General features: G+C 43.9%; 1 protein-coding gene across 2 annotated transcripts; it reads left to right on the forward strand.

The window, feature by feature from the left end:
• Positions 1-23,005: 23,005 nt before the first annotated feature.
• ZRANB2 (zinc finger RANBP2-type containing 2) lies at positions 23,006-50,293 on the forward strand. Of its 2 annotated transcripts, none has more exons than XM_040360708.1 (10): positions 23,006-23,085; positions 29,421-29,473; positions 29,556-29,664; positions 31,273-31,355; positions 32,098-32,174; positions 39,659-39,817; positions 40,814-40,962; positions 46,042-46,122; positions 48,625-48,786; positions 50,167-50,293. In XM_040360708.1, exons 3-10 carry the CDS (start codon positions 29,576-29,578, stop codon positions 50,231-50,233), a joined length of 867 nt encoding a protein of 288 aa, XP_040216642.1. In that variant the 5' UTR covers positions 23,006-23,085; positions 29,421-29,473; positions 29,556-29,575; the 3' UTR covers positions 50,234-50,293. The 2 variants fall into 2 exon arrangements, with proteins under 2 accessions (XP_040216642.1, XP_040216641.1); XM_040360707.1 differs by lacking the exon at positions 23,006-23,085 and adding an exon at positions 23,104-23,367.
• Positions 50,294-72,089: the final 21,796 nt, after the last annotated feature.

Consider the following 72,089-nt stretch of genomic DNA (forward strand, 5'->3'; position numbering starts at 1 on the left):
CAAGGTAGCTTTGGTGACACAGTTGAACAGCTAGAATTAACCAAAGTATAAGCTAGTTTTGGTAACACAGATGAACAGTTAGAATGAACCGCAGTCCAAGGTAGCTTTGGTAACATAGTTGAACAGCTAGAGGGAACTGCAGTCCAAGGTAGCTTTGGTGACACAGTTGAACAGCTGGAGGGAACCACAGTCCAAGGTAATATGGGTAACACAGTTGAACAGCTGGAGGGAACTGCAGCCCAAGGTAGATTTGGTAATACAGTTGAACAGCTGGAGCGAACCACAGTCCAAAGTAGCTTTGGTAACACAGTTGAACAGCTAGAGAGAACTGCAGTCCAAGGTAGCGTTGGTAACACAGTTGAACAGCTGAAGGTAACCACAGTCCAAGGTAGCTTTGGTAACACAGTTGTACAGCTAGAGGGAACCCCAGTCCAAGGTAGCTTTGGTAACACAGTTAAACAGCTAGAGGGAACCCAGGCCCAAGAATACAGAGCCACCCCACTAGAACAGCAGTATTCTGGTATCAGTTGGGGCACCCCACAGAAAGCCTTCCAGAGAAGGTTCCACAACAATTCTGACAGTGGAGGGCCTATCAGCTGGCTGCAGATCACATGTCCAGTTACTTCTGCTTCAACAGGTGGTGTTTCTCTCTGAGCTGCTGTATCATGTGATATGATGAGGTCAAATGCACTGCGTTTGCGAGCTGCATTTGAGGTGTCATTCATTTATTATTGACACCCACTGCAGTTCACAATTGAAGTGATTTTTGAAAGCAGTGCGGAAAACTCGCACAGAATGCGTTTTTCTTGCACCTCCCTTCCGCTCCGAGAAGTCGTCGGATGACAAAACGTTTAGGAAGGGGCAGGGACGCTGATGTCACCGCACTCACCAGATTGTACCCATGGCTGGACTCTTCAGCCTGGGACGAATGGTAAAACAATCAAGCGTTACTTCCCTAGTGTTGGGTTGACACTATGCAAATGTGAGTGTTCTTAATCTATTTTAATAAAAGCCTGTGTATTTTTAGGATTTACGCTATGAGAGCCTTCCTTCTTTTTACTCGACCGCTATGCCTCATTGGGACCCACTGAGAGGGGATCATACTGAGAGCCAGCACCTTGGAGCTATCTATTCAGTAATAAGCACAGTAGCTGGTTGTATAAGACCAGCCATTAACTCTGGTGAGTTAATTTAGGTTGATCGGTGAAGGATCTCTGGGGGGACAAGGACTCTGATGTAAATGGATAGGGGTAGAAGGCTCTGATGGGAAACAGAGGGAAGACTGAGGACTCTAATGTAAAAGGGGGACTTCTGATGTGATGGAGGGACCCCAATTTAGACTGGAATACCTTGAGATAGTAAAGGGTGCCATTATTAATGTATCACCCTCTACCTAGGTTGGTACTAGAGGTAAACTTTTGATGAGTGCAGGTAAATTTAGGCAGGCCTAGATGTTTGTTTTGATCTGTGTGGGCTGGGAGTAGGCCGGTGACTCACAGATAGTACCATTTCTCGGTTACCTCCCTCTGGCTTCTAGAGGATTGTAGAAGAGAGGAGGGGAAGAGAGATGGCGCTGTCTGAGGTGTCTCATGAAGCCCTGACCAATCCCCATCTAGGATTGGCAGGGGGCCGACTTCCTTGATATACCCAGGGTCAGTCCAGCTGGGGAGTTGTTGGATGGAAGAACTGAGGATGGAGTACTAGGTTGTCGGGGCCTTTGAGGGCACTCACCAGTCTGGGGGGGTGACCTTGGGCATGGGACTTGGGTGCAGGAAGGATCCATTCAAGAACACATGAAGGATCTGGACAGGAGGCACAGAGATGAGTCAGAGAGGGCAGCAGGAGCTAGTAATGCCAGGCAAGTCTTCAGGAGAGAACTACAAGTGTGCGTGAGGCCAGGAGGGCCGGTGAGTGACAGGCACAGTCGGGAGAACTGGGGAGGCATGCCTGAGAGGACTGGGAGTGTGCAATATGGGATGGGTGCAGAGCCAGCAGTAATGACTGTGATGTCACGAGCAGTGGAGTCTGGAGGGCTGGCAGGGCATGAAGAGGGATTACAGGGAGTAGTAGTCCACCATAGGACAGCTAGCACAAAGAACTTTCTATTTCTATTTTTGGTACGCTAAAGGGGCCCCGTGGTCCCTGCCTGCAAATGGCAATTCCTAGGGCCTGACTGAGTCAGAGTTGGGCCTAACCATGTGCTAGCTGTACCTGGAGTCAAGTGTTGTGTAGGAGGAAGAGAGAGTGAAAGTCTGCAAGCAAGTGTTGTGCAGGAGGGGTTTGGAGAAGTGTCTTGTACAAAGAGTGTACATAGTTCTGTTCCAAATTGACTGTTTTAAAATTCTACTGGGCATCCTATTTATTCCCATCCCTATCCAAGTTTGAATCCCTCAATAAAAACAACAAAAAACAAGCATATGGGCTGTTCATTGTCTCCAAGGTAATTGGGAAGTGAATGCCAGGCTGGGCAGGGTGACAGATGGACCACAACTTTCAGCAGCCCCTACGGGGGTACCGCTACACTAATATAAGGTTGAGAAGCAGTGGCACAGCCAATAGGGTTACACAACTGTTTACTATTGTACTATTGTTTCAGTTTTGCAGCTTTTTTTTCACATTTTTATCTGCAATTGTTTGCATTTTTGACAACATCTCTTTAAATTACAGAATCGTGTGCACTACTGTTTTTTGGTCAGGTCATAAAGAACAATACAAGGTCTTCTAACCAGTGAGCAAGGAGCTTGGCAAGGCTGACGAGATTTGTTTGCCATGGTCACGGCCTTTGTTAGCGCTCAAGAATAAAAGAAAGCAAGGAGACAATCAAGGATGTTCATGAAATTATGTCGAGTACTTTTTTAATACATTCTCATTTGCAGATGAGGCGCAGAACTTCTGTGCGAAATGCTTTTACGTCAAGGTTCTGTGCAGCTTCTAAGGATACATTAATCTAATCCTTTGAAGGAGAAAGGTGGGGGAGGCAGATGCTGAATTTGGTTCTTCTAGTACGGAAGGTTTTACTGAATTTTTTAAGTATTGTAGGATCTACTCACGTATTGTGAGCCTCCCTTCATAGTCTGGTAATATGTTACCAATGGAGAGTTGGGACATGAAAACGGGGGGTGCTCACAGGAGAAAGGACAGTCACAAAATCCAACTGTAATTTTCCTGGATTGGACAATATCATGTCTGTATGGGACCCCATAGGTAGACCCAACGGTGTATCCTGGCCTAGGCCAATAAGGCCCAGGCCTAGGGCAGCACTTTGCAGGGGGGCAGCACGGAAAGAGTCCCCGTCGGCTTGTGCTACACTGTTAGTGTACCACAAGCTGCTTCTAATTTTGACTGTTCTATTGTGATGGACGTGCTAAAATGAAAATTTTATTTTGTGTTATGATTAGAATCACTGAAATGTTTCTCGTTCCTATATTCCTTATACTGTTTGTTTTTATACGCATTATGCATATGTATGTATGGGAATGATCAATACTGCTTATTTTCCTTGAGGATTTTATATCAGATATTGTTTTAAAGTAATGAACTCAGCATTGAAAATACAAAGGACATGTTATTAAGAGCAGATGTCATCCCCCCCTCACTCTCCACTCTTCCTCTCACTCCATCCCCCTCCCTTCTAGATTCCTCAGTTATAACCGGAAAGCCTTCCCCTTCCCCTTCTTTTCACTGATCTCCTAAAGCTTGTGTGACACTTGGAAGGAAACTTGCTTTACTGAGAGAACTTTTATGACACGTAGATTTCCAAGAAGAACATGGAATAGGAAACCATCCCTATATGAACTGACCAAGCCAAGGACAAGCCACACAGGGGGGGGAAGGTAATAAGGGGCTGGGATGTATGATGTGAACCAATCAAATGCATGTATTTGTGATTCTGTGGTTTTAATAAAAGAGCCAGCAGGCTCTACTCACTTCCTGTTGGGACTGAGCTGAGAAAAGGTGAGGATGTGAAATCTCTCTCTGGTTTGCATGCTCTCACTTTATAATTTGGACAAATGGCAGGATGGGTTTCACCCTGAGAAATTGTGTCAGGAAATTAATTAATCTATTACACTATCAGCCCGGACCGCAAACCTTCCTCAATGTGCTATATGTTTTCTGCTGCACCATTGGCATGATTATATCTTCTTAGTCCTCTCCATAAAATGATCAGAAATTTGTGCTTAAATTAGAACTATAGGCAACACTTTTTGTTTTCATTTTGGATAGAATAAGGGAGGGTTATACCCCTTGTCAGTTTATTTTTTACCATCCATGTCCCATTGCAGAGATTTCCCTTCACTTCCTGCCCCATAGCCAAACAGAAGGTGAGAGGCAATCTATGCCAATAAGGGAATACATTACCCCCCCCCCCCCCAAGGCCCTAAGAGCTAGTGTCCCCACTCGATAATTTTAGGGTGGGTCTTAAACAGAAAGGGGTGTGGCCTTGACAGGAAGGGGTGGGTAATATTTAAATTAGGGGGTGCACAAGTTAAGTCAGGCCTAGGGCAGCACAAAACCTAAATACACTACTGGGTAGACCTAAGTGGTTGGGTTGCGTGTGCTCACTCAACATCTCATCATTACCAGCAGGGCTGCCAATAAAATTTGCGGGGCACAATACAACCTATACACTAGCTATACACTTCCTCAAAGCAAACTTTTCTAGAGCTGTGGCTGATTATCCGCTTATCTGATGGTGCCTGCATGGTTCCATGACCAACACCACTTGGAAAAGCTAGCAGCATGACACAATTTTTTTTTTTTAGCTGTCGATAAGGGTTGTATTCTTCCTGCTGAACACCACTGTAATGGGGAACATTCTTCTCACTGACCACCACGTAAGGGAGTATTCTTCCCATTAACAACCAATGTAAGGAGCATTCTTCCCACTGACCACCACCAATATAAAGGGCATTCTTCCCAATGACCAACAATGTAAGAGGCATTTTTCCCACTCACCAACAATGCAAGGAACATTCTTCCCACTGACTACCAATGTAAGGTGCATTCTTCCCACTGACTACCAATGTAAGGAACATTCTTCCCACTGACTACCAATGTAAGGAGCATTCTTCTCACTGGCCACCAATGTAAGGGGCATTTTTCCCACTGACCACCAAATTAAGGAGCATTCTTCCTGCTGAACACCAATGTAAGGGGCATTCTTCCCACTGATCACCAAAGTAAAGTGTATTCTTTCCAATGACCATCAATGTAAGGAAAATTCTTCCCACAGTCCACCAAAGTAAAGAGCATTCTTCCCACAGACCACCAAAGTAAAGAGCATTCTTTCCAATAGCCACCAATGTAAGAAACATTCTTCCCACTGACCACTAATGAATAAGCATTCTTCCGATTAACCACCAATATAAGGAACATTCTTCCTACTCACCACAACTGTAATGGGGGCATTCTTTCCTCTTACCACCAATGTAAGATACATCCTTTTAACTGACCACCAGCTTGAGGGACATTCTTCCTACTGACCACCACTGTGATGGGGGCATTGTTTCAACTGCCCTTCAATGTAAGGAGCATTCTTTCCACTGACCACTAATGTAGGAGACATGGTTTTCACTGGCCACCAATGTAGGATACATGCCTCTCACTGACTACCAATGTAAGGAGCATTCTTCCCACTGACCACTAATGTAGGGGACATGGTTTTCACTGGTCACCAATGTAGGATACAATGCTTCTCACTGGCCACCAATGTAAGGAGCATTCTTCTCACTGACCACTAATGTAGGGGACATGGTTTTCACTGGCCACCAATGTAGGGTACAATGCTTCTCACTGGCCAACAATGTAAGGAGCATTCTTCTCACTACCACTAATGTAGGGGACATGGTTTTCACTGGCCACCAATGTAGGGTACAATGCTTCGCACTGGCCAACAATGTAAGGAGCATTCTTCTCACTGGCCACCAATGTAGGGTACAATGCTTCTCACTGGCCAACAATGTAAGGAGCATTCTTCTTACTACCACTAATGTAGGGGACATGGTTTTCACTGGCCACCAATGTAGGATACAATGCTTCTCACTGGCCAACAATGTAAGGAGCATTCTTCTCACTGACTACCAACGCAGAGACATTTTTCACTAATAACCCCCCCAATGAATTTAATTTAGCAGTGGTTCCCCGAGACTAAAAATGTAATTTAGGAGTTGCCCTGGGGTAAAAAGGTTGAGAAAGTTTATTAACAAAGCACTCGTGGCCCATTGTTGCAGGCTAGAATTGAAAATTAGCAATGAAATTTGTATGTATTTTATTTTTACAAGCCCTTCTACCTTATTTTTGCATATCTCCCAAACTGACAGACTTGGCATCATCATTTCCTATGCTCGTGGCCTCCAGCAGAATACTGCTCTCCTGCAATGCACACTGACAGTTTGATTTATATCCTACAAAAACAAAAATTCAATCTATCTTAACTATATAAAGCTGCAAGCTGATTTCCTAGAGAAAGCAGCGTCGTAGCAAATAGCTGCAGAACACACTGGTCCGAAGCAAGTCCCCCCCCCCTCCTCCTGCCTTCCCCAACTGTACCGCAGCTTCAAAAGCACTAAGAACAGTCATGCATAAGTGCCAGAATCACTTTTAATGCCCAACCAACAGCTGGGTTTAAATAGGCAGGGCGACGCTTTCCGTTCTTCACTGTAAATCGCACTTGTTCCACGGTCGGGACATTTAAAAGACAGGTTTTTGCAATGAAAACGCTAAATCTGGCTGTTTGTGTTTTCTCTTCTCTTTTTTTTTTTTCTTTTTTTTTTATGTGCTTAAAATGATTTTGCTTTCAAAGTCTATAAATCTTGTGTTCGCGTAACTCAAAGGTACCCCCTGTTTGACAAAGATCAGAATGGAACATTAAAAGATGTCTGGTCCGCGGGCCGTTACGCGTGGCGAGTGCGCCATCTTCAGGACTCACTTTGGCAATACACGATGGCAGAACGTAATGTAAATATATTCCCAATTACTAAACGCCATCAGCCACAGGAAACTGTTTATTTAGCATTCAATTTTAAGCTCTTTTTTTTTAACTGAAATTAAGAAAATGGCTTTCGAGAAAATTATTATGTCGAACGTTGTGACACTAAGTTGATTTCTGTGCTTTTGAGCCCCGGAAAATACAATACCCACTTAGTGCTGTTAGATCGCTGCAATTAGAGGCTTCACCAACTTGACTTGTTTGTGACTTTGCAGACGATTAGGTCATTAAACATTTCATTTGGTGCTCTAATGACTGTGCAGTGTTGGTTTTAGCCTGTTAGTGGAGTCTATGGGCTTCTAGACGCTTAACTGATTTAAAGTAATTGGACGTTATTGTATCTTGTCGCTGTAAGCTGGAAAAAAGCTTTTTGCTGCAGAATTTTTGCAGGCAATGCCATCCTTAGCCATGGGAACTTATTTCTGGCATAAAAGCTACAGCATGACCAACCATGACTTATAAACTGGGGTATGTATGTCGCCTGCCCTCCTAAGTGTAGCAAGGTCTCCGGCCTTGTCCGGTCTAATGTCTAAACCAGACATCCCCGGTTTCCAGGGACAGTCCCCGGATTGAGGACACTGTCCCCAGATCAAGTCTGTCCCCGGTTTTCAAAGACAGTGGGCCAGATTCAGAAAGAGATACGACGGCGTATCTCCTGATACGCCGTCGTATCTCTGAGTCCGCCCGTCGTATCTATGCGCCTGATTCAGAGAATCAGTTACGCATAGATAACCATTAGATCCGACAGGCGTAAGGCTCTTACGCTGTCGGATCTTAAATGCATTTTTTTTTTTCGCCGCTAGGTGTCGCCGACGTCGTTTTCCCGATCAAGTATGCAAATTAGCAAAATACGTGAATTCCCGAACGTACGCCCGACCGACGCAGTGAAGTTACGACGTTTACGTACGATTTGCGACGCATAAAGTTGCCCCTGAGTATATGAGGCGCAGTCAATGTTAAGTATGGCCGTCGTTCCCACGTCGAAATTTGAAAATTTACGTTGTTTGCGTAAGTCGTCCGTGAGTGGCGCTGGACGCCATTTGTGACGTCATTTAGCGCAATGCACGTCGGGAAATTTTAGGGACGGCGCATGCGCAGTACGTTTGGCGCGGGAACGCGCCTAATTTAAATGATCTACATGTACACATATTCGCCAGCACACCAAGGATCATTGTAAAAACGTCCAAAAATGTAATGCATAATAGCGATCCAAAAAGCAACGTTTCGAGGTCACGCAGGACCTCTTCGTCAGGCAAAATATTTTGCCTGACGAAGAGGTCCTGCGTGACCTCGAAACGTTGCTTTTTGGATCGCTATTATGCATTAAATTTTTGGAAGTTTTTTCAATGATCCTTGGTGTGCTGGCGAATATGTGTACATGATTTGCTTTCCGGTTCCCAGCTGGTGATCGTTTCAGCACCCTTTTACTTATTGGCCATTTTCCTGGAAGGTGTGCAGTTGGAATATTTTGTGACTAATTTAAATGATCCACGCCCCCTAGCCGGATCATTTGAATTAGGCGGGCTTGCGCCGGAGGATTTACGTTACGCCGCCGCAACTTTACAGGCAAGTGCTTTGTGAATCAAGCACTTGTCCGTAAAACTTGCGGCTGCGTAACGTAAATGAGATACGTTACGCTGCCGCAAAAATGCGGCGATCTACCTGAATCTGGCCAGTCAGTGCAGAATATAAAAAAAAAAAATCTTAATCTTTTTTTCATTATCTGTTGTGCCCCTTTCTGATGATCATGTGCTGGTCGGAGCGGAGGTTTCGGGTGCATACCCGTTCCGCTCCCACTCGCATGTTCTTCTGGTCTCAAGTCCCGGCCAGCCGCCTGCATATCTCTTTGCCTTCCCTGGCAGAGTGATCTTCTTCCTCTCCACACCCAGTAGTAGTCAGGCCCAGAGAGTAAGACTTGACAGGCTTTGAGGCGGGTGACGGGCAGAGAGTCGCTGATTGCCGTCATCACTAGTAAAAAAAAAAAAAGAATTCTGGTCACCTTAGTCTAATGAGGACCTCCAATACGATAGCTGACATCCTTCAATATGTAGTGGGTTGTAAGGCATAGTGGGTGCAAAGATGGTGAAAGTCATTGGGCACCAGACACTTCTTGAATGTAAAAAAGGTTTTTATTTTCTTTGACAGTCCTTTTTGTATTTTTGGGGGAAAGAGGGTTATGGCCAGGACACCCCTAAAGCGGGATTCCACCCGCAATTTTTTTATTTTTTTTTAAAGTCAGCAGCTACTAACAGTGTAGCTGCTGACTTTTAATAAAGACACTTACCTGTCCTACCTGCCCGCGCTGATGGCCCCCCCAATGCCGATCCCTCAATCGGTGCAGGTCCCAAGCCGCCATTCACGCTAAGCGAAAGCTACGTTGCTGGAAGCAGGAGTGTTTCCAATTAAAGTTGAATACCTGAACCTAATACCTGTTACCCTTTCCACCTCTTCAACCACTACGTTTATTCTTCTACCACATTTGGTAAATAAAGCAAAGAAAAAGGAAGTCTAAAGTGTGGACATTGACGTTTTTCTCAACTCTCATCTGATACCCTAGACGGCGGAGAAATAGAGGTAACATGCCGCCCAAAACAAACCAGCAGCTCCTCCGGGGGTAGTGCTACACTGGTAAGTGATAAAAAAAATGGGGGGTAAATGGGGTTACCCTTAACTGCGCAGATGGTTAATCTATTATATTTGGTCTGAGATCTGCTCGTTATAGGCAAATTAGCCCGTGAATGTGCAAAAAGAATAAATATATTAATTAAACCGCGCTCTCTGTAGAGTGTGTACTATACACTATAAATCATAACATTAGTGTGTACAATGACAATCAAAACACTTTGGGCCAGATTCACGTACAATTGCGCCTTTGGAAACTTAAGCCATTTAAGTTACACCGCCGTAAGTTTTCAGGTTTAGTGCTTGATCCACAAAGCACTTACCTGGAAACTTGCGGCGGTGTATCGTAAATGCGTCCGGCGCAAGGCAGGCCAAATCGAATGGGCGGCTAATATTTAAATTAGGCGCGCGCCCGCGCCGGACCTACTGCGCATGCTCAGTTTCCTAACTCCCGCCGTGCTTTGCGCGAAGTGACGTCATTTATTCGAATGGCGACGCGCGTAGCGTACTTCCGTATTCCCGGACGGCTTACGCAAACGACGTTAAATTTTGAATTTCAACGCGGGAACGAGGGCCATACTTTAGACAGCAATACACTTGCTGACTAAAGTTAGGGCACCAAAAAAAACGACTAACTTTGCGACGGGAAACTAGACTAGCGGCGACGTAGCGAACGCGAAAAACCGTTGTGGATCCGCCGTAACTCCTAATTTGCATACCCGACGCTGGTTTACGACGCGAACTCCCCCCAGCGGCAGCCGCGGTACTGCATCCTAAGATCCGACAGTGTAAAACAATTACACATGTCGGATCTTAGGGATATCTATGCGTAACTGATTCTATGAATCAGTCGCATAGATAGAAACAGAGATACGACGGCGTATCAGGAGAAACGCCGTCGTATCTCATTTGTGAATCTGGCCCTTAGTGTCATCAGTGAGTGACAATGAAATATAAATCATCCAATGCAAATAATGAAATAAAGTGCAAGTGCATACATATAAATTGCCAATATAATTAAAGTGTCCAATATAAATCACTAAAGTGCGATATCAAAGTTGTGAAAATGTCCAAAACAAATAAGAAATCAATCTTCACAAAGCTGGTATAATTAGGGGTGACTGTGAATCTTCCTCCACCAACACCTGTGAGGCCCCGTACACACGTCCCCGTTTTGCTCGTCGAGTTCCTTGTGAAGCCGCCGAGGATCTCGACGAGCCAAGTTTCCTCATTGACTAACGAGGAAATAGAGAACATGTTCTCTATTTGGCCCGACGAGATCCTCATCGGTTTCCTCGGCCAAAAGTGTACACACGACCGGTTTCCTCGGCAGAATACGGCTCTGATCGAGTTTCTGGCTGAATTTTGCCGAGAAACTCGGTCGTGTGTACGGGGCCTCACACATCCTACTCACCAGATCAACATGACACCCATTACAGGTAGTCATATGCGCAGAAAGGAAATATTCCAATGATTCAACCAGAGGGGATCCTACCAGACTCGAATAATGCCATCAGATTTCCAGACAACATCCGTGGAGGTAACGAAAGGAAGAGAACAGGCTTCCATGGTGAAGTTTGTCATTATTTTTTTAAACAAGGTTTAAAAGTTCCATCCCATGAGCAATGTAAAAGCAAGCATACAATGCAGGAAGTCGGGATGCCGTATGCACTCCACCTGCATTCCACTAGAGCGGAAGTGACGTATCACTTTGACCACACCAAGCGCGTTTCGTCAGAACACTCTGACGTCATCAGGGTTCACCTGGTAAGTGAGCTGGGAATTTTTGTTTGTTTTTGATATGCGTTGCCCTTCCATGTGGTCCTTGCTGCAAAGGCTGGTCATAGGTGGTTGCCATTTGTATCCTACACAATGCACAGAATCATTTATATCAGTTTCTGTCCCATAGGCGCTTACAACTTAACCTTTCGTTATGATTCGTAGATCCTCTCCATCACTTGTGGGTAGCGACTCCCTCAAAAGGGTAGACCCCAGACCATTACAGCAGAGAAACTAGTCTTGTGCCGCTATGCCTCAGGGTGCAGACCAAGAAAGCTCTGGCTCCAAGCTGATTCAAAATGTCTGGTTAGAGTAATGTGAGCTTCAGGCACATGACCACAGCAGAAGCAGGCTAAAGTGGAGTTTTATGCAAACAAGTTTACTGTACAAACACACAAAATCAAAAGGGTAAAGCCTCATACACACGGTTCGACTGTTGGCAGGGGATTGTCTGTTGACAGACTGTTGTCCTAAAATCTTACCGTTAGTACGATCCTTTTGACAATTGTTGTCCAATTTTCGGCCAACAAATGTTGGATGACATGCTAGTAAATTTTCGATGGACAACGGTTTGACGTCAGATTTTCACCAGGTGATCACCAAAGAAGAGGAAACCGATGCAGCCACCACATCTAATGATTGGTAGACATGTACACTGCCAATTTTTTTTTTGTTTTAATTTAATTTTTTTATTTTTATTTACAGGAGATTCAGGACGCTCTCTACGTTGCAGATAGAGAAAGGAGCTGTGTGTTAGTGGGTGTCCTGACTCTTCTGAGGTCCAAGGGAGGGGGCGAGCATGACACTCCACACCAGGGAGAAAGCCTTGCATTACTGTGTGGAGTTACAGACAGAAGAACAGGAAGTGAGGATTCCTCAGAAGAAATAAGAATATTTAAAAGCAAAATGGAAGGATGAGGTAAGTGAAGGAGGACTGCACTAAGGTAAAGGAAGCTATTTAGGAAAAAAAAATTGTACCTTTACAACCCCTTTAGGGGGGAAAAACACGAACCTTTACGACCACTTTAAGGGAAAAAAATATGATATGTACATGAGCAATCCATACCTACCACTTACTGTATATCTAACAGGTATTGCTCTCATCACAGCTAGATGCAGCAGTTGATGTCTCACATTGGACCTGTTGTATTAAACATTGGCATGATTATTAGAAGGGACGCACACCACTCGTTCTCAGTTTGCAAAGATGAAAACAACGAATGAATTAACACATTCAGCTAGAAAGCATAAAATAAGTGCTTATTAGGGCTCATACACTTGCTTTAATATGTGGCATTGGACACACTTTTTTTTTTTTATTTGAAATCAATGCACCTGTCCCTAAATAAAATGGTTATTTAACAGTCCTGTTCACACGTTGGGAGAGATTTATTAAATTGGAGTGCAAAATCTGGTGCAGCTCTACACTGAAACCAATCAGCCTTCAGGTTTTTGCTCCATTGGGTTAGCAAAGCTGGGGGATACTACTGAGTGGGGCATCAGCAGAGCTGGGGGTACGACTGAGCAAGGGGAGGATCTGCTGAACGAGGGCACTAATGAACTGGGAATCTGCTGTACAGGGGAACTAATGGTTCTATTGGGCCCCTTTAAAGCAAATAGAAAATCAACACACATAGGGCATTTGCCAAGTTTCAATAAAGTTTTAAAAAAGCATCAACAAACCATAAAAAAACTTGGTAAAGAGGTAGGTGCTTTAATGTATGTTAAAGTAGAAGCAAGTGTAACTGAGCCCTTAGGGCCAGATCCACAGCCAGCCGCCGTAACTTAAATATTCCCATTTAAGTTACACTGCCGCAAAATTTCTACCTAAGTGCCCGATCCACAAAGCACTTACCTAGAAATTTTCGGCTGTTTAACTTAAATCCGGCCGGCGCAAGGCGTTCCTATTCAAATGGGGCGAGTCCCATTTAAATTAGGCGCGCTCCCGCGCCGGCCGTACTGCGCGTGCTCACGACGTCATTTTCCCGACGTGCTTTGCGCGGTTTTACGTTGCGCCGGGTTTTGAGAATCGCGACGGGCGTAAAAAAAAAATACGAGTTGCGGCGGGAAAAAAAAAATTTGAAAAAAAAAAAGACGGCGACGCGGGATAGAAGGGTCTACTTTTACAAGGCCTAAACAGTTTAGGCCTTGTAAAAGCAGCCCTAATTTTACGATTGCAAACTAATACTTACGGAGAAAAAACGAAGCGTAAAAGCTTTGTGGATCTCCGTAAGTGCTAATTTGCATACCCGACGCGGCATTTCGACTCGAAATGCCCCCAGCTGCGGATGCGGTACTGCATCCTAAGATCCGGCAGTGTAAGTCCCTTACACATGTCGGATCTTCTGCCTATCTATTGGAAACTGATTCTGTGGATCAGTTCCATAGATAGGAACAGGGATACGCCGTCGTATCTTGGGTGCATATTTACGCTGGCCGCTAGGTGGCGCTTCCGTTGATTTCTGCGTTGAATATGCAAATGAGCTAGATACGCCGATTCACGAACGTACGTGCGCCCGTCGCATTTAGTTACGCCGTTTACGTAAGACATACGCCGGCGTAAAGATAAAGCAGGTCTCTAGGTGGCGCAGCCCATGCAAAGTATGGACGTCGGAACAAACGTATCTTTTTACATCGTTTGCGTAAGTCGTACGCGAATAGGGCTGTGCGTAAGTTACGTTCACGTCGTAGGCAGTGTTCGACGTATCTTAGGCATTCTATCCGACGCAATGCGCACTGGGATACGTCCACGGACGGCGCATGCGCCATTCGTTCAAAATGTCATTTTCGTGGGGTCAAGGTTTATTTACATAAAACACGCCCACCTCTTCACAATTTGAATTAGGCGCGCTTACGCCGGCACATTTACGCTACGCCGCCGTAACTTAGGACGCTTTGCTTTGTGAATACAGCACTTGCCTCTCTAAGTTGCGGCGGCGTAGCGTAAATACGATACGCTACGCCCGCCCACACTTACGCCGCCCTACGTGAATCTAGGCCTATGTTTTTTGCCTTAATATCTACCTTAAATCATATTGATAATTGCATATTGTATTTGTTTGTAGCCTAAATACTCGAATTTGCTCTTAAAACTGTAATTAAGTAACTTTTGGAAATGGCAGTAAAAACTTGGCTGTGTCAGTAAATTTTGGGTGTTGTGTCAGTAAATTTCAATCTGATAGGTTGGCAACACTGCTGTGAACTCAGAATGTGTTTATTTCCATCTAGCCATTGTTTATCTGGCTTCCGTAGAGTTGGTTATTATACTGCTTATGTGTTTTTTTTTTGGTTACTGCCCCATCTTTTTCTGTTTCTTATCTGTGTTCCCTCCCATTTTTGTGATATATTTCCTTTTCCTTCACACTGTCTTGTTGGGATAAAGATGGCCACTTGTCTCTCATGCCGAGTACACACGATCATTTTTCGGGTTGTAAAAAATGACGTTTTTAATAGTCTAGAAAAAAAGTATTTTTTTTCAACCCGATCATTAAAACGCGATCGTGAAAAAAAAAATGCTATAGCAAAGCGCGGTGACGTACAACACGTACGACGGCACTAACAAGGGGAAGTTCCATGCGGATGACGCCACCCTTGGGGCTGCTTTTGTGTTAGTAAAGTTTGGTGAGAGACGATTTGAGCTTTTCAGTCTGTTACAGCGTGATGAATGTGCTATCTCCATTACGAACGCTAGTTTTACCAGAATGAGCGCTCCCGTCTCATAACTTGCTTCTGAGCATGCGCGTTTTTCACGTCGTTAAAGCCCACACACGACCATTTTTTACGACGTTAAAAACGACAACTTTAAAAACGTTAGAGCATGTTCGAAATTTTTAATGCCCATTTTTTTTCATCGTGAAAAATGCACTGGAGCCCACACACGATCGTTTTTAATGACATTTAAAAAAAAAAACTTCATTTTTTACAACCCAAAAAACGGTCGTGTGTACGCGGCATAAGGTCTCGTGTAAATCTGCCCACATCCGGGAACACAGTAACATGTTTTGACCTGCAAATGCTTATAGTCTTTTCAATCATCTGCTACATCTTGTTGTCTGCTTTACCTGCTTCATTCAATAAAGATCTCCTTGGATGATTTTTTTTTTCCTTTCTATCTTCTTCTTCTCTTCTATAATCTTTCTTTGCTCTTATTTTTTGATTTTTTATTTATTTCATATATATTCTAATTTTGTTAATTTATAGCAGTATGTAGCGCCCCCTTACTTTCAGTATGGGCGCTACGCTAAAGTTAATGGGGAATGGGAGGATTCGTTTACTCCCATTCACAATTTATTGAAATTCGGGCTGTTGTCAATTCAAAACTGTCCTGTGGGTCAGTCTGCGCTCCAGGTGTGCGTTACCACCCCTGGGTGACAGTTGGCGCTAGAGGGGCTCTGACAGACTCACCTTCCCCAGCAGCCAATTAGAGGAGGTTTTCCCTTGTTGGGGCTTGCTGGAGGGGGTATATCTGTGGCAACGGCCATTAGCTGGCTGTTTTGTGCGGGGCCCGAGTTCCAGGTGCGGCATCCACCTTCAGGGTGCGCGAATCAATGGGCCCCGCCACCGTGGCCTACTTCACCGAGGTTGCGCACCATGCGGAGCCTCAACCTAACATTGAGATGGGCCCTAGCGGCTTGCTGGGTCCCAAACCCTCTGCGGAAAGGATCCTAGGCTGGGAGCTGTGCGATGGGTATCGGCTCGGGGAGAACCTAGAACCAGAGGTTGTCCAGGAGGCCTAGACGGACCATCGGGGATCCCGTCACCACATTGCATGACAGGCAGGGGTGGACTGACAACTCATGGGGCCCCCGGGCAATAGAAGATTATGGGGCCCCTGGGCTTACAAATGGCCACCATGCCAGGAGGCAGTGCAGAGGCGGGGCAGCTAAAATCTCAGAATTTTAACATCAAAAGCATGTCGGTTTTGGACATATCAGGGACAGATGTAAAAAAAAACACCGATTTTTACATACTGTCCCTGGTTTTATTGAGCCTGGCAACCCTGATGGGGCCCCCTAGTGGCATGGGGCCCTCGGGCAGTGCCCGAGAGTCCCAATGGTCAGTCCACCCCTGATGACAGGTATGCTTAAAGCTGTCAATTGGTGACACTATTTGAACTGACTGGGAGGATTCACTCAATTTAATCTCTTATATCTCAAGTTGCTAAGCCTGTGGCAGAGGCCTGTTTCCTCCCAGTGATTTGCAAGTGGCGCTCTGGCTGCCAGGCCTATGACAATCGCCTGTCCGGGGGCACTTTACCCACTCTGGCTGGAGTGGCGACGAGTTGAGCTTAATCATTGCCGAGAGCGGGCTTGCTCTCCTTCATATCCAAGGCCTGATACCAAATGTCTCCTTGCTCATCAACCTTTCTCTATTGTGCCATGTTGATGTTGGCCGTGTTGGGCCTTGGAATAAAGCATTGAAAACGTATTTAATGTCTGGACACTCACTCTTTATCCACACTTACAAATGTCACCCTAGACAAAAACAAGAGGGCAACTTAGTAGTCTGAGCCCCAAACTAATCAGAGGCTCATTCGGGGGTGAGCGCTACAAGTACAACCGCTGCAACTTTACAGGCAAGTGCTTTGTGAGTTTGTCAGTTTTAAGCGCAAATTAGAGTATTTAGGGCCAGATTCTTGTAGGTCGCTGCATCTTTGCGGCGGCGTAACGTTTCTCATTTATGTTACGCCGCCGCAAAGGTGCAGCGATTTACAAGAATCTGGCCCTAAATACTCTAATTTGCGCTTAAAACTGTAATTTAGTAACTTTTGGAAATGGCAGTAAAAACTTGGCTGTGCCAGTGTTGTGTCAGCTAATTTCAATCTGATAGGTTTGAAATGCATAGTTGAGCTTAATCAGCTTAGTTGAGCTAGGTGACGGAGGCGACACCTAGCGGCGGAAAAAAAAATTGCATTTAAGATCCGACAGCGTTAGAGCCTTACGCCTGTCGGATCTAATGTTTATCTATGCAGATTAGGACTTACGACGGCGCACATTGCGTTGCGCCGTCGTAAGCCCTTTGAGAATCTGGGCCTATAACTTTTGCGCAAACCAATCAATAAACGCTTATTGCGATTTTTTTTTACGAAAAATATGTAGAAGAATACGTATCGGCCTAAACTGAGGGAAAAAACGTTTTTTTATATATTTTTGGGGATATTTATTACAGCAAAAAGTAAAAAATATTAATTTATTTCAAAATTGTCGCTCTATTTTTGTTTATAGTGCAAAAACTAAAAACCGCAGAGGTGATCAAATACCACCAAAAGAAAGCTCTATTTGTGGGGAAAAAAGGACGCCAATTTTGTTTGGGAGCCACGTCGCACGACCACGCAATTGTCAGTTAAATCGACGCAGTGCCGAATCGCAAAAAGTGCTCTGGTCTTTGACCAGCAATATGGTCCGGGGCTTAAGTGGTTAACAGAAGTTGAAGTTAAATACACTAATGTAGCATTCTAATAAATGGATTCGGAAGCGAAAGCTCCTCCATGGAGACATACTCGATAGATTTTGTATCATACACAATAACCAACATCTAGAAAATTACCTATTGTTGATATAACATCTTGCTTAAAAGTGATCAGATTTCGATCCCTGTAATGTGTATCTTTTACTGCATATGTCCGTATTGATTGTTTGTACACTTTCATTTGTACTTTTTCTTATATGGAAAATGGAAATACCTTTGAATAAACATATTGAACGGAGAAAAGGGTGTTTGGTGAGTTTAGCTAATAAAGACTGTCCACGGGGAATGTATCTACTTATACGCCAGGCATAGAGGTCTCAGCAAGGGATAGTCACTACAACAGTTGGAGTCAGAATAATAAAGGGCCAGATTCACAGTGAGAGTATGCCGGCGTATCTACTGATACGCCGGCGTACTTTCAAATTTGCCGCGTCGTATCTTTAGTTTGAATCCTCAAACCAGGATACGACGGCATCTGGGTTCGATCCGACAGGCGTACGGCTTCGTACGCCTTCGGATCGTAGGTGCAATACTTCGGCGCCCGCTGGGTGGAGTTTGCGTCGTTTTCCGCGTCGGGTATGCTAATTAGCTTTTTCCGTCGATCCACGAAGGTACGCGCGGCCGTCGCATTCTCTTACGTCGTCGCTAGTCGGCTTTTCCCGGCATATAGTTAAAGCTGCTATTTCGTGGCGTATAGATAGACTTGCCATGTTAAAGTATGGCCGTCGTTCCCGCGTCGAATTTTGAATTTTTTTTTTTTGCGAAAGTCGTCCGTGAATAGGAAAGGACGTAACTCACGTCTACGTTCAAAAAATGACGTCGGTGCGACGTCATGTCGCGCAAAGCACGGCAGGAAATTTCAAAACGGAGCATGCGCATTTCAATCAGCGCGGAGACGGGCTTCATTTAAATGAATCACGCCCCCTACCCGCCCAATTTGAAATATGCGCCGAGAAATACACTACGCCGCCGTAACTTACGGCGCAAAATCTTCCTGGATTCGAAATTCCGCCAGGTAAGATACGGCGGCGTAGCGTATCTCTGATACGCTGCGCCAGGGCAATTCTTTGTGAATCTGGCCCTCAGTGTTTACAAAGACGATTTTATACAAATAGATAAAAGAAAATCAAGAATGCCTTTGCAATTTTTGAAAAACATAAAGGCCCAGATCCACAAAGAAATTACGCCGGCGTATCTATTGATACGCCGCGTAATTTCTAAGATGCCCCGTTGTATCTTTGTTTTGTATCCACAAAACAAAGATACGACTGAATGTGGGCTCGATCCGACTGGCGTACGTCTTAGTACGCCGTCGGATCTTAGGTGCATATTTACGCTGGCCGCTAGGTGGCGCTTCCGTCGATTTCCGCGTTGAGTATGCAAATTAGCTAGATACGGCGATCCACAAACGTACGTCCGCCCGGCGCTTTTTTTTATGTCGTTTACGTAAGGCTTTTTGCGGCGTAACGTTACCCCTGCTCTATGAGGCGTACGCAATGTTAAGTGTGGATGTCGGGCCAGCGTAGAATTTTCCGTTGTGTACGTCGTTTGCGTAAAACGTTCGCCAATAGGGCTTTGCGTAAATTACATTCACGTCGTCTAGGCATTGAGCGGGCGTAATTTAATTTGAAAATCCGATGTGATACTGAGCATGCGCGCGCACACGCCGTACGAAAAAAGCGTAATTTACGTGGGGTCAAGCTTGTTTTACATAAAACACGCCCCCCTGTTCATCATTTGAATTCCGCGCCCTTACGCCGGGAGATTTACGCTACGCCGCCGTAACTTTAGAGGCTAGTGCTTTGTGAATACAGCACTTGCCTCTCAAAGTAGCGGCGGCGTAGCGTAACTACGATATGCTACACCTGCCTAAAAATACGCCGCCCTACGTCGATCTGGCCCAAAGTGTAAGGCCCGTTTCACACTAGGGCAGTATAGCGCCGCTATTTTTAGCGGCGCTATACTGTCGGAATTGCGTTGGTAGTAGGCCGTTAGCGGTGCGGATTTAACCCCTGCTAGCGTCCAAAAAAGGGTTAATACCGGTAAACACACCGCTCCAAAGATGCTGCCAGCAGGACTTTTGGAGCGGTCCCGCCAGCTCATCGCCTCAGTGTGAAAGCACTCGGGCTTTCACACTGAGACTGCAGGGCAGGAGTTTCTCAGGCAGTATTTAGGCGCTATTTGTAGCGCTAAAACGCCTGAAAAACTCCTTGGGTCTAAGTTCACCTCTTCACAAGACTGTACACCCTCCTGACACCCCTAAACCCCACTACTCTTACCTCCGCGGATGATTACCTTTCAATGCCCATGGAGTCAGTGCAGGGGTCCGGAGGTTTGAATGCTGCTGTCTTCATCTGGGATGGATCAGAGCAATTCTGATTAGTCACATCGCTCTGATCCATCCTGGTATCCCTAAGGAAAGCAAGGGAAGAAGACCAAGGGCCTTCCAGTCCCCAGACCCCTGCACTGGCCCCGTAGGCAGTGAAAGTTAATCATCCACAGAGCAGGGCTGTCTTAATGAGAGGGCACACCTGGGCACTGCCCAGGGGCCCTAGCTGCATGGGGGGCCCCTGCACTTTACCCAAAGCAGCTGGTCCTTGAGTCCATGCTGCCCCGTAATTGGGGGCCCCATGATGGCACTGAGAGTGATAGATACACAGGGGAGGCAGTCTGCCTCCTACCTACTTGATGTCTGTTTACCTGCACTGTCATCATTGTAGGGGCCCCAGAGCTTTACTTTGCCCGGGGGCCGAAGATGCTATTAAGACGGCCCTGCCACAGAGGTAAGTACAGCAGAAACCAGGGGAGGTGAGGAGGGAGTACAGAGTTAAGGCCAGATTCATGTAGAAGTGCGGCGGCGTAACGTATCCTAGATACGTTACACCGCCACAATTTTTCATCGCAAGTGCCTGATTCACCAAGCACTTGCGATGAAAACCTTTGCCGGCGGCCTCCGGCGTAAGGCGGGCCAATTTAAATGGGCGTGTGCCATTTAAATTAGGCGCGCTCCCGCACCGGACCTACCGCGCATGCTCCGTTTCCGAACTCCCGCCATGCTTTGCGCGCCGTGACGTAATTTTTTTGAACGGCGACGCGCGTAGCGTACTTCCGTATTCCCGGACGGCTTGCGCAAACGACGTTGATTTTTAAATTTCGACGCGGGAATGACGGCCATACTTTAGACAGCAATACACTTGCTGACTAAAGTTAAGGCACCAAAAAAAAAAGTGTAACTTTGCGACGGGAAACTAGACTAGCGGCGACGTAGCGAACGCGAAAAACCGTTGTGGATCCGCCGTAACTCCTAATTTGCATACCCGACGCTGGTTTACGACGCGAACTCCCCCCAGCGGCGGCCGCGGTACTGCATCCTAAGATCCGACAGTGTAAAACAATTACACCTGTCGGATCTTCTGGCTATCTATGCGTAACTGATTCTATGAATCAGCCGCATAGATAGAAACAGAGATACGACGGCGTATCAGGAGAAACGGCGTCTTATCTCATTTGTGAATCTGGCCCCAAGTTTCCAGAAAGGGGGTGCATCGGCATAAGAGGAACAACCTAGTGCGGTGGAAGTCCGTCCAACAACGCTATCTGACCACCGGTGTATAATATGCACTAAACAACTTCCTGGCAGAAGTGACGTTGTTTGCGTGTCAAGTTGCTTCTATGCATTTTGAGTTCCAACGCGTGTCATCTCACTTAGGGGTGTACTCACTTTTGTTGCCAGCAGTTTAGACATTAATGGCCCCAGATGGCAACCCCCCCCCCCCTTTTTTATTTATTTTTTATAAAAAAAAATATATATTTTTTTTTATATATTTTTATTCTATTTTTTATTAAACGGACAATTTTTTTTTTTAGGGGCCCGGAGATCCCCAGGGCCCTGGATGACAACCCCCCTTTTTTTTATAAAAAAATAATCTTTTTTTTAAATATTTTTTTATTTCGCTGTAGAAATGGCAATAGTCCCAAAATAGCGTCAAAAGTGTCCGATTTGTGTCCGCCATAATGTCGCAGTCATCATAAAAATAGCTGATCGCCGCCATTACTAGTGAAAAAAAATATATTAATAAAAATGCCATAAAACTATCCCCTATTTTGTAAACGCTATAACTTAGGCGCAAACCAATCAATAAACGCTTATTGCGATTTTTTTACCAAAAATATGTAGAAGAATACGTATCGGCCTAAACTGAGGAAAAAAAATTGTTTTATATATTTTTGGGGGATATTTATTATAGCAAAAAGTAAAAAATATTGCTTTTTTTTCAAAATTGTCGCTCTATTTTTGTTTATAGTGCAAAAAAAAAACAACACAGAGGTGATCAAATACCACCAAAAGAAAGCTCTATTTGTGGGGAAAAAAAGGACGCCAATTTTGTTTGGAAACAACATTGCACGACCGCTTAATTGTCAGTTGAATCGACGCAGTGCCGAAAAGCAAAAATGGATCTGGTCTATTAGCAACAAAATGGTCTGGGGCTTAAAGTGGAGGTTCACCCTTTAAAAAAAATGTCTGACATCACACAAAGTCGCGCCATCCTACCGACAGAAAGCCGGTGTTTTTTTTTTTTTCTCAGCACATACCTCGTTATCACGATTTTCACCTCACGGCAATCCCGCGGGAGTGGGCGTTCCCCAAGCACTGCCTGTAATTAACAGGCTTCCGAACCGCGCATACTGCGCGTCACAGGTTGCCGACAGAACCCGAACGTCGGTGCGCAGGCGCCGTATAGAGCCGCACCGACGTTCGGGTTTTTTTCGGCAACCTGTGACGCGCAGTATGCGCCGTTCGGAAGCCTGTTAATTACAGGCAGTGCTTGGGAACGCCCACTCCTGCGGGATTGCCGTGAGGTGAAAATCGTGATAACGAGGTATGTGCTGAGAAAAAAAAAAAACACCGGCATTCTGTCGGTAGGATGGCTCGACTCCGTGTGATGTCAGAATTTTTTTTGAGGGTGAACATCCACTTTAAGTGGTTAAACAAAAAACATGAAAAAAGCGACCCTGGTCGCAAAAGGGTTAAATATACAGCGTCCCTGCGTCTTTAAAAACATATCGCGCACGCGCAGTAACATTCACTGAAGGTCATGAGGCGTTAAACATGTCACGCGTGCGCAGTTAGTCACTAAAGCGTTCCATAAGGTTTTAAAAGTATCACGCATACGCAGTAGGAGTCACTGAGGATCCGCCCTCGTCACGTTTCCAGTTCGGGGCCTTGCGTAAGTTTAGGTGTCCTTTCGTATGCCTGTATGAATCATTTACCCACCCCCCTGACCGGATAGGAGCTCTCTTCTCCTCGGAAGTCTGCCATTGCGACATCAGCGAGGCCCGCCAGGAACAGACCGGAAGCGGGCGAGTGATACGTGTTCTCATCGTAGGATCAGGAATCACAGAGGGCAAATGGATCCGGGGTCCTTGATCACCGAGCCGATGGAGGCCGCCAAGATGTCGTCGAAGAATTTCCGCGTCAGTGACGGAGACTGGATCTGTCCGGATAAGAAGTGAGGGAGGCGGCGGGGTGTGAGGGAAATGGAGGAGCGGCGAGGGGGGAGGCTGCGGCCTGTGAGGCCTAAAGTGACGGAGGAGACAAGAGAGTCTCCATGGGATCAGGAGGGGTCATTAGTGCTGCTGGAGGACTACAACTCCCAGCAATTACACGGGACAGCCGGCTTATTCCAGTCAGGAGAGTCAGTGAATAGCAATGGTTATAGAGGAGCTGTGCTGACTCCCCATGTCGTCCTATGTGGGGGGGGTGTGCACATTCCTGCCCCCCCATGTCGTCTGTGGGGGGGGGGGGGTGCACATTCCAGGCGCCCCCCCCCCATGTCGTCCTATGTGGAAGGGGGGGGGTGCACATTCCTGGGCCCCAATGTCGTCTGTAGGGGGGTGCACTTTCCAGGCCCCCCCATGTTGTCCTATGTGGAAGGGGGGTGCACAATCCAGGCCCCCCCATGTTGTCCTATGTGGAAGGGGGGTGCACATTCCAGGCCCCCCATGTTGTCCTATGTGGAAGGGGGAGTGCACATTCCTGGGACCCAATGTCGTCTGTAGGGGGGTGCACTTTCCAGGCCCCCCCATGTTGTCCTATGTGGAAGGGGGGTGCACATTCCTGGGCCCCCCATGTCGTCTGTAGGGGGGTGCACATTCCTGGGCCCCCCCATGTCGTCTGTAGGGGGGGTGCACATTCCAGGCCCACCATGTTGTCCTATGTGGAGGGGGGGTGCACATTCCAGGCCCCCCGTGTCGTCTGTAGGGGGGTGCACATTCCAGGCCCCCCGTGTCGTCCTATGTGGAAGGGGGTTACATTCGGTGCCCCCCACATGTTCTATGTGGGGGGTGCACTAGGCCTCATTCGCATGCATCCCTTTTTTTTTTTTTTTCCCCCAAGCCTGTCTTGCAGGAAACATGCAGTGGTGCAATTTTAACCGCTTACCGGCTGCGGGACCGCGTCGCAGTAGCAGAGTTGTGGCTCGGTAGTTCATTGGAAGGCTGCGGTTCCGTGTGCGTCAGTCTCTGAAAACTGATCCGCAGGGCAGCGCCTCAGAGGCCAGGAGAGCAGCGGCTTGGAGTTCAGGAATACAAAATGAATGGCTGCAAAGAATGACATGCGATTTTGAACAAGATTGCGTTGCGATTCTTCGAATCGCATGTGATTTCTTCCCGCCGCTCCTGTGTGCGTGCAAACCCAGTATAGAAAGAAGCGGCATGTACTGCCGCAATATGCAGTTTTATTAAGCTCTTGCCGACTGTATAACTTGCATATACTGTTGCACTGCTGCCCGGGATCTCACGTACCTAGTACGTAATCGCGGACTTCTGGGGTGTTCATGCATTACAGCGCCGATTTCTCTCAGTGGCAGAGCGTGGCAGGGAAGCCGCTGTGATGATTCTTCTTGTGGTGCACATTTCCTCACCATGCTACGCAATGCATTAAACGGCACGTCCACCCAAAAAAACAAACGATTTAAAAGCCAGCAGCTAAATATACTGCAGCTGCTGGCATTTAACCACTTAAGGACCGGCTCACATATATATACACGTCATCACTTTAAAGATGAATATCTTGGTAATGGCAGCAGCTTCTGCCACAACCGAGATATTCATCTTTTCTGTGGCCGGTCCTGTAAGCGATGGTCTCCGCGGGGGATTCGCCGCAAGATCACCGTTGGCGGCGGGAAAGGGGGCTCCCACCGCTCTCCTGTGCCCTCTGTCGCTAACCGGAGGCAGCGGCGGAGGTGATCGGGTACTTCTCGCAGCTTGCCGTGGATAGGAGTGTGAGGGCAAGATGGCCTCCACCCGTCTCCATAGCAGAGCGGAAGCGACGTCAAAATGTCACTTCTGCCCATTCGTCTTAAAGGCATATTTGTTTTTGTTTTTTTGTTTTTTTCAAATGACAAATTATCATATATATATATTTTTTTTTTTTTTTTTTTTTTTGCATTTTGGTGTAAATATGAGATCTGAAGTCTTTGACCCCAGATGTCATATTTAAGAGGACCTGTCATGCTTTTTTTTCTATTACAAGGGATGTTTACCTTCCTTTTAATAGGAATAAAAGTGATCCTTTTTTTTTTTTTTTTTTTTTAAACAGTGTAAAAATTAATCAAATCAATTAAAATAAATAAAACAATTTATTTTTTTAAAGCGTCCCAACGAGCTTGCTCGCAGAAAACGCATACGCGAGTAGTGCCCGCATGTGAAAACAGTGTTCAAAACCGCCCAAGCGAAGTATCGCCGCAATCGTTGGAGCGAGAGCAATAATTCTTGCCCTAGACCTCCTCTGTAACTCAAAAGATGCAACCTATAGAATTTTTTAAACGTCGCCTATGGAGATTTTTAAGGGTAACAGTTTGACGCCATTCCACGAGCGGGAGAAATTTTGAAGCGTGACATGTTGGGTATCAATTTACTCGGCGTAACATTCTTTCACAATATAAAAAAAAATTTGGGCTAACTCTACCGTTTTTTTAATTAAAAAAGTGTTTTATTTTTTTATTTTTATTTTTTTCAAAAAAGGTGCGCTTGTAAGACCGCTGCGCAAATACAGTGTGACAAAAAGTATTTCAATGACCACTATTTTATTCTCTAGGGTGTTAGAACCCCCAAACATTATATATATTTTTTTTCTAAGTAATTTTCTAGCAAAAAAACTGTTTTAAGCTTTTAAACACTGAGTCTTAAACAGGCTTGGGGCTTAAGTGGTTAATAAATGGACACTTACCTGTCCTGGAGTCCAGCGATGTTGGCACGGCAACGGTTTCCATAAGCTGTCGGGTGCTTCCGCTGCGGGTAAGAGAACCCGGCAGTGTAGCCTTATGACTCCATGCTGGGAACCCTACTGTGCATGCGCTTCGCTCATCTCCTCTCTCCTACTGGCCTGGCGTCAAGGGGGGGGAGGAGTGAGCCCCGCGGTGACGTCATGGGCTGCGGCATGGGCTCCAAAGATGCAAATTGTGGCACCGGAGGACAGAAGGAGACAAATGAGCAGAAGTTCCACTTTTGGGTGGAACTCTGCTTTTAAGATAAAAACAAAACCCTGTGTGCGGAAGCCACACCAATACTTGCCTGAGCCCATCTCCATTCAGCAATGATGCACGAGAGACTGGGTTGGTTGGGATTCCCCCTACTGATTGGCTGAGACAGCAGTGGAGCGCCATTGGCTCCCACAGCTGTCAACCAAAGTCAATGAGAGGGGGGGTGATTTTTCGGCTCCATGTCTGAATGGACATGCAGAGCTGCAGCTCAGGTGCCACCATAGCAAACTGCTTGCTGTGGGGACACTCTGTGGGGGGATGGAGCCAGACGGGCTGAGGAGGGTTCAGAGAAGAGGAGGATCGGGGCTGCTCTGCGCAAAAGTATAACATGTTTGTTTTAAAGCGGTAGTTCACCCTCTCTGACTTGATTTTACCATCGAGACAGGCATTGTAGCGCGAGCTACAGTATGCCTGTCCCGATTTTTTTAACCCCGGACTCACCTCGTAATCGTAGATTGTAGATTTCGGCTCCCGCGGGGAATGGGCGTGCCTATGGAGAGGGAGGATGATTGCCGGCCCTGGCACGTCACTCTCCCCGAAGACAGCCGGAGTAGGTCTCGGCTCTTCACGGCGCCTGTGCACAGGCTCTGCGCAGGCGCCGTGAAGAGCCAAGCCTATTTCGGCTATTTCCGGAGAAGCGTGACGCGCCAGAGCCGGCCGTCAATCATCCTCCGTCTCCATAGGCACGCCCATTCCCCGGTATGTTCGATCTATGAGTACAAGGTGAGTACGGGGGTAAAAAAATCGGGACAGGCATACTGTAGCTCGCGCTACAATGCCTGATTTTATGGTAAAAGAAAAAAATAATTTTTTTTTGCGTTGATAGGGTGAACCCCCGCTTTAAATAATAAAAAATAAAGGCTTTAGGTATCACTTTGGCAATAAAACCTGGAAGCTGATTGGCTACTATGCAGAGCTCCACCAGATTTTGCACTCTTCAGGTTTATTAAATAACCACCACAGTAGGGCTGCAACTAACGATTATTTTCATAATCGATTAGTTGGCTGATTATTGTTTCGATCGGATAATGGCCTTAAAAAAAAAAAAAAAAAATTGTTGTTGGGCAGATTACAAAACGCAAATTGCTGCAAAAACACATTTCATGCTTTTCTGCAGCTTCTCCATTGAAGTATATTGAACCAAAAAAAAATAAAAAATACATGTAAATGAACTGTAGTGTGTTTCTGCAAAAAGCACAAAAAACAGGTGTGACCCGTGACCCAGGCCTGAGATGTTTAGTAACATAATGGGGTTAAAAAAACAAAAATAAGTACAAAGAGCAAATAATCGCTTCTGTAAGGGGTCATTTTTTACTGTGGGACAGTGAAAGTAATATTTACAGTAGCGATTTGCTTTTTTGTACTATAAAGGGCTAATTTTTTTTTTTTTTAACCCCATTATGTTACTGCCCGATTAATCGATTATGAAAATTGTAATTGATTAATTTCATAATCGATTGGTTACTGTGGTGTAGGGCCGAAACAAATAATCGGCTTCCAGGTTTTATTGTCAAAGCTTAATTGAACAAGTTGAAGTTAGAAGCTGATTGGTTACCATGCCCAGCTGAACCCGTTTTGCAGTGCACCAATCTTAGTAAATCTCCCCCATGGTTTTGCTGGTAACCTATGACTACACAACTGGAGCATGATCAGAAGTCTGATATGGTGCTGGGCATTTATAAATGAACATGGGTTTATATGGCTGGTAATGTACAAGGTAACTCAAGGGTGAAATTCCAGTTTAAACTGGAGTTTTTTTTAGTTTTGCTTCCTGTTTTAAAAATGGTGCATAGCATTGTCTTCAAATACGCAAAGTAATTGTATCCCTTTTCGGAGTTGGTGATTGTAATAATTAACTTGTATGAGAAGGTCACACATTGTAGAGAATTTATCACATTGTTATAGATTGTCTGCTATGTACAGAGAGAAGTGAACATTGGCTTTGTTTCAAGACGGTGCAGGCAGAGTTATCTAGAGCAAATTATTTTATATATATATATAGATATATAATATAGAAAAAAATGTGATCAAACAATGGCGCCCTATTGATTCACACCTCTGCGCTCAGGACAACAACAATAGTAGAAATCACAGCTGCTGTTCTAAAAGTGTCAATATGAAAAAGTATATATAACGTGTTTAAACCAATAAACCAAAAATTCCATGAATAAGTCAAATTTTACGACGAAACATGTCGGAAGCTTGGTTATCATCTGATCAGTGACCAATTGCTAACGTGAGAAGATAGGCCAGTTGCGTGTTTGTTCGCCAGTGACCGGCGTTCGGTTTTTTGTTCACGCCAGCTTCAATTTCACTTCCAACACAGTGTGGGGATCGAGTGGTGTGAGTTGCCTGGGTTTTATTTTCTGGGTCCGCCGAGACCGTTGCATTTCAGCCGCACAATACAGAGGAATCTTTGCTGTGTATTTATCACGCTTTTTAATTTTGGCATTGTGTGAGTGCATCTTTTGAAGATTTTGCTTGTGGTTTGTGATTAAATTACTTTTACGGTTTTACACTATGTCACACTTTCTTCATTTATGAGGATCTTGCTTGCCACCTGTTTGGGAACGGAAGCTCGCCTGCTGATGTAAACTAACTATAACAAAGCTACTGTGCCAAAACACGAGAGTGCTAGGCATATAGTTCCGGTGAGTGGCCATTTCTATTGGTGGAGGATTCACTATTTTTTTTCACATCGGGTGTGGTGGAAGATTTCTTTGAATATGTTTTGAAGATTTTACACCTTGAAGGAGAGAAAGAAGTGTTTTTTCCTTTTCGCTCTTCCATGAACTTTATGTTTTTCTATTAACACTTTTATCACAGGCTTTTGACTCATTTGCATTTATATTTGGATTATTATTATTTATTCATCACAGTGTGGATCACACACACTTGAGCGCTGTTTTATATATAATTTTTGGATTATTGGTTTAAACACGTTATATATACTTTTTCATAGATATATATTATATAGCGCACACGGAGAGCATACATTAACCGGCTGTTTCTTTTTTTAGATGTGCCAATGTAAACTTTGCCAGAAGGACAAGCTGTAACCGATGCGGACGAGGTGAGGTTTTTATATACTTGTTTACCCAAGATTCCTGATATTTTCTGGTCCTTGGTGTTCACCGTTTTTTTGTTCTACTTAGAAAAATCAACTGATGCAAAAATGATGAAAGCCGGAGGGACAGAGATTGGGAAAACTTTGGCAGAAAAGAGTCGCGGGTTGTTCAGTGCTAATGACTGGCAATGCAAAACGTAAGCTGTTCATGAATTTGTGTGTTGTGACGTTTTTGTAAAAAAAAAAAAAGAAAGTAGTACATCATACTTTGTGAGGCGTGCACTTGTATGCCTTCTCTGAACATTCACCAGGGGGGTAGAAACATGTGCTAGCTACCTGCCTGTTAAGAAAACTTCCCCTGTAATGTTTACTTTTCCCATCTGTGTCTCATTGGAGAGATTTGGGCTCCATGCACACTGAAGCTATAAAAAAACGGCAGTAACTTTGCAGGGAGCCTTTCAAAGTTTTTTAGCATTTTTTGCAATGGCTTTAATTGGCGTTTTTCAGTGTAGCGTTTTTTTTTTCAATGGATTAAAAACCGCTGGTGCCAGCGTTTCTCGAGTTTTTTTTTTTGACGTTTTGCGTTTTTAGAATGTTTGTTTTTTAATGCAAATTTCGGGCCTTTAGAAAAAAGCCAATAAACTCCAAAGCTCATTAACGCTAAACGCCCAGGTGTGCATGGGCACATAGGCTAACATTGAGTTCAGTTTATGGGCTTTAAAAAAAAAAAGCCAAAACGCAAATAAACTACAGTTTATCAGCTTCAGTGTGCATGGAGCCTTACGTTCACTTCCTGTTACATAGCCAAGCAGGAAGTGAGAAAAAATCTCTGCAAATTAAGGGAATTTATTGGGGACCCTCAGGTCACCAGAACGAATGTCCCCATTGGAAGACTCCCCTCTATTACTTTTTTGGGGACAACCCAAAATGTATTTTTTTTTTTTTGTTTTTGCTTTCAATGACAGTAAACAGGACAAATGGAGAGGGTGAATCTCCCCAACAGGGACACAGGTGTTCTAATCCTCCCCTCTATCCAAAACTAAAAATGCAGGATGCATTTGGCCAAAAATGACGATTAGTTTTTAAAACATCCATCTATATATTGAATCGAGTGGGATTGCTGCACACAAAGGTTTTAATGAAGTTTAAAACATCAAAAAAGTTCAGGCAGTCATGGTAACAGTTTCGGGTTAATACTTATGCTTTTCTTCAAAACCTCATGCCTATTTGCCTGTAAATAACCACATACGTGGAACGAGATGAAGAGATCTCTATCAACAATCAATCTGGAATCAATTAATAGATCATTGTGTGAATACATACTATAAAACAATCAACAGGTATGACAATATTCCCACATTTCAGATTACATCAATTGGGTATGGGGGGGGGGGGGGGATAATAAAATAATTTTTTTAAATTTTTGAGTTTAAATTAATATAAACTTTGTCATTAATGGCACCTTTTTAGCACAAAAAAAGCTTAAGAGAAATCCATCCCTCTTTTTTAAATTGTGAAAATTTCTTGCCTGTGGTTGCAGAACATTTGCACCCTGTATGGCCAGCCTAACTTGGCCATTGTATTGCCTGTCTCCTCTCGCTAATACAAACATACTCATGGTAGTGTCTTGAAAGGAAACAAACTACATTTTTCATTGTATGAATATAATTCTTACAGCTTATAATGCTGGTTCAAGCCTTGATTAACTGAAAACACTGGCCATTTTATTTTTTTCTTGGCTAAGTATATAACTGTTTCATAGATGTGCAAGTTACTAAAGTCTTTGTCTTTGTTTTTGTTTTTAGATGTGGGAATGTAAATTGGGCCAGACGATCGGAGTGTAACATGTGCAATACACCAAAGTATGCCAAACTAGAAGAAAGAACCGGTACAACCTCACTGTTCTAATCTGTAATTGTGTATTTATAGATCAAAACCTTTTTGAGCGTTAATTCATTTCAATGGCCAATGAAATTAACCCTTATCGTTAAACGTGTCTAACAAGCTTCAAGCGTGTTTTTTCTTTTTTTTCTGTCAAAACGCTGCTGCTCTCGGACACACTGGCAGATCCCTGCCACTAAAGTCTGTGTGTGCATGGACACATAGGCTCGCATGCAGGGGAGTTAAGAGGCAGGGAAAAAAAAAATCTGACATCTCTAGGAGCAACTGCAAAAAGGCCTTAGGCCTCATGCGCACACACAGGGTGTTAAAAAAAACGCCAACGCAGCTGAGCTGTCAGGAAAAAAGCAGCACTAAAACCGCGCTTTTAGTTAAGATGCATTTTTTACAGTAAAAAGACTCCCTAATATGTAAAAGCACTAAAAGCTTGTTGCAGCATTAAGCCACGTTTTTACAGACAAGAGGCCTCTCTCCTGGACGCACAGGCTGTGTGGGTTTCTTTTTTTTTTTTTCACTGCCCCCTAAACGTTTATGCCTCTGAAAGTTTGTGTGCATGGACACACAGGCCAACATGAAAGTTTAAAGGTGGTAAAAAAAAGTCAGATGCCCCTAAAAGCAGCTGCAAAAACATCCTGTGTGCATGAGCCCTAAAAAAAGTTACTCTTTAATGTATCATTCATTGTTTCTAATGTATAATTTGTTTCTTATACAACGCCTATATTACTATGCAGGATATGGAGGTGGCTTTAATGAACGTGAGAACGTAGAATACATTGAGCGAGAAGAGTCTGACGGAGAGTACGATGAGGTAACAATGGCAGGGAATCCTGTTGGCTATGTGTATTGTTATCCCATACAACCACCATTGAACAACCCCCTCTGCTATATTAAACAATGCCCCACATATGCATTTTTTTTTAAAGCCACTTTGTATCTTATCTCAGAGTGCCGATTGGCGCTCACATGACCCGTCGCCTCTCTCCTCCTCCTGGCTGATGTCAGCAGGGTTTTTCCTGCCCCCTGGAGCTGTCGGTTCGAGAGACAAGAGGCGGCGGGTCATGTGAGCTCCGATCGGCACTCTGGTTGCAAAGCTTTAACCACTTTGCATCCAGGCCTATTCTGACACTTCGCTCCTACATGCTAGAAAATTACATAGAACCTCCAAACATTATATGTTTTTTTGTTAGACCCTAGAGAATACAATGGCAGTCATTGCAACTTTTTATCTCGCACAGTATTTGCGCAGTAATTTTTCTAACGAAACCTTTTTCCAAAAAACCGCATGCTTAAAAAAAAAAAAAAAAGGTAAAGCTAGCACTTTTTTATTTTTATTTTGCATAATGTGAAATATGAAGATATGTATTTTCTCCTACGCCTTCCAGGACGGCACACCAGAGAGATAAGGGCTCCTCCCACAGGAAACACAATCAATTGACAAGTTTGTTATAAGTTCCCACCCACCCCCTTGCTCCTCAGTATTTTGATTGTGTTTCTCCCGAACACAGCGGCACGTTTGTTGTTTTATATTACCTGGAGACGGTGAGGTCGAAGGGTACCCCTGTTGAGGCAGGTTCAGGGAGGCCGGGGAGAGCTGAACTAAACCTGTTGGCTTCGGTCGCTCACAGGTCGCCACAAAGATATGCATGGGCGCTCTGAGCTGTGGTGAAAAAGCCATCGTCCCTCTGCAAAAAAGCCGCCACGATACTGCTCTCTCCTTCCTGGGGGGGTTGCCACTAAGGAGCATTGCGCTCCAAGCCTCTCTCTGAGAGAAACGGGAACCGCGCCACCGGAGCGTGGGCGTTTCCTTACAGGGCAACCCGGAAGTGACGCTTCGGCGTGGAGAGCAGCGTGGAGCGGTGGGGTCGGCGGCGGATAAACCCTAACACAGGTACCGGCAAGCCAAGGACCCAGCCAACCTCCTCATGGAACAGGAGGAGAGGAAGGCAAATGTGACTGCAGGCAGATCCAGGTCGGGGTGTGGTGAGTACTAATCCCCCTTGGAAAGGGAGGAGGAAAGGGAGTGAGAGCTCCTGGCTTTCAGGGGTCTGGGATCCCGGAGCCAGCCAGAACAGGCTGGAGTTTACCTCTCAACACCCTTTCCCCTCCCCAGTACAAACCTGCAGTCCTAGGGGAGGACAGAGTAAAGTGTATATCTCTTGTCTTTAATCTCCCCAGCGGAGCCCAGGAGACCCAGATAAACAATCTCCTGCCGCTACAGGGCAAAGCTCCTCTAAAAATAAATGTGTGGGTACTGTAAGGATAAATTCCCACCCAAAGCCCTTTTGCTAAGAATCTTTTAAAAACTTTCCGTGTAGCCACCAGGCAGCCAGTAACTTAAGGTCTGACATAGAGGAGCTTATCCCTAGAGAGGACACATCCTCCCAGGAAGGCCTTGTCTGAATGGGATCTAGTGCCCTTCCCCCCCACTTTCACAGTCATTCCCTCTAGTCCAGTAAAGGAAACTAAGGAAGACAGGGAGGTTAAGGGGGAGCCGAGTAGAATAGGACGCCCCATTCACCCTAGTGGATCTGGGGGGACTTCTGCAGGGAAAAAAATCGGCCTCTGAGGACCTTATAGAAGTCCCTAGAATAATCTCATATAAAGGCCTGAGCAAGGCTCAATCCAGGGTGGTGGTTTTTTTATCCACTCCATTAATCCCTAAAGGATTAGAGCCAACTGCCATGAACCTGACAGCTTACAATGGTGCTGTTAGAGGTTTTTAGCCCAGCAAAAACCTACCTCCTAAACTCTTAAAGGGGGGTGGACAGGCACTCATAAGGGACATCTTAAATGTATATATATTACCCTTGAGGAGGTTGCTTATTAGAGGCAACATCTTCCCAAGTTCCAACAGGTGTCTGATTGCCTATCATCTCCTCCTTACACTGCTACTATATCTATCAGTGTATAAGAGTTAATCAATAAACCTCTGGTGGCTTAGGCAACAAAACCACCAGGGCTGTATGAGAAGCAGAAAATGTGAGCCTGAAACCCTTAATTAAGAGTTTTTTCTCTGCAAACCTCTGTGTTAAGGCTATGAAAATTAGCCTGTATTTAGTATGAAGCCCTACAGGTGGCTGATTGCCTCCAGCCTAAGATTGTGATCACCTCTGCATTAGAGATCTAATTGATCGCTGGGTCTGTGCTCGTTAAGACCTTAAAGGCCTGGACTCGCTCCCACCTGTGTGTATGGATCAGCTACAACTACTCAGACTTATGCATGGTAAAATAGCAGCTACCACTATTGTGGTATGATCACACACCTCAGACTTCCATTATTGGAACTACCATATTCCTCCACTGAGGGAAGGATTAGTATCTGGAGTTCAGGCTCTGCCTAGGATAGATTGTTGGCCTGACCGCATCAGAAATGCTATCCTATGGCTCACTAGAAATGCATAATGTTGATTATGTAATGGCACACAGTTGCTTACCAAAACGCATAACATTGAAATGTTGGTAACACTTCTATTATATAACCATACACCATTGCTATTCAGAAATGCTCAACATAGTTTACTGATAGTAATATTTCTGTGGGTTATGCGACTTTACAAGGTTGCTAGTCAGAAACGCACAACATTGGAAGTTTATCTTGTGTCTTTTCTGTTATATAAATATCCTATGGTTCATCAGAAATGCATAATATTGACTATGTAATGTTACACTACTGCTTATCAGAAACACATGTCTTTGAGTGACTGATAGCGACATTTCTGCTGGTTATATGACTGTACAATTTTGCTAATCAAGAAAACGCACAATATTGTAGTGGATATTTATGTAGGTTAAGTGACCGTACACGGTGGCTATGCAGATATGCACTGAATTAAGCTTTCAGTTGCTAGTGACATTTCTGTTGATTAGATGACCCTACAAGGTTGCATTAAGTAACACATTAAGTGGTCAGCAACATTCTGTTGGTCATATAACTGTACAAGTTTCTAATCAAAAAATGCATAACATTGTATTGCTGGGAATGACACTTCTGTGGGTTCAGTAACTGTATACTGTTGCTATTCAGAAACGCACAGCATTGGGCGTCTGGCTAGTGACTTTTCTGTTGAGTGGCCGACAACATTCTGTGGTATAGCTGTGCAGGTTCTCTAATCAAAAAATACACAGCATTACTGGCAGAAACGCACAGCATTGAGTTTTTACTAAGTGACATTTCTGCCGGGTATATGACGGGGTTGTCTTGTTAAACAGAAATGCACAATGTTATTGTTGGTAACGTTTCTGTCTTAGGTCCCATACCCTGTTAATGATTTGAAGTGTGTTGGTGCCACTCTCTGGTCATGACTGCAGGTGGTCTAGCACCAGCAATACACAGTTGGGGGGCACATATGTCTTTTGGTGTGGTCATACTGGCTATGCGACTGCTTTTTCCTGACCATCGAAAATACGCAAGAGGTGTTAGTAATTTTTCTGTTGGTTATAGGACCGTACTGCGGTCGGTATCAGGAATACACAACACTGAAGCTGTCCTTGTCTTCCTGTTTTTGAACTTATTACCTTAGTTTGCTGTACATCAGAAAAACACAGCATTGGAAGGTGCCCGTGTCTTCTGTGTTTAATTACTCAAAAAAACGCCATAATTGCTATTGTCCTTTAAGTTGGATGAAGGACCCTAACCCATTAAGCATCAGAAGCTCACATTGGAGCCTCTGTCCCTTCCCTTTGCTTAGGTTACATGGTATCTTATTACATATTAGAAATACACAACATTCTAAGTTTGATTTGTGTCTTCTTTGTCCTACAGGTGACTGTATATCAGAAAATATAACAGTGAAAGCTGGGTGTGTCTTCCTGTTTTAATGTTCCATATTAAACCTAAGCTGGCTACCCTTCAGAAATTTAAGATTTATGACCTGTAGATCTGTGATATTAATTATATATCTGTCATTTTATTTCAGACCTTATTTTCCATACACATGGAAGGAACAGGATTTCTGATGGCAAAAGATTCAGTCCTTTACATCTAGGCATGCCAGAGACATGCCCTAGACCGGAACCCAGTAGGGTTATAGGACACTAGAAGAAGGTCATAAAAATCACCTATCATGGTTATAAAAAAGAGGGGTTACGCTGTTAGAAATTGGTTGCTTGAGGATACAACATCAGAGCTTATCTGACTAGTTCACCCAATCCGATAAATTTACAGCTCGGTATGTATCCTTCAGGTCACCCCATTGGACGAACTGGATGTGACTAACCAATATTCGTTTCTTACTCCTACTATAGAACTAACCCTATGGTAGGGATCTGCTTAACTTGGCACTTCTGGTGCCTGGAGTAGATTATGCACTCAGACGCCGTGTATTTACAAAATATTGTATTTGGTTGGCGTGCGGCACTCACGTAATTTGCCCTGAGAGTGTAGGGCGAATTGTGCCTGCGGGTTGTGCACAGGGGTGCTGTGGAGAGTTGCTTCCCCTGATACCTTTTGTTTTATATGCCAAAAAATGCAGTGGTTACTCGCAGTTCTTACCAGGCTCCTTCATGCATAGTTTAACGCATCTGCCAGCAGGACTATAAGGAGCTGGGGGATATAGAACAGATTCACATCTGACATGTCAGCATTCAGATGGGAAGAGAACCAGAAGTTGGAAATGACCAGGGGGTGATTGGACTTACTTGCCAACAGGCTTGCATAGCAGCCGTTTTTGACCTGTCTAGCAGTGTGCGTTGGAGACAGGGGGTTGGTCGGCACAAGTGGGACGGGCGCAGGAGTGAGCCACGCCAAGACATCCTGTGGACCTGACACTGACCAGTAGGTGTCCTCTCTATAGAGGCACATGCATTCTGATGAATGGAGGGGGGCAGGTGAACTGAAGGGGAACCACCCCTCCTTGAAGGTGCAGGAACACACCAAATGCCCTACTTGGGTACATACCTGCCCAGTCATTTGAGTCCAGGAAATAAGCTTTCCATAATCTAGTATCCTTGAGTGGGTTGATTTCCTTGTTTCACCATGACTATGGCGGACAAGAAAGGGGACCCACAAGGATTGTCCGTCAGGAGACCCTTTTTTTCTAAACCATTCTCCTGAACAGACCACTGGCTTGTAACCAGATGTTTTTTCTTGGTCGATCAGAGTAGTTCCTTGTGCCACAGAACAAATCTCTGATTAAACTTTTTGATGATCCTATGCAGCAATTGCAGACATTATTGACCACGATGGCTAGAATATTGGCACAGCCAATCCTTCTATCTTAAATAATTCACAGGCTCTCAGATTTTTCTTTAAGAGCACATGCCACCTAGGTCCTGCATCCGAAATGGAGACAGGGACATAGGTGGAGCGGACCTGCAGGTCAATTACATGATCCAGCTAGGATACCTTCATCACACACTAGGTAGTGTAGGTGGTGAAACAAAGTCAGACTCTGACATTTAGCAGAAAGACCTTGCAGGCAAGGGTCCCACCCTAAAGTAGGCCTGAGTTCTTTTATATCCTCTCTGGTGTGCCGTCCTGGAAGGCGTAGGAGAAAACCTACGTTAGATCTACCGGTAACGGTATTTCTACGAGCCTTCCAGGACGGCAGGCCTACTACCCACCCTATGTAAAGAAAGGTAAGCTATATGCTAAATGGTAAGTACCGATGGGGTGCCCCTTGTGAACCAGTTCAAGATTACTTTATTAAATACTGAGGAGCAAGGGGGTGGGTGGGAACTTATAACAAACTTGTCAATTGATTGTGTTTCCTGTGGGAGGAGCCCTTATCTCTCTGGTGTGCCGTCCTGGAAGGCTCGTAGAAATACCGTTACCGGTAGATCTAACGTAGGTTTTTTTTTTATAACTTTTATTCCTATTACAAGGAATGTAAACATCCCTTGTAATATGACATGACCTCTTTACAGTGAGATCCGGGGGGGTCAATAAGACCCCCACATCTCACCTAGGCTGGGAAGCCTAAAATAGAAAATCACGGCTTCCCAGTCGAGGCGGCACCTTTTTCAATGCAGAGGCCAAGCGTGACGTCATAACATCGCGCCTGGCCTCCAACCATCTGGTCTGCTGGAAATTTCTATGGTCAACATCCGGGGCTGGCAGATCCGTTCTCCGACTCACCGATCGCAGCAGTGAGTCGGTAGAAGCACCGGAGGGGGAAGTCTCATTTCGCCGCCTGTAAGAATGATCAAGCGGCGGAACAGCCGATATGATCGTACTTGTAGTGTAGGCAATCGCCGGCTGAAAATGACGATATCTGAATGATGCCTGTAGCTGCACCCATCATTCAGATATACCCCCACAAAGCCGAGAACATCATATGACGGCCTGGGGATGGCAAGTGGTTAAAGTAGAATTCTGGGATAATACTATTCTGGGATAATACTATCTAATCTTAAAACGGCTCCCTCCCTATACTAACTACCCTGTAGAAGCAAGATGCATATAATTACTTATTCTCAGGGCACTCCGGTCCAATCGCGTGATAAGCCTATTTCCAGCCGTTGTGGGATCACTCTTTCGTCTCCCCTGTAGCTGGCGTTGGGACGCTCATTTTACTAGACGCCCCAAGTATGTGCATCTTTCTTTTACAGGGTGGTTAGTATAGGTGTTAGAAGGTGGGTAGGAGCAGTTTTGAGCTTGATATTACCCCGGAATCTGGATTTTGCTTTATGGACAGCAAACTAATCAAAAGCGTTGGGTTACGGAACACTAAAAGACAAAAGCCTTGGCAGTAGGTTCAATTACAGTGTTCTAAAGTTGTCTGTAGTGTGATTTCAGTTGGGCTTTTTTTTTTAGTCTTCTCTCTCTGCACTTTTAAGAATCATTCAGTCAACATGTAATAGGCAGTTGATTTAGAAATCTCTTGAGATTATTATTTTTTTTTATATACCTTTCAGGAGCTGTTAAATGTATGTTTTGGATTTTTAATAAAATGTTGTATTCTAGAGAAAGCAGATGGGGAATACGCTATATCGCCAAAGGTTCTTGGACACCTGACCACCACCTGCACATTATGTTTTTTTTAAAACCACGGGCATTCATTGGAGGACCCCCCTTTTCTCACCCCATCCTCTGCAGCTATAACAGCCACCACTCCTCTGGGGAAAACTTTCCACCACATTTTGGAACCCATTCAGCCAAATGTTGGAAGCAAAGATCTGGCTATAAAAGCATACAACTACTAATAGGACCCTGTATGATTTTGACTACCCTCATGCTGCCTTCTATATATTGTGGTGGTGTGTGTGTGCCCCCCCCCCCCCCCAAGTTGGCTATTCCACCTAATTAGAAATGGTTTGGAAAATTCTTCTCTATTTTTATTTCTCTGACTTTAGTTTGGGAGAAAAAAGAAAAAATATCGTGGAAAGCCAGGCAGCTCTAATGCGGTCGTCGTCATTAAGAAAGAAGAGAAGGTGTCTGCAGGTGAGGAAGAGGAGGGGGATGAAGAGGAGGATGAAGAGGATGCAGATCTATCAAAATATAAACTGGATGATGTAAGTTGCTATTCATAAACAAAAAATCCATTACGAAGGTATGTCAGGATATTGCCAATATGTGGTTTCAAATGATGGTAGGTTAGTGTACCTTGCCCCTGCCATGTGAACGCTGTGACCAATCGCAGGAGAACACATGGCAATTGTACGCAATTAATGGCTTCCATTCATAGCCATTCAGCGTGTGCTATTTTTTTTTTTTCCTTTGATTGCTCACAGGGATTACATGATAGACAGACCTGTGTGTGTATATATGCATACACACACACCCACACACAATGTACATGTGAGAGATGTATAATATATAATCTCTCTTGTATATAAAATACCACACCAGTTATGATTATGACGCTGTACTGCACCAGTGACTGTATGTACAGTGGAACCTTGGATTACGAGCATAATCAGTTCCAGGAGAATGCTCGCATATCAAAGCACTCGCATATCAAAGCGAGTTTCCCCATAGAAGTCAATGGGAACGAAAATAATTTTGTTCCGCGTTTCCTTCAATGACATGCTATACCGCATGTGGCCAGAGGTTTGGGTGGCACTGGAAAAGAGCCTCGGAAAGGCCCGAGCACAGCTCAGCTGAACTCGGGGGGGGGGGGAGGGAGGAAGTATTTTCCAAGGTTTTTCCGATCGGCTACGGCGCCCCCCTAGACCAAACGCGGTACTACACACCGCTGTGGCTTGAATCCTGCTCGTTTTGCGAGACGACACTCGCAAACCGAGTCAGGATTTTTAAAAATACGGAGCTCGTATTGCGAAACGCTCAGTAACTGTGTTACTCGCAATCCAAAGGGTGGGTGATCATTTTCATATGGGTACAGTGTTGCATGACTTGGTGTGACAGCGCCCCTGTGCAAACTGGCCCTTAAAGGTAAGGAGGTTTGAATGCTTCAGTTTGCAAGAATAACTTTTTATATTGTACTGTTCATGGCCCATTATAGTAACTCTTGTGCTGTTTTAATGCTAAGAATGTTTCCCTTCCTCTAGGATGAAGATGAGGACGATGGTGACCTTTCAAAATATAACCTTGCCAGTGACGAAGAAGATAATAGTAAAATTAAGAAATCCACCCGCAGCAGATCTAAATCTCGATCATCCCATTCCTCCTCCCACTCAAGCTCAAGGTCTAGGTCCAGGTAAACGGGTACAGGTCAAGGGTAAAGCCGGGCAAAATGTCAGTATCTAAACTTTCTTACTTCATATATACTATACTAGAGACTTGAACTGCCATGCAATATGCATTTAGAGTTTTATTGTTCTCTTCGCAATTTTTTTTTTTTTTTTTTTATTAACAGTGTAAGCATTTCATTTGCTTTTACTTTTAGCCATCATGATTATAACGATTTATATTTTGAGATCTGGGAAAATATAAATGTTCTTCTTATAATAATAATAATCAGCAAGGGCATCCCTCTAATTGTAGTCTTGCTCTCAAGAGTGCTTCTGACCTTGGCTGCAGGTGTGGTTGATTTTAAAAATATAACGAAGGGCAAAACGTTAAAGGGGTTGTAAAGGTACAATTCCTCCCCCCCTAAATAGCTTCCTTTACCTTAGTGCAGTCCTCCTTCACTTACCTCATCCTTCCATTTTACTTTTAAATGTCCTTATTTCTTCTGAGAAATCCTCACTTCCTGTTCTTCTGTCTGTAACCCCACACAGTAATGCGAGGCTTCTCCCTGGTGTGGAGTGTTGTGCTCGCCCTCTCCCTTGGACTACAGGAGAGTCGGGACGGCCACTAACGCACAGCTCCTTTCTCCATCTGCAACGTAGAGTCCTGACTATCCTGTAGTCCAAGGGAGGGGGCGAGCACGACTCTCCACACCAGGGAGAAAGCCTTGCATTACTGTGTGGAGTTACAGACAGAAGGTAAAAAAATTGTACATTTTCAACCTCTTTAAGGATAAGTTAACTTTTACAAAAAAATATTAAAATTAATGCACGTTTCTTTGCAGGTAAAAATGCATCCCCCCCCCCCCCTTAAGTTAGGGACTTGTAAAGTACCTCTGATAGTTCTTTGAGAAGTACGAACAGACAGCCACAAAGGCTGTCGGTACTTGTAGTTTTCACAATTAACTTTGTGAATGAATGATGTGGCCAGACCCCCGCTGAGCCATGTTCTTTTTAGATTGTGACAGCGAGCGGGGGATCTGTGGGTTGCGGGTACATTTGTAACATGTTACAAAGGGTGAAGCTATCCTTTAATGTTCGGATAGACTGATGTCAGATATTTTTTGGGTGTGTCCCTAATGTAGAGATTCTAGAGAATGTCGGGTGACCTTGGCTGGTTCAATAAAAAAAATGTCTGACATTCGACCCGTTTTGTATGGCAGCTGGTCCAAACAAAGCTGGCTTCTGTCAGATGTGCAGAATGTTGGTACAGCAGCTCCGTCAGGGGGATATAAATATATAGATAAAATGTATTTTCTTTTTTTGTTCAATCCAATCCAAAACAGGAGAAATCTTTCAGTAGGGACCCTTGTTCCTGTAAAACCTGTCTGAGACTTTACCTCACATTGGAAAGCCTTTCTCTCACTACCATTTGCGTCTTTACAATAGGAAGTGAAGGAAAGTTCCTAACGAAACACATGGCAAAAAAGGGGGGAAATTTTTTTTTTTTTTTCCAGACATCACCTTTTTTTTCTTTTTAATCACTTGGAGCATTTAGTGTGAGAGAAGCCTTACTTTACTGCTGCTGACAATAAATCTGTCCTTCTCTCACTGTTGACTTTGAGAACCGCTGTATGAGTCTGAGAAAGAGAGCCAGAGGCAGTACTAGTCAGCGCTGGCATTATGCCAATGTTTATACAGGGCAAAGATGGCTATAGATGAATGGTGGGTAATATGGTTGCACTGGTACCATTATCAATATTGGTGCCAATTATCAAGTGTTTTTATGAATACTTGTGAAAATGCTTCTATAACCAATACCTCTTGCAGTGTGTTTTTGAGCCAGTACAAAATGAATGGGTGCAAATCTAGGCTTGTCATGGTGATCTCAGCCTGGGTTCACACTGGAGCTATGCGGGAAAGCACATGTGATTCGAACCAGAATCGCAACGCATTCCTGTTCAAATTGCATGCGATTCTTTAAAACTTATCGAGCCTCAGTGCTCACTCCGACTCGCATCCAATGCTACTTTAATAATGTGTCATGCATTGCTGCTTTCCTTGAGCGAGGAAACTCCAAAGGAGGGTGCATACGCCTAGTGCATTATAGAGCTGCAAGATTCTGGGGAAAATGAGAATCGCGATTCTTTTGCATAAAATGAAGAACACGATTCTCAAAAAAAAATATATATATTATTTAAACTTCTTTTTTAATACAAAGCGGAGCTTATGTGCTTAAATACAGTATATGTGAATCTGATGGACTGTTTGCATGTTAAATTTTAAAAGCCGCAGCAAACCTGCTGACCTTACATGCTTGCTAATGTGAAAGAACAGCTCCGATTTTCACATTTAACTAAATGTGAAAATCGGAGGTGTTCTGTCACATTAGCAAGCATGTAAGGTTTGCTTAACATGTAAACAGTCCGTCAGATTTACATATACTGTATTTAAGCACATAAGCTCTGTTTCGTGTTGAAAATAACTGTGTTGGGTGCCCTTCTCACTAACAATACTGTGCAGGAGTGTGGGGTGGAGCAAGATGGTGGCGACGACACGTCACTTTCTGACGAGACAGCTGCCGCCGGGTGTATCAAGATGGCCACCGCTCCGAAGCTAGGCCAAAGCCAGGGACTTTCCTATGGCCACACCCGAGTTGCAGTACGCTCGATCGGCGCCATTCCGAAAATAGCGGGTCATCGGGGAGGGGGGGGGGGTGAATCTCCGAATCGCTGTAGTTGGAAAGTTGACGTGTTTTCAGGGGACAAGTCCAACCCTGAGCTTTAATTTTGCTCAAATCGCACCCAAAGGTATTGGTACTCTGTATCGGCAAGTACTCACCGGTCAAAATACGGTGTCGGTGCAACCCTAGCTGGTAAAGTTGTGCTTAGTTATCAGATCATGTGTAGATAGAGCTGTAACAGTAGGGAGTGGGCACAAATTGCAGCAAGGAGGGGTAGGAGAGCAGAGGGGGCCAGTACAGAAAAGTGATGTGGTGGATCCTTCAAAAACTATAGGGGTAAGCGGTGAAGGCCAGTCATAGACGAAGCAGTTTTTCTTCATGCAACCACGGTATTCCAGGAAAGCTTCGCTTTGCTTTTTTTTTTTTTTCTCCATCAACCCAGTCAGTGTTTGATGGAGGAATCCCTCCCTTCAGGGCTATTGTGTTCTCCCGGCGGGGGAAGCCGCCCTCACCAGGAGAACACTGTAATTATTGCTTGTGGCTATAATAGCCACTAGTAGTAGTCGCATGTAAAATCTGACACTGGTTGTACCAAAGTTTATCGATCGGCCTGCCCATACATGATCTGAATCCCGGCTGGTTCTTGCTGAACTGGCAGATTCCAGCAGTCTGTGGCCGGCTTAAGAAAACAAAGGGATAATCTTTTTCTGCCAAAGATGTTGGTATACATCATAAACTACCCCAACTGAGTGAAAGGAAAGGTTATGCCTGGCAACAGGATCTCGTGTGTTTGTTTGTTTTTTTTGCATGATTTTAGGAAATTTATGAAAGAAGCTTCAGGGTGATGCAACCCTGTGTCTTGTCTCAAGGAAACTTGAATGCATCTTTGCTGCGCTGGTCAGATGTTTGACATTTTCTGTGTTTAATTTTGGAGGCTTTCAATCAAATCGAAAAAGGCCTTTTAGCAATATGCCATACAGTTTTTAATTGTGCATTGAAATGATGGTGGAAAATAGTCTTTCCACATTACCCTTTTAAAATTATCAGATGTATGGCAATTCACTTAAATATAGGTTTGGAAATTACTGCTTAAGAGATGATTAGTCTGTTCCTGGTGTACATACAGCCATACACAGAGGAGCTGCCTGAGTTAGTGAGGTCCCTGTAGCCAACCTCCACCCATGGCTCTATCTAGGAATTCAGTGAAAGTAAAGTGCATGTATAGCCAAAACTTTTTGTGTTTCGGATAGTGTAAGGCAGGGGTACAACACCAGTCGAGGTGTGTGGGGGTTTATTTTTTGTTGGGGAGATTTCCTTCACTTCCTGTCATGGAGATAAGAACAGGAAGTAAGAGCAAAGATGAACAAAAGGAAAATTCCCTTCAAAAACGGGTGTCCCCATTGGTATATTTTTTCCCTCTATTCCTGTTTTGTGGAAAACTTTTTTTAAATTCTGAATTTCTTATCACTTTCCGTTTCTGTAACGATGGCGGATAGGACAAATGGAGAGGTTGAATCCCCCCAATGGGGTCACCAATGGCAACATAAACCTGACAGGGGCTCTAACCCTTCCATACTCTACCCAAAGCATAAGAGTTTCTGCTATACATAAACTTTAATGATTCTTTTCGGTATATTTTTGCAGATTTCGTTTGTGGTTTGAAATATTTAATTATTTTGATGAACTTTATTTTAAACTAAATGCTCATCCTCCCTTTTTATACTTGCTTAGGTGGATGCAGCATTGGACCGATGCTACATCTGTCCCCGGCGTCTCTACACTGAGAACCGAGTGATCGAACATCACAGATGGTTCGGTTCTCTCAGTTCCCCAAGCAGCGAGCTGCTGCCTGTCAATCGGCAGCTTTTTCTTTCGGCTCCTCCACGCGCTGGACTGTCAAAGGGGTGGCGATCGGCTGTCTCAGGCTCTCAGCGGCTGGCTGAGACGGTTATCAGTCCAGGCACCTGGCGGATCCAAACTTCATTGTTGTGATGACGCGGTGCCTGGACTGATTCCAGAGACGTCAGTAGAGAACGGACTTCAGACCACTCTCTGCTGAAAATGGGTCACAGGAGTGAAAAGTAAATGGCACTCCTGTGACCCATAGGAGAATCTCAGCCTAACGAGCTCAGGCTGGACTTCCCCTTTTTTAAGGCAGTGCAAAAATCAGAGATGACCTGCAAGTGCATTAAACCAATTGGAATCCTAAAAATGAAATTGTAATTGTTTTCTGCATCTTTAATCTGTACTGCCCTATGGAATAAGTCTGACACTCCTTTTGAGGTGTCTGATTTAGTTAGTATATAAAATATATTTTAGCCGGTTAAATCTGAATTCTGTGCTGTCTGTAGAGTTGGTTGCAGGAACATGTGTGTATAAAGTATTGATCACCAGAGCTGGACAAAACTGCACTCTGTTGTTTCAGGTCTCGCTCAGGGACTTCTTCCAGTTCAAGATCGGGCTCCAGTTCAAGAGACCGTTCTCAATCTCGGGGTTCCAAATCCAGGTGAATGAGGGATGCCAGGCTCTCTGTCACAGTGACAGAAAAGTGGTTCAGCGACGTGTGATGCAGAACTTCTTCCCCTTTTTTTTTTTTTTTTTTTTTATTCTATTTGTGATGTGCTGTTGAACTATAATAATAATAATATTATTATTCAAGATTTATATCGTGCCAGCAGTTTACACAGTGCTTCACAATATAAAAAGCAGACACTAGTTATAATACAATAAAATACAAGAAGGCCCTGCTCAGATGAGCTTACAATCTTATTGGGGGGGCAGGTGGTACAAAAAGTGGAGAATGAGCTGATTGAAGTGAGAAGATATTGAAGTTATTTCTTCATGAATAACCTAGTTCAGTGTTTTTCAAAGTTTAATATTTGCTATTCCAATCACAACTGTTGTCATGTTTAAGTTGCACATATAATTGTTAATTCAAGATTAAGTTTTTGCAGACTTACTGGCACCACTTCCACTGTGTAGTGACTTTTAAAGTGATGCAAAAAAAAAAAGTTATACTTCTGTGCAGGGTGGATTTGATTTAAATCAAATCTATTTTAAAGCGGAGGTCCTCTCATCCCTGCAAAAATCAAATGCCAGCAGCTACACATACTGCAGCTGCTAACTTTTAATAATGGGACACTTGCCTGTCCTGGAGTCCAGCGATGTTGGCACCGCAGCTGATGTTTCCATTCACTTTAATGGGACGGCTGTTGATGCGGCAGTGCCTCAAAGTGAGAGATGTGACTGCAGTAGGTGAGTGGATGCCCGCTAACAGGCGCTGCCATGATCAATCTGAAGTGACAGGTTCTCTTTAAATGCAAGGACTTATTCTTGCTGGTAGTTCGAATCTTTAATATTTTCAAACAAAATGAAGTTTTTAGAATAAGCTGTCAGGTTGGTAAAACAGATATCGGAACCGATTCAGTCATACAGTGTGTAGTGTACATAGATGTGCAAGACAATGGGATAAAGGAATATTCCTGAACTTTGTTTTATCTCCATGGTTACTGTGAAATTGTGTGAGTGCGTGTTCTCAGCTTGCAGAGCTTGTATTCATTGAATGACTTTACCAAAAAATGTAAATCTTGCAGAATAAACGGCCTCATGCTACATAACTAAGCTCCATTTCATGGAGGCAGGAATAACGAGGATGTATTTCTGGACAGCCGCACTCTCGAACAAAAGTTGCCTTTATTTTAAAAAATAGAAACGGCACCGCAAGTCACAGCAATCAAACCCCGGACAGCTGACGCGTTTCACACTGTATCTATTGTTTAGTCATAGCTATGACTAAACTGTCCAGAAATACATCCTTGTTGTTCCTGCCTTGCTGATTGCATTGTCTGCACCTGGAATCTCTGTGGGGTGGATTATCATCGAAGGTCTCCACCTGGAGTGGCCATCTCCTCTTCCTAAGCTCCATTTAAGGCTGAATAAACTAAATTAGTTTTCCATTTTAAGATGCATTATATATATATATATATATATATATATATATATTTGTGTGTAGCCCCAAGCCTTCTCTTCTGGTGTGCCCCCAGAGCAAGCGGTTTGCCATGGGGACAATCATGCCGACTCTGCGTGTCATTCGCACACAGAATAGGGCCCACTTTACTGACAGCAGCAGAAGCCAATCAGTCCAGCTGCTGTGTCTGAGCCAGACACAGCAAGAAGAGGGAGCGTGAGCCTCTGCTTTTGTGCACATCGCTGGATTGGGCAAGTATTGGGGGGGGGGTATAGCTGTAGATTTTTAACAAGTTGCACCCCGTATATGGGTGTAACTTGTTACAAAAGGTAAACTTCACCTTTAACACTAGGGTGTATGCCCTACCTACATAGGGCACACGAGTAAACGGGAAGCAGTTTAGTTGCTATGGGAAATTACTGACTATCCTACTTTTTTTTTTTAGGTCTCGTGCACACTTGAGCTCAAAAATGCTTTTTGCATATGTTTTTTACTTTTAACACATCGAAGTGCCCCTCCATGTTGGCCTGTGGCATTTACAAGAGTATAGAGGCAGAAAAAAAAAACACTTGTGCGTTGGAGAGGAGCAATTTGGCTGAAAATGTGTCAAAATGTGCCTAAACACATTTATTCAGTTCAGTGGGCAGGCTAGTTTAATATTCTAGCCAGAGAAATGAACAGAAGCCGCTCTTCTCCTGCCATACAAAAAGCACTTGGAAGGTCCCAGTGTGCATGTGCCCTTACTGCGTCAGGTCCAGTGTGCCTGTCAGTATCTGTGTACTGTACTGAGAAAATAAGAGGATCCTCATTAGGGAATTGTAGTAAAGTTAAATGACCACAGACAAGGGCCGTGAACTGTACCTTAGTGGGGGAAGATGGCTGATTAACCTCCAATACAAATTTCCAGACCTGTTTTTAATGGCTTCACACACAACTTCCAAATTCTTAAATGTTTTATATTCCAGATTTATTTTTTTAAACAATTTACAGCAGCTTTTTGTTTTCTATTACCATATTAAATTCTCTTCATTTTTAATAAAGATCCAGCTCCAGGTCGCACCGGGGTTCTTCTTCCCCGAGAAAAAGATCTTACGCAAGCTCCCGGTCCTCGTCATCTTCTGGGAAGGGCAAGAAAAGGAGCCGCTCCAGATCCTCGTCCACTGAGCGCAAAAAAAAGCGAACAAGATCACGGTCAACCGAAAGGTTTGGGTTACTGTAGAATTAGAAGGGGAATTGATGTGTACTCTGGGGAAAATGCCAAATATTTTCTTGTGTTCTACTTCAGTCCGAGTGTATTTTGTAAATTTAAAAAATTTTTTTTATGTTTTACAGCTAACTTTTGTAACTAATTTTAGGAATGAGCTATATTTTTTTCTTCATATTTACAGCTAGGTGAAATAATTTGTGTAGCTAGGATTGGGAAGATTAATTTAGTACACAATTACTAATGTGCATCCAGTGCTCACGAAAGGTATTTGAAGTTGGTGTGTTTAATGCCCACTTGGGGGTGCTGTTGATCAGGACAAGGGCTGCAGAATCGACACAGAGCAACACTGAAACATCTACTCATTTTCACATAATTCAAAGAAATTGGCTTTCGGTAGTCTGAACACTGTTTACATTTGCGGGTGCGACTTGTGTTCGCTTCTGCATGTGAGCATGGCGGGATGGGTCACAAGGAATGTAAACATCAAATTTGGACTCAAAAGCATTCAAAACACCAAGTTTGACTGTTTTTGAATGCTGAGGTTTTTATTTGGTGCCTTTTTTAAGGCTCCAGTAAACCGGAAGTGATGTCATGGCGTCTCTTCCAGGTTACTAGATCTGAGACCCAAGCAAAGCTGATTCCAGGTCTCTGGCCAGCTGGCAGACATGCTGAATGGTCGCTCAGGCCTCCCGGCGGGACTGAAGAGCCGTACAAATATGTGATTTTGTGGCAAGTGGTTAAAGTGTGTTTTTTGGAAGAAAAAAACGTTTAAAAAACCGCTGCGCAAATACCATGTAACAAAGTGCAAAGCCCACCAATTCTCAACATCCCATCCCACTGCTTGTAAAAGCGATCCAGTGGCTGGTTAGCCAATAGGATTGCATTTTACAAGAAAGCCAAACTTCTGCTCTATAAAAAAAAAAAACATACCAGGATGATGCCTGCAGTTGCATATACCATAAACGTTATAACACCTCGTATGTACACCACACATTATTGTACATCTCTGCTATGAATGCAACAAACCTCCAATTTTATTAAGAGGTACATGGAGCTGGTGCCTGATATTTCAGTGCAAATACACTAACCTGTAGCAGAGAGCCAGATCGGCACTGCAGAGAAGAAGAATTTCTATTGCCAACATCAACCAGAATTGTTTTCCAACTTGTACCAAACACAATTTTTTCAGCCAGTTTCCAAGCTGCCCGTCTGTCCCTTCCACCCAAATGAACCTACAAATGTACATGTCTGATTTTAATATTCTAAAAACATAGCATAGATGTAATGTAACAGGACAGCATTGCTTGTATTGTAACCCAAGTGACAAGTCTTTTAGAAATTAACAAGATGCCTACCTTTCAATTTCTCTCTTCCAGGCGCAGAAACTCACCGTCTGGCTCGTCTCATTCTGGCTCCCGATCATCCAGTTCCAAAAAGAAATAGATATTTAGGAGTAATGTCCACTCTAATGCATGAGGAGGATAAACAAATGTTGCAAAAAGAGTTAAAAAGAAATCTCCATGTTTTATTTGATCTGTAGCAGCAGAAGTGCTTTGACCCGTGCTTCCTCTAGACCTCAGATACACTCAGTCCAGCATTTTAAGCCATAAGCGTTTTTCCGCGTTTTCCCCCACCGGACGGGATGGAGTAGAACTCTGCAATAAAACGGCATAGATTTTTGTTTCTTAAACATAATGTTTTTCATAGGATATTTTTTTAATGTTTTTTTTTTTTTATTTGTAGTATATGGCTATTTTGTTTTTAGTGTACCTGTGTTTACATTCTTATATACCCTTATAGCATGCAAAGAAATGTGACTTTTGGTTTCCCCTATTTTTTGTTTTTGTGATCCCTTATGGCTTAAAATGCAAAAGCGGTATTTCCCTGGGAGTCTAAATTAGGGTAATAAGGTCCCGTTTGATCATCAAGTCTAAAAAGCAAAATTTATTTTGGTGTTTTCGAGGTAAGTATTAGTTATTTGTATGGAACAGTGTCCGCATATCATGGAGTAGTTAAGCTTGGCAGTTTTATTGCTCAGTCATTTCTGCAGTCCGACACCCCAATAGGCAAATGTGGCGATCTTGTTTATAAAAGAAGAAAAAAAAATGGAGGAAAGAAAAAGTATTTGCCCATTTCAGAAAATTTGCTACCGGCCTGGAATTTCTATTGTGCTTTAAAATATTCAGCTGAGATTTCATTGGTGGGCAACACGAAGTGTTCCAGCTATATATAATAAGCCAAGTATCAACCAATCCTATTCCTGTGTGATGCAGTCTAATCCTTTCTAAGAGATTTCTGAATGGTTGCTATGGGTCGTGACATTGTTGCACTCCCATCATAATTTGCTCCAGTCAAAAATTTTCCCCTTTCTTTTTCACCATGAAATCTGGCTTATTATTTAGTTGGCATAGTTGAACTGAAGTTGGGTTTGGAGTGGAAGGTGAGTTAAAAAAAAAAAAAAAAAACGCACCACCTGCAAAGAAAAACCTTTTTATACCCACCCTGTCGTGCTACTTCTATCCTCCTGTCTTTGCTCTGTACAAGAGCTACAGCTGCCTAAGGCCGCTTTCACATTGCTCTGTTGCAAAAACATGGCATGTGTTGTACTATTTTTGCCACGTTGCACATGTGAAACAAGGACATGACTTAAATAACGCACCAAAAACCCAACCATGGTGCGTTTTCCAATTATTTCAACTGGGAGGTTTTTTTTTTTTTTTTTAAGTTTGCCACACCAAAAATGCAGCATGCAGGACGCAACTGACTCACAACTTACTGGTGTGAAGAGTTCCAGGGTCATGCATTTTTTTCTTTTTTTTTGGTAAGGGGAAAACTGATCAGTGTGAAAGGGCCCTAAAGAAATCTTGCATCTGATTCCAGGTGTGTCTGCTGCTTGTGTCCAAGGCCGTGTGCTGTAATTTTTTATTTTTTTTGGTCTGCCGACCCTTACATCGCTTCCCTGGTCCTTAGACATAAGGAACGGCAAAAGAACCACAGCATGTGGCGGTGGACCAATACAGCTTTGACAGTAAAAACCTGACAGGTTTTCTAAGCCTTCCACACTCTTCCCAAAACACACATACCTGTGTACTCCTGGCTGTAAATATACTTTGAGGGGCCTTTTCACACCATTGCACAGGCTAGCAGCAATACATGTTATCGGTGTTTGCGTGGTGCCTATCATTTTTAATGCCATTCCAGCTGACCTTCCCAACATGCTCATTGCAGCATGGGAAACATACGAACATGCTGTGTGGTGCACTACCTAATAAGTTACATGCACTTCTATGGTGCATTGGACAGCCCACCCGAATCAATGGGCTACCTTAACACAACTGACTTTTAATGCACCGCAATAGTGTGAATGGGCCCTAAAGATCCTAATGAGTATTCTAGGGAGATATTGATTAAAGTGACTCTGTTGCTATGGAAAATGGCACCACCTGCAGAAGGGAGTTTAAATTGTTACCTGTTCCTTCATCGTTCTCTGATCTTTGCTCTCTTGCAGAGCAACAGCCTCTTTGTATCAGACACTCAGGCAGCGATGGAGGTTCTTCTTTTTGTAAGGGTTGAGTTTCTAAAACTGGACAGTACAAAATCTGATGCAGCTGTGCATGGTAGCCAACCGGCTTCTAACTTCAGCTTGTTCTACTAAAGGGGTTCAAACCCCTCAATGTTTTTCACCTTAATGCATTAAGGTAAAACACCTTCTGTAGTGCAGCAGCCCCCCTTTTACTTGCCTGAGCCCAGTCTTTCCAGCAACAAGAACAAGCGCACCAGCCGGGGTCTTTGGTCCTCATAGGATAGATTAATATCAGCAGGAACCATTGGCTCCCACTGCTGTTAAACAAATGCTATGATGCGGGGGGCAAGTCCTGCTGTCTGTGTCAATGGACATAGCACCAGGACACTGGAGCGTGCCCGCACGAGTCCCCCGAGGGAGAACGGCTCTCCAAGCGGTGCAGCATTGCGTTAACTGACAATTGCGCGACTACCCAAACACAATTTACTATTTTATTTTTTTCCCAGTCCACAAATGGGAGCTTTCTTATGGTGGTATTTTATCACCTCTGCGGTTTTTATTTTTTGCGCTCTAAACCAGAGCGACAATTTTGAAAAACACTTTTTATTTTTATTTTTTTATGAAATCCAATTTTTTTTTTTTTTCTGAGTTTAGGCCGATATGTATTCTACATATTTTTGGTAATGAGCGTATATGGATTTTGTTTACGCAAAAGTTATAGCATCTACAAAATGGGAGATGATTTATAGCTTTTTTTATTTTATATATTTTTTATCGTGACAGTGATATTGCGACGGACAGTGCTATAAAAGTACTGATTACTGTATAAATGTCACTGGCAGGGAGGGAGTTAACTAGTGGGTGATCAAGGGGTTAACTATGTTCCCTAGGTGTGTTCTAACGGGGGGTGTGATGGGACTGAATAGGGGAAGAGAGATCGGTGTTCATACTCGGTATAAGCACACAATCTGTCTCCTCTCCCCTGAGAGAACAGATCCCGGTTCTCGCTCGGTCATGAGCGATTGCGGGTGCCTGGCAGCCATCGTGCCCCCATAGACTTGCACTGCAGGATTTAGGCCTGCCCCCAACTTCCTCTTCACTGTATCTGATTGACAGTAGCAAGAGCCAATGGCTCCTCGAATGCTGTGTGAAGAGGAAATAGGGGGAGAATAGATGCAGCTGTGCACAACACTGATCTCTTCTCCCCTTCACACAGGGAAACGGAACCCGTTTATTACTAATGTAAGCAATGCATTAAGGTACTAAACCTAAAAACATTTATCACTTTTAAGCTTTGACTAAAACCTGATTGGTTTCTATGCAGAGCTGAACCTGATTTTGCCCTCTCCAGTTTTAGTAAATCAACTCCAGTCTGTAGATGTGCAGGATTTGATCAGGGTTGGTACCTTCCTTGTACACGGCAGTAATGGATAAATCCTGAAAATATTGTAGATTGCTTTTGCATATTCTGTAGCGGGTAAAACAGTTACTGTCTGTATTTTGCTGCAGTTATAAATAGGCCTGCTCGTTTCTATGACAAAAAGTGGGTTCTTTTCTTCCAATTTTTTTTTTTGTAAATTAGGCCAAAAATTAGCCGCTGATGTCAGTCCTATGTCACTTATCACCTGCTGACAGCTGTATCGACTTCTGTGTCCTATCTTCTCTTGAATGTAAACTGTCACTCAGAGTAATCGTATTTGTGCCTATCGTTCTAAAAGTTACTCTTGAACTATGTGCAAAGCCTCTTATCAGACGATATTAAAGGTAATTACTAGTCTGTCCATCTTTTTGTATACCCCAGGTGAGAGTTTTTATTTATTCTTTTGGGGGCCACACACAAACTGAACTCCGGTTTATGGTTTTGTCAGATATAGCAAGCTTGTAGTTCATTTTTAGGTTTCTTTCTTTTTTTTTTTCTGTAGAAATGTGTAAATAAAAGATCACACTGATTCGTGCAACAAGTGTTTCTTTCATTTGACTTCTGATATTGTGTAACTACTGATTTATGGGTAATGTTGCACTAGAGTAGTGATTGCCAACCTTGGCACCCCGGATGTTTTGGAAATGTAGTTCCAAAACATCTAGGGTGTCAAGGTTTGCCATCTCACTGCACTAGAGCCTTCCATGCCATTGAAATTCACACTGTGAAAATTCTCACTGGACTTACAAGGGAGGTATATGGTTTGTCCATAAAAGGAGTGTGCAAGGGGGAAAGATGATGATCTCTATAGGTTGGGCTGGATGACCAGAAGTAGAAAACGGACCGCTACACTATATTGCCAAAAGTATTGGGACATCTGCCTTTACATGAACTTTAATGGCATGTTAGTCTTGGACCCCTTTCACACTGGGGCAGTTTGCAGGCGCTATTGGGCTAAAAATAGCGCCTGCAAACCGTCCGGAAAACAGCGGTTGCTGTTTCTCCAGTGCGAAAGCCTGAGGGGCTTTCACACTGGTGCGGTGCGCTAGCAGGGCTGCTCCAAAAGTCCTGATAGCCGCATCTTTGGAGCGGTGTGTTTACCACTCCTTCCCCTTGAAAACCGCGGCTACACCGCTGGCCTTGCGGGAGGTATTAACCCCCTTTTTCGGCTGCTAGGTAAAACCGCACCGCTAGTGGCTGAATACCGCTGCAATTCTGATGGTAAAGCGCAGCTAAAAATAGCGGCACTTTACTGCCACTGCCCCAGTGTAATAGGGGCCTTAGTTCGTAGGGTTCAATATTGAGTTGGCCCCGCCCTTTGCAGCTATAACAGCTTCAACACTTCTGGGAAGGCTCAGAAGAGTTGAAGCGGTTATAGCTGCAAAGGGCGGGGCCAACTCAATATTGAAACATTCAGACTAAGACAGGGATGCCATTAAAGTTAATTTGTCTGTAAAGTACTTTTGGCAGTATAGTGTATGTTAGGATGGTTAAAGTGACACTAAACAGTCCTCCAAAAATAATCTATACACATCCACTACTTATTGGCCCTGTAATCGGTTCATAAAATTGTTTTTGACTTGTAACACCCCCAGTGAAATCGGGTGATCACAGATGACGGCTGATCACGTGATGGAAACAGATCGGTAATTTTTTATTTATTTTTTCCCCTCCTCACGCTGATGTCGTGAGGAGGGGGGGAAAAAAAGCAGATCGCTGGCTTCTGTACAAGGGAGAAAAGACACGGGCACCTCATCTGGGCATAACAGTGCCACCTTATCAGTTCAGCCTCATCAGTATACATCGATGGAGAAAAATTACCTGTTTGCAAAAAATTTTAACATATTTTGCAATTTTTTATTCTGTTAAAATAAAAACTGCAGAGGTTATCAAATGCCACCAAAAGAAATCTCTCTGTGGGAAAAAATCATTTGGGTACAGTGTTGTATGACTGCACAATTGTCCAGAGTGACAGCGCTGAAAGCTGAAAATTGGTCTGGGCAGGAGGGAGGTTTAAGTGTCCAGTAAGCAAGTGGTTAATAATAATTAGTCTATCCAGTCCATAGTAGTAAGGGGTAACTAGGAGAAGTCCATAGGTGGATGGGATTGCACACCGGCAGTGCCTCAGCAGGAAATGGGAGTTTTCTCAGACAAACAAACAGCAGAAAGAGGGTCAGTGTGATAGTAAATCAAATAACACTTACATAAAAGTATCTTGCAAGCTGCACACAGGGTGGGTGTGGATCACCGATCAAGCAGTCAGCCGTCACAAGGGATGAGAAGACCACTGTGGGGGTAAGCTCAGTCTTGCTGTATGGAGGTATATAACAAGCAACGTCTCCACACCAAAAAGTGTTAGTGTCCAAATGTCCACAACAATATCGCAGTCCTTCTATAAGTCGCTGATCACCACCATTACTAGTTAAAGCGGAGGTCTGGTTTAAAAAAATAAAAATAAATCAGCAGTTACTAACACTGTATCTGCTGACTCTTAATAAGGAGACTTACCTGTCCAGGTTGCCCACGATGACGGCAGCTGAAGCCGAGCAAACGCTCGGGTCTCGGTTGCCCCGCCGCCATCCTCTGTGAGGGAATCAGGAAGTGAAGCCTTGCGGCTTCACCGCCCGATTCCCTACTGAGCATGCTTGAGCGGCGCAGCGTGAATGGGTGATGTCTCCTGAGACACCGCTCCCCCATTCCACAGGAGGCAGCTGAGGAGGAGAAGAAAAGACGGACTGTGGATCAGGAAGTGGCAGATTAGGGCGATCGGCCTAGCAACAGGCACTTCAGGTATGTATAAAGAAAGCATTTACAGCATTTTGGATCTTGGTGGAGCTTCGCTTTAACTATATATATATATATATATATATATATATATATATATATATATAATATAGTTAATCATAGTTTCTAGACACTATAACTTTTGCGTAAACCAATCGATATACACGTATTTTTACCAAAAATGTAGCAGAATACATATTGGCCTAAATTTATGAAGAAATCACATTTTTTTATATTGCATCTTTTATAGCAGAAATATATATATTTTTTTTAAATTGTTGCTCTTTGTTTTTTTTGTTTATAGCGCAAACAATAAAAAAAAAACGCAGAGGTTATCAAATACCACCAAAAAAAGCTCTATTTGTGGGGGAAAAAAAGAACATACATTTAATTTGGCTACAGCGTTGCATGATTGCGCAATTGTCAGTTAACTACAGTACTTGCCGACCAGCCGCTGCAGTTTTACTCGGCTGGGCAAATCAACATGACCATACGTTGCTTCCCATTGTGCCCGCTAGGGGTGCGCACCCCTAGGAGCCAATGCAAGTGCCTGGCAGGCGCGATGACCGCCAGGCACCCGCGATTGCTCTTGACAGAGCGAGAACTGCGATCTGTGTGTTTAAATACACAGATCCTGGTTCTTTCAGGGGAGAAATTACATTGTGTGTTCATACAAAGTATGAACACCGATCAGTCCCATCCCCCTTCAGTTAGAACACAGAGAGGGAACAGTTAACCCCTTGATCACCCTCTAGTGTTAACCCCCTTTGTTGCCAGTGACATTTTTTACAGTAATCCGTACTTTTTTATAGCTCTGATTGCTGTAAAATTGTCAATGGTTCCAAAAATCTGCCAAAAGTGTCCGATAAAAATCGCAGATCGCCGCCATTACTAGTAAAAAAAAAAATGCCATAAAACTATCCCCTATTTTGTAGACGCTATAACTTTTGCGCAAATCAATAAACGCTTATTGCAAATTTTTTTACCAAAAATATGTCGAAGAATACGAATCGGCCTTAACTGAGGAAAAAATAAATAAAAAATTGGATATTTATTATAGCAAAGAGTAAAAAATATAGCTTTTTTTTTTTTTTTAAATTTTCACTTGTTCTTTGTTTTATAAAAAAAAAAAGCGGTTTTTAGGACTTTAAATGAGATGCGTTTTTAAACAAACAGTAGTATAAGTAAAATAGTAAACGTTTATAACCAGGCTCATACATACCACCCAAACAGCAAGCCAAATTCAACTGTCTAACTGTGTATGTTAAAACTTTTAAAGTCTCCTCAATGCCTCCATTGAGGAGACTTTAAAAGTTTAGTTAGGACTGCAGAACGCAGAGAGCCTTGGCGATGGCTCTGCAGCTTACTCATGTACTTGCAAATGCGTGCAACCAATCCTCTGCTTTTAACATATACAGTTGAATTTGGCTTGCTGTTTGGGTGGTAAGTATGAGCCTGGTTATAAACGTTTACTATTTTACTTATACTACTGTTTGTTTAAAAATGCATCTCATTTAAAGTCCCAAAAAATTATTTTTTTTGTATCCAATAAGGATGGAGGCGTGTGTTTTTCATACGCCTCATTTAAAGTCCCAACCCCAGTTTTCTTCGTTCTTTGTTTATAGCGCAAAAAATAAAAACCGCAGAGATGATCAAATACCACCAAAAGAAAGCTCTTTTTGTGTGTGTGTGTGGGGGGAATGTCAATTTTGTTTGGGTACAGCGTCGTACGACCGCACAATTGTCAGTTAAAGCGACGCAGTGCCGTATCGCAAAAAATACTCTGGTCAGGAAAGGGGGTAAATTCTTCCAGGGCTGAAGCAGTTAAAATAATGCAGTGCAGTATTGCAAACAATTGCCTGGTCACGAAGAGGTGCGGGGGCGGTAAATATTCCAGAGGTCAAGTGGTTAAAATAAAGAAGATTTTTTGCAGGTGACATGCCTTGTTTGCCGACTTTCTTCTGGAAGTTAGGATGGTCTAACCCAGTGTTTCTCAACTCCAGTCCTCAAGGCGCCCCAACAGGTCATGTTTTTAGGATTTCCCTCAGATGAAACAGCTGTGGTAATTACAAGGCAGTGAAACGGATCAAATCACCTGTGCAAAATAATGGAAAGCCTGAAAACATGACCTGTTGGGGCGCCTTGAGGACTGGAGTTGAGAAACCCTGGTCTAACCTGGCAGCATTGTGACTCCAGGTCAGGAAAGTACCGTTGCCCGACTCCCACAAATGGTGTTGAGTGTGTGGGAAAGGCGTTTTATCTGGAGATGTGACTGAGAAATGATCACCACTTTTGTATATGAAAAAAATCCCCATTATCTAGCAATACCAGAAACATACTATTTATCTTTTTTCCTGGGTGAGAACGCCTTAATGCCAACTGTGTTCTAAGAACAGGGTGGAGGCCAAATCATCGCTCCACTCCCCTACTTATGTAAATAGCAACCATGTGCAGACCTTGCTGTGGCAACCTTTGTAATAGTCATCTGAATGATGTAAGGTTGTTGGTAATGGCCAGTAAATTGTCCTTTTATTGAAGTGTATCCCCAAACCTTCCTCTCCCCATCTTCATTATTTCCCTGGCTGTTACATCTAGGGAGGCAGCTGATCAAACATGATCTAGATTTGATCAACGGCTTTGAAGGGCAGGGGAGATAATAGACCCATGATGTCTCCATTAGGAGTACCTGTCCAAAGCTATCACAATGGTGTTTACCCCCCTTTGTTGATGGTGATAATGTCAAATAAAAAAAAATCACTTTTATCGGTGGCGGGAGAGGAGCCCCCTCCTCCTGCCGCTCTCCTCTTGCTGGCTGGGTATGGAGATGAGTAAGGGGAAGATGGCCCTCACCCGTCTCCATACCACTGCAGGGCGGAAGCAACGTCAAAACGTCACTTGCGCCCAATGCTCTTAACCACTAGCCACATGGTGGCCAACTATTTAGGGCCGCAAGGTGGCTCTAATCTGCTGGGAGGCCGTCTGTATATGTCTGCGCGCCCGCCGCGTCACACAGGTGCCGATGCGCGTGCCTGGCGGCCGCGATGTCCACCTAGCACCCGCGATCGTCAGTCACAGAGCCAGGGACGTGGATCTCTGTGTGTGTGTGTGTGTGTGTAAACACAGAGATCCACGTCCTGTTAGGGAGAGGAGACAGGTGGTGTGTCCCTTGTACATAGGGACAACCATCGGTTACCTCCCCCCACAGTAAGAATCACACCCACCCCTTCCTCGCCCCCTAGTGTTAACCCCTTCCCTACCAGTTACATTTGGACAGTAATCAATTTTTATAGTACTGTTTGCTGTATAAATGTGAATGGTCCCAAAAATGTGTCCGCCATATTGTCACAGTTGTGACAAAAATTGCTGATCGCCGCCATTACTAGTAAAAAAAAAAAAGTAATAATTCTATCCCCTATTTTGTAGGCGTTATAACGTTTGCGCAAACCAATTACTATACGCTTATTGCGATTTTTTTTTTTTTTACCAAAAATATGTAGAAGAAACTGAAAAAAAAAAACGTTTTTTTTTTTTATACGATATTTATTGTAGCAAATTGTCGCTCTATTTTTGTTTATAGCGCAAAAAATAAAAACCGCACAGGTGATCAAATACCGCCAAAATAAATCTCTATTTGTGGGGAAAAAAGGACATCAATTTTGTTTGGAAGCCACGTCGCACTACCGCGCAATTGTCATTCAAAGCGTGACAGTGCCAAAAGCTGAAATTTCGCCTGGGCAGGAAGGGGGTATATGTCCCCAGTAAGCAAGTGGTTAAAGGGACTTTTTTTTTTTTTTTTTTAGAATGACAGAATTTTTATTTTATTTTTTATTGACTTTTTGTGTGAATATGATGCGAACGCATACATGAGCAGCACCTGCATATGAAAAAGGTGTTCAAACCACACATGTGAGGTATCGCCGCGATCGTTAGAGCGAGCGCAATAATTCTAGCTCTAGACCTCCTCTGTAACTCAAAACATGCATCCTGTAGAATTTTTTAAACAACGTCTATGGAGATTTTTTATTTTTTATTTTTTTTGTAAATTATTTGTATTTAGTTTTATACAGTACATACAATAAAACAACCAGCCACAAAACTTACCGGTATACATAAAACAGAACATCACAAAAGTTATCACACTAAACTTGTGATACACCCCCCCAAAACCTTGCCTAGACAGGTACACAGGTGTCATGAACCTCCAGCCGGAGGCGGTCCATCAGGACACAGGGACACAGTCACGTGACACTCCATATAATCCTATCGGATAACTTTAGGAAGGCGGTTCCTTCAAACCCCCCCCCATTCCCCTCCACCCATACAAAGAAAGGTCTGACGGAGAGGAAACAGTCCCCCAAATTGTCAGTACATACCTCCTCAGTTATCCACTAATCCCCCAACATTCCGAATATATTCACCGCCTGGTGCTAATTAGTGTTGAGCGGAATACGCCATATTCGATTTCGCGATATATCACGAATATTCGTGAAATATTCGCTAAAATCGAATATTCGTGATATTTTATAAAAAAAAAATGTTTGCGAAACTGATTGCGAAATTTCGCGAATGCGAAATTGATTGCGAAATTTTGAAACATTCAATTTCACCTGCCCTTTGGAAAAAGTGTGGTTTTACGTAATGGACCCTGCAACTAACAAGGTATTAATAAAATAAATACATTATTATATAGATTTGAGGGTTTACTTTGACCAATTTGTATATTGATTAGTTTAATAAATATTGAATAACCATAGATTTGGAAAATACAAGTAAACCGTTTACGTTGACATCTCTTAAATGTCTTTATGTTAAACAGTTATTATTCTCATTAAAGAGGTGAAATGCAAATGATGACACGGGACAAAAGATGGAAAATTCTTTGAAGATGTGATACACTGGAAAAACGCACAGAAACACTCCACTCTCTCCTATGACAACTGTGGTAGGAGAACTCTGATTGGCTCTGATGCAAAAGAAGGGCGGAGAAAGTATTTGAATATTCGCGATTGCGAATATTCGGCAACATAAAAGGATCGCCTCAGCTTAGCTACTCGGCCCAGGGTCTCTAATCATACCAGCAATGCTTTTAGACGTCGATGGAGATCACTAGGATGTGATCTGTTTTCAAAATAAAATTTAAAAAATACGAATATTCGGAATAGCGAATATTGGCCGCGAAATTCGAGTTATTCGCGAATATTCGAATATGCCATATTCGTAACGAATATTCGCAATGCGAATATTCGTGAGCAACACTAGTGCTAATATGCCTGCAAAGGGTCAGCGTGCCATACTGTGTTGTAATCAATCTGATGTCGTATCCATGGAAGCCATCCAACCTCCCCAAACTTTGTCGAATTTAGTCAGGACCCCCTGCTCAAATAAGTAGCCTTGTAAAAGGGTATTGCCTTGTTGACCAACGCCTTCCAAACCTCCATAGTTGGGGTCACAGAACTCTTCTATGATAGGATGATGCGCTTTTTAGCGTAGAATAGCAATAGGGTAAGGAGAGTCTGTATAGCCCTGGTAGTGGTCAGGGGTTCCACCAGATGTAATAGGCAGACCTCAACAGCCATGGGGATGGAAGTGACCGACCTAATGCAGCTATCAATGACTTGCCAGTAAGGTTCAATGTGTGCGCACTCCCAAAAGATATGCATAAAGTTGGCTAAAGGTGCAGCGCATCTCCAGCATAGAGAGCACTGATTCTCAAACATCTTTGCTAATCTTGCTGGGGTGAGATAGATTGATTCACTACAAAATAGAGTCTATCTCTAATAGAAACTAGATACTGAAATGCGGACCCCCACATATCATCCCTATATGCCCCCGGAGCTTTAGCCTCCCAGGCTCTCCTGCAAGGGCCCAGCAGGAGAGTCGTCTCTTGGAACAGGCCTTTATATAGGCTGGAGCAGTGGCGGTGCGTCCATAGAGGGCGCAGGAGCGCCGCCCCCTCTCGCTCCTGCACCGCCACTCAAAACAATACATAGATTCATGCATTGCCATCTGAATAACGGCAGCTGGTTGGCTGTGGAAGTGTCTATCAGAGCCAAGTGTCTTGGCGTAACATCATCTTTTACTTTATACAAAAAAAAGCTGGGCTAACTTTATTGTTTTTTATTTTTTTTTTTATTCATTAACCCCCGGACCATATTGCTGGTCAAAGACCAGAGCGCTTTTTGCGATTCGGCACTGCGTCGCTTTAACTGACAATTGCGCGGTCGTGCGACGTGGCTCCCAAACAAAATTTGTGTCCTTTTTCCCCCACAAATAGAGCTTTCTTTTGGTGGTATTCGATTACCTCTGCGGTTTTTAGTTTTTGCGTTATAAACAAAAATATAGCGACAATTTTGAAAAAAAAAATATTTTTTTACTTTTTGCTATAATAAATATCCCCCAAAAATATATAAACATTTATTTTTTTCCTCAGTTTAGGCCGATACGTATTCTTCTACATATTTCTTGTAGAAAAAAAATGCAATAAGCGTTTATTGATTGGTTTGCGCAAAAGTTACAGCGTTTACAAAATAGGGGGTATTTTTGTGGCATTTTAATACATTTTTTTTTTTACTAGTAATGGCGGCGATCAGCGATTTTATTTTGGTACTGCGACATTATGGGGGACACTTTTGACACATTTTTGGGACCATTGGCATTTTTATAGCGATCATTGCTATAAAAATGCATTGGATTACTATAAAAATGCCACTGGCAGTGAAGGGGTTAACACTAGGGGGCGGGGAAGGGGTTAAGTATGTTCCCTGGGTGTGTTCTAACTGTGGGGGGGGGGTGGCCTCACTAGGGGAAATCACTGATCTTCTGTTCATACATTGTATGAACAGAAGATCAGCATTTCTCTCCCTGAGGCCCCGTACACACGAGGGGACATGTCCGCTCGGAGATTTTGGTCTGATGGCTGTACACACCATCAAACCGAAATCCCCGCGGACAGAGAACGCGGTGACGTAGACGACACCGACGTTCTCTATCGCGCAAGTTCAATGCTTTCACGCATGCGTCGAATCAATTCGACGCATGCGCGGGATTTCGGTCCGCTGGTTAGACGTAATAACCAGCAGACATGTCCGACGGACAGCTCTCCAGCGGACAAGTTTCTTAGCATGCTAAGAAACTTTTGTCCGCTGGATATCTGTACGCTTGCCTGTACACACGATCGGATCTGTCCTCTGAAACTGGGCCGCGGACCAGTTTCAGCGGACATGTCCGGTCGTGTGTACGAGGCCTGACAGGACCGGGAGCTGTGTGTTTACACACACAGCTCCCGGTCCTCGCTCTGTACCGAACGATCGCGTGTGCCCGGCGGGGATCGCGCCCGCCGGGCACGCACACGGGAGTCGGGGGAGAGCGGGGGCGCGCACGCACGCACCCACCCCTAGTGGCCTGCGCGAGAGCCGACGTATAGCTACGGGCTCTCGCGCAGGGGAGCAGACCTGCCGCTGTAAAAACGATGGTGGCTGGTCAGCAACCAGTTAAAGTGTATTTTTTGTGTTTGAAAAGGCCGCTGTGCAAAATAAAGCGTGACATAAAATATTGCAACGACATTTTATTCTCTAGGGTCTCTGCTAAAATATATATATATTGTTTGGGGGTTCTGAGTAATTTTCTAGCAAACCAATACTGATTTTAACTTGTAAGCAACAAATGTCAGAAAAAGTCCTGGTCTTCAAGTGGTTAAAGTGGAGACGATATTTTGTGTTTTTCCGAGTTATCTCCCCGGGTACCCGGCAGCACTAACAAAGGCTGTCCTACACAATGTCAGGTGTCTACAAACAAAAATCAAAGAAAAGGTGTAAAGGGAGTACTGCAGAATAATTTTCCTTCTCAATGCGCTCTCTTAGTTTGGGATTATTGTTTTTTTGTTGCTTGTATTCTATGTACTGTTCTGCCTCTGGTTACTTATACAGGTTTTTATGTTTGTGTTAGTTATGGGGAAAATGTCAGGTGGCCTCCTATTATCTATACCTCTGTATGTATCCCATGCGTTGTAGACATGGCTTGAAGGACATTCGTTGTGTTCCTAACAACGGTCAAGGTGGTGCCTGGTGCTGAGTAGGACTTGGCAAACGAGCCAACGGCTGAGTCTGTGTTTACATAAACTGCAACAGAAGGCAACTATCTGTCCCTCTCGGGTTATATTTACCATCAGAGGAGGTTGGAGAAACCAGCAGAAGTACAAATTACATAAAGGGAATTATTAATAGAAGCAGAAGTCCAATAAATATAGGTCACGTTTATATTTGGTAATCATTTACTGTTAAAGAGGAACCAGGTTTTTTTTCCCCTTAATTTCTAGTCCCCCTGCCTAAAAAAAAAAAAAAATCCCAGGCCCAGATTCTCAAAGGACTTACGACGGCGTAGCGCCATGTACGCCGTCGTAAGTCCGAATGAGAGCCGTCGTATCTATGCGCCTGATTCTTAGAATCAGTTACGCATAGATTTGTATTGCATCCGACCAGCGTAAGTCTCTTACGTTGTCGGATCGTAACTGCATATTTACGCTGGCCGCTAGGGGCGTGTACGCTGATTTACAGAAATATGTAAATCAGCTAGATATGCAAATTCACGAACGTACGCCCGGCCGACGCAGTACAGATACGCCGTTTACGCTAGGCTTTTCCCGGCGTAAAGTTACCCCTGCTATATGAGACGTATATGCGGCGTACCAATGTTAAGTATGGCCGTCGTTCCCGCGACGAAATGTGAAAATTTTACGTAGTTTGCGTAAGTCGTCTGTGAATGGGGCTGGACGTAATTTACGTTCACGTCGAAACCAATACGTCCTTGCGGCGTATTTGGAGCAATGCACACTGGGATATTCCACAGACGGCGCATGCGCCGTTCGTGAAAAACGTCAATCACGTCGGGTCATGGTTATTTTACATAACACACGCCCACCTCTTCACAATTTGAATTAGGCGGGCTTACGCCGGCCTATTTACGCTACGCCGCCGCAACTTTGTTTTCAGAATACGGCACTTGCCCGACAAAGTTGCGGAGGCGTAACGTAAATAGGATACGTTACGCCCGCACAAAGATACGTGAATCCGGGCCCCAGTTTTTATGCAATATCTCTGAATCCTCCCCTGTCCTGCACCAACAGTCCTCGTCAGGCAGGACAGCCATGTTTTTCTGCTTGTTTCCTGTGAGCCCCTAGGTCCCCTGGGAGGTGTCTTTATGCTGGCTGGGCTCAAGGTACTCCAGAACTAAAGCCTAGTACACGTGGGCCCAGGGCTGGTGCTTGACTATTTTGTGCCCTTGGCAAGTCTAACACCCCACCACCCCGGTAGTCTTGCCTGGGGTGCGGTTGACTACAACAGGGAACAGGGTTTAGAGCCTCCTCAACAGCTGTCCTCATGCCCGGCTCGTCCGCCTCCCCAGTGTCCGCTTCCCACTGTCCTCGTCTGGCTCCCCAGCTGTGCCGGCCTCGTCCGGCTCCCCAGCTGTGCCGGCCTCTTCCGGCTCCCCAGCTGTGCCGGCCTCGTCCGGCTCCCCAGCTGTGCCGGCCTCGTCCGGCTCCCCAGCTGTGCCGGCCTCGTCCGGCTCCCCAGCTGTGCCGGCCTCTTCCGGGATACTGGGATACATGAGGCTGGGTTAGAGGGGGGCACTCTTTATAGTTTGGTACAATACTTCCATCAATATCTATGGACCTCTGTGACATTGGCAAAGGAGTCAGGCAAGTTAGCTGAACTTAACCACTTAAGACGCGGACCAAAATGCAGGTAAAGGACCAGGCCCCTTTTTGCGATTCGGCACTGCGTCGATTTAACTGACAATTGCGCGGTCGTGCGACGTGGCTCCCAAACAAAATTGGCGTCCTTTTTTCCCCACAAATAGAGCTTTCTTTTGGTGGTATTTGATCGCCTCTGCAGTTTATATTTTTTACACTATAAACAAAATTAGTGCGACAATTTTGAAAAAAATTAAATCTTTTTTACTTTTTGCTATAATAAATATCCCCCAAAAATCTATAAAAAAAAAAATAATTTCCTCAGTTTAGGCCGATACGTATTCTTCTACATATTTTTTGTAAAAAAAAATCGCAATAAGTGTTTATCGATTGGTTTGCTCAAAATTTAGAGCGTTTACAAAATAGGGGATAGTTTTATTGCATTTTTATTAATTTAATTTTTTTCTACTAATGGCGGCGATCAGCGATTTTTTTTCGTGACTGCGACATTATGGCGGACATTTCGGACAATTTTGACACATTTTTGGGACCATGGTCATTTTCACAGCAAAAAATGCATTGTTTACTGTGAAAATGACAACTGCAGTTTGGGAGTTAACCTCAAGGGGGCGCTGAAGGGGTTAAGTGTGACCTCATCTGTGTTTCTAACTGTAGGGGGGGTGGCTGTAAGTGTGACGTCATTGATTGTGATTCCCTATATTAGGGAACACACGATCGATGACGGCGCCACAGTGAAGAACGGGGAAGCTGTGTTTACACACAGCTCTCCCCGTTCTTCAGCTCCGGGGAGCGATCGCGGGACTTCAGCGGCGATCGGGTCCGCGAGTCCCGTGGTCACGGAGCTTTGGACCGGGTCGCGGGCGCTGGGCATTTAACAATCACGTACAGGTATGTGATTGTGCCATTCTGCCGACGTATATCGGCGTTAGGCGGTCCTTAAGTTGTTAAAGGGGTACACCTGGGGCAGAGGTCACAGCACAGGCTTAAATAGGAAAATGCTTAAAAACTGAGGGTTTAATATGACTTTAAGAAAATGGATTTCAAAGCAAATGCAAAATGCAAAAAATACCACGGATGTGCCTGTCTTTGGCAAAAAGGTAACATTAAAAAAAACAAAAAGAAAACAAGAAGTTTTATTACAGTCCTGTAGAAAACGTATCACAGAGTCAGACGTTGTAATCACATAGTGCCACTAGATGGCAATCTTGTCATATAAAACGATATAAATGAAATAACGATTTCATGTACCAAGCCTGGCGCAGTGTGGAGTCCCAGATTTCAATTACAGTGTGTTTGTTTATTCCACTTAGCCAAGTGCAGAATGTTGTGTATACAGCGTATGCCAACCGAACAGCAACACTCCCAGCGGGACAAAGCGATGTTTATGTTAACACTGCACTTCGTGAATTTTCCACTGTTTACCTATTTGGTAACGGTGGATGGGATAACATTAAGGGGAATCTGCACTATATATATATATATATATATATATATATATATATATATATATATATATATATTATAATATAATATATCTATCTATCTAGATAGAGAGAGAGAGATGGAGGTCACTCACCATGGCTGACCCTACAGGGAAAATGCTAGTTACTTGGCCGTCATGCTTAACCAATGGCTTCAATGATTTCTAAGCCAATAACCAACTCTAGGCTCAGCCCCTTGCCTTCCAGTGCTCCCCAACCCCCATACAAACCCACCCCCATACAAACCCACTCCCACCCAGATGCCCACCCCCCCCCTTTTTTTTTTTTACTTTCCCAAAGTCTTCAGGCTAGTTGCAAGATGTGCAGGGTCATCCTCTTCTTCTGGTGGTGGGTAGTCCTTCATAATGATGTTCACTTCATCCTTTAATTGTGAATGAAGGGCCCCGTGGTTCTGTCCCCCAAGGGGGTGGGCCCTGGTCTTCCTGCACTCACAGGGGGTTATTTACAAAAATTGCACTTGGAAGTGCAGTCGCTGTAAATCTGAGGGGTAAATCTGAAATGAGGGGAAGCTCTACTGATTTTATTATCCAATCACGTGCAAGCTAAAATGCTGTTTTTTTATTTTCCTTGCATGTCCCCCTCGGATCTATAGCAACTGCACCTCCAAGTGCACTTTCAGTGCAATGTCAAGTGCACTTTGCACTTGTAGTGCGAAGTGGATTTGCCTTTCAGAAATAACCCCCCCAGAGGATCTCCACAGTCTTCCATGTTGAGTGACCCCCCCCAGGCATCATTTAACATGGAACAACTGAGGACACATTGTGGCAAAACACAGTACTGCAAGGGACAGATCAGGATTGAAAGTGAGCATTATAGCCTAAGGGCCGGATTCAGATACCTGAGCGTATCTATCCGGCCGGCGTAACGTATCCTAGATACGTTACGCCGCTGTAACTTTGGGCGCACGTTCCGTATTCAGAAAGAACTTGCGCCCTAAGTTACGGCGGCGTAACGTATGTGGGCCGGCGTAAGCCCGCCTAATTCAAATGGGGATGTTGGGGGCGTGTTTTATTTAAATTTGCTTTGACCCCGCATATTTTACGTTTTTTTGAACGGCGCATGCGCCATTTGTGAAAAAATCCAAGTGCGCATGCTCGAAAAACCGCCGCAAAACGGCATTGCTTTTGATGTAAACGTAAATTACATCCAGCCGTATTCGCGAACGACTTACGCAAACGACGTAAAAAATTCAAATTTTGGGGGATATATTTCTCATAGCAAAAAAGTAAAAAATATTGCATTTTTTTCAAAATTGTCGCTCTATTTTTGTTTATAGCGCAAAAAATTAAAACCGCAAAGGTGATCAAATACCACCAAAAGAAAGCTCTATTTGTGGGGAAAAAAGGACGCCAATTTTGTTTGGGAGCCACGTCGCACGACCGCGCAATTGTCAGTTAAAGCGACGCAGTGCCGAATTGCAAAAACTGGCCAGGTCCTTTACCTGCCTAAAGGTCCGGGTCTTAAGTGGTTAAAAGTCAGCAGCTACACTTTTTGTAGCTGCTGACTTTTAATAAATATTAAAAGGCTGGAACTCCCCTTTAATTTTAAAAATGCTACGCAGAGTTGGGCCTCGAGCATGCAGCACAGGAAGGTAAAGTCATTGGAGTCAAGGGATCAGTGTATTAACCACTTCCCGACCGCCGCATGTATATGTACGTCCACAGAATGGCACGTACAGGCAGATGGGCGTACAGGTACGTCCTTGCCTTCTAGCGGGTGGGGGGTCCGATCGGGACCCTCCCCGCTACATGAGGCGGTCGGATTCACGCGGGGAGCGATCAGGGACGACGGCGCGGCTATTCGTTTCTAGCCGCCCCCTCGTATGTAAACACGGCTTCCCCGTGCTTCACTGTGGCGGCTGCATCGATCGAGTGATCCCTTTTATAGGGAGACTCGATCGATGACGTCAGTCCTACAGCCACACCCCCCTACAGTTGTAAACACACACTGGGTGAACCCTAACTCCTTCAGCGCCCCCTGTGGTTAACTTCCAAACTGCAACTGTCATTTTCACAGTAAACAATGCAATTTAAATGCATTTTTTGCTGTGAAAATGACAATGGTCCCAAAATGTGTCAAAATTGTCTGAAGTGTCCACCATAATGTCGCAGTAACGAAAAAAATCGCTGATCGCCGCCATTAGTAGTAAAAAAAATAATAATAATAAAACTATCCCCTATTTTGTAAACGCTATAAATTTTGCGCAAACCAATCGATAAACACTTATTGCGATTTTTTTTAACCAAAAATATGTAGAAGAATACGGATCGGCCTAAACTGAGGAAAATTTTTTTTTTATATATGTTTTTGGGGGATATTTATTATAGCAAAAAGTAAAAAATATTGCATTTTTTTCAAAATTGTCGCTCTATTTTTGTTTATAGCGCAAAAAATAAAAACCGCAGAGGTGATCAAATACCACCAAAAGAAAGCTCTATTTGTGGGGAAAAAAGGACGCCAATTTTGTTTGGGAGCCACGTCGCACGACCGCGCAATTGTCTGTTAAAGCGACGCAGTGCCGAATTGTAAAAACGCCTTTGGGCATTTAGCAGCATATTGATCCGGGGCTTAAGTGGTTAAAATGGAGAGGTTAGAGACGACACTGCATATTTCTATTACTAGACCTTTCCTTTTGCTTTGTCTTGTTGTAAAATATTGAAACACAGATTATATCTTACATTCTATCAGGTTACATTTGTTTTCCCATCTGCCATTTACGGGTTTATGTAATAACAGTTTTTAGCGGGTTGGGTTTTGTAATCCACAGCCAGCGGCTTCAGATTGTTTTCCATTAGTCTGCCCGCTGTAAGCCGCTGTGAGGCCAGATGGCATGTGCCGTGACTGACAACTCCTCTGTGCCTCTTAACTACTTCAGCCCCTGTACCCCTGTGCCCATTACACTCCATCTATGGGGCTGTAGACAAAGCTTTCACTTAGCAAAAGTTTATACTATTTCCTATGCAATTAAAGGACACAACACATTAACCACTTCAGCCCCGGACCATTATGCTGGTCAATGACCGGGCCACTTTTTGCGATTCGGCACTGCGTCGATTTAACTGACAGTTGCGCGGTCGTGCGACGTGGCTCCCAAACAAAATTGGCGTCCTTTTTTTCCCATAAATAGAGCTTTCTTTTGGTGTTTGATCACCTCTGCGGTTTTTATTTTTTGCGCTATAAACAAAAATGGAGCGACAATTTTGAAAAAAAAAAATAATATTTTTTACTTTTAGCTATAATAAATATCCCCCAAAAAATATATAAAAATTTTTTTTTTCCTCAGTTTAGGCCTTCTACATATTTTTCGTAAAAAAAAATCGCAATAAGCGTTTATTGATTGGTTTGCGCAAAAGTTATAGCGCCTACAAAATAGGGGGTAGTTTTATGGCATTTTTATTAATATTTTTTTTTTTTATACTAGTAATGGCGGCGATCTGCGATTTTTATCGGTACTGCGACCTTATGGCGGACACTTCGGACACTTTTGACACATTTTTGGGACCATTGGCATTTTTATAGCGATCAGTGCTATAAAAATGCATTGATTACTGTAAAAATGTCACTGACAGTGAAGGGGTTAACACTAGGGGGCGAGGAAGGGGTTAATTATGTTCCCTGGGTGTGTTCTAACTGAAGGGGGGGGGTGGGACTGACTAGGGGAAATGACAGATCGCTGTTCATACAATATGTGAACAGATGATTCGTCATTTCTCCCCCTGACAGGACTGGGAGTTGTGTGTTTACACACACAGCTCCCGATTCTCGCTCTGTAACGAGCGATCGCGTGTGCCCGGTGGTGATCGCGCCCGCCCGTCACGCGCGTCGGCACCAGGGGCAAGCAGCGGCGTGCACGTGCAGCGGCGTGCGCGTGCCCCTATTGGCTGAAATGCGAAATGACGTAATATTACGTGATTTCGTGCAGCCGAGCCGACCTGCTGCCATAAAACTGCGGCGGCTGGTCGGCTAGTGGTTGAGAATGACATTTTAGATGTTTTTTTTTTTTTTTTAAGTATTGCCAACCTATACTTACCTTCTTGATGCTTCAGCGCTGCCCCCTGACTTCCTCCTCAGACCAATGCAGCAGAACCCTTTCAGGCAGTCATGTCTTTCTGCTTATTTCATTTACATGCCCTAGGGAACGTGCCAAAGTCTAGGCTGGGCTCACAGTACTCCAGGACTGAGCGGTGCTTACATGCCATTATGTGAGTGCTGCTCAGTCCAGGAAAAATGGCCACCCTGAGGCTGCATTCACACCTTGGCGTACCTAATCGCGGCGTTTTGTCCCGCGAATTGCGGCATTTTGTACCGCGATTTGCGGCGACAAAACGCCGCGATTGTGAATGCAGCTTACCCCCAGGTCC

Source organism: Rana temporaria, chromosome 7, assembly GCF_905171775.1.
Source record: "Rana temporaria chromosome 7, aRanTem1.1, whole genome shotgun sequence".
NCBI lineage: Eukaryota > Metazoa > Chordata > Amphibia > Anura > Ranidae > Rana > Rana temporaria.

Bases quoted from the DNA above. Each gene is read 5' to 3' on its own strand.
- ZRANB2 (XM_040360707.1), top strand. From the start codon at position 23,267: ATGGATCCGGGGTCCTTGATCACCGAGCCGATGGAGGCCGCCAAGATG. The intron at 29,665-31,272 runs GTAAGCTGTTCA...TTTTGTTTTTAG, and splicing joins AATGACTGGCAATGCAAAAC to ATGTGGGAATGTAAATTGGG. The intron at 48,787-50,166 runs GTTTGGGTTACT...TCTCTCTTCCAG, and splicing joins AGATCACGGTCAACCGAAAG to GCGCAGAAACTCACCGTCTG.